Raw genomic sequence first — 72,089 nt, 5'->3', positions numbered from 1 at the left:
CGGGTGAGTCTTCTCCCGCGCCGTGGTCTCCGCCAATCGGGTTCGTTTGGTTTTGACAGCTCGGAGCTGTCATCTGTAGCGCGTGTTGAGCTGTCACTTTTGGCGCTTGCGCGGTTTCGCCCGGCAGCTTTTGACAGCTGTCAAAAGCTGCCGCGGTTTTACCTCAGTTCTGTAACTTCTGTTTAACTAATGTAAATAACAATTAGTAATACACAACATCTATATCTATATCTATATCTATATCTATATCTATATCTATATCTATATCTATATCTATATCTATATCTATATCTATATCTATATCTATATCTATATCTATATCTATATCTATATCTATATCTATATCTATATCTATATCTATACATCTATCTATCTATCTATCTATCTATCTATCTATCTATCTATCTATCTATCTATCTATCTATCTATCTATCTATCTATCTATCTATCTATCTATCTATCTATCTATTTAAAATCTACTAGAACCACTGATCTCCAGGACAGAAAAAAAACCTTTTAATAACTGAGCTTTTGTCGATCCATTGTTGACGTCATCAAAGTATGAGCTAGTAGGACAGTTAGACATAAGATGTAAGATGGATGTCTAGCCCCTATGTCTTAATTCTCCAATTTTGGAGCTCTGATAGAAGCTCAGTAGAGACAGATCAAGAGGTATGTTATGATTAGATCACTTCTATGTTATGGATCTATTCCATACCTGGTCTTTGTGATCTTTCAGGTCCAATGGTCTCCCATTCTTGGAGCTGGAATACATAGATCCTCTACTGCATCATTCACCATAGAGGGAGAAAGGCAGAAATTAAAAATTAAGAGCAACAACTGTAAAGGTATTGGTGTTTCTTATATCCTAAGCATATGAATTTGGATGTTGTCACTACAGCTAGTCAAGTTGCTCAGCAATATATACTGTATTTTCTTACAGTACTCAAATAAGCCAAGTCTTTAAAAGCAGAGACATCAAAAGCTGCAGTAGACATCACCTTCCACTGAATAGGTTTGAAGAAATGTATAAAATGGTTAGGTTTTAGTAATGGAATGTATTCCTCTGATTCCTTCCATCTTGCACCTGTCCAGAATACATTGCTAGTATGAAGATGATTTAAGCTTGCATGTCTCATATTATATTTCTCATTAAGTATCATTCACAGAGCATTAGATTATCCATACATGAAAAGCCATAGTAATTTTTTTATTTTTTCCATAACAATGAAACATTAATTAAATTATGTAAGAAAATGTAGGAAGGCCAAAGTCACATACTAATAAAGTTTTGAAGTAAACATTTATGAATTTTAATTGGGAATACCCTTAATCCAAGGTCTGAGATCAAATGTAAGTATCATTAAGCAGTTTTTGGAAAAAGGAAATGCGAGGATGGGTTTTATTTCTGCTTCCTTCTCCCACGGTTCTGTTTTGCAGAGTCACAGCTTCATTGCTGAACGACTCATGGGTAATTTAAGAGGCATATATTGTATGCAGATAAGATATAATGGTCCTGTTTCCACTGATTCAGAGTCCCATGTCTCTGGCAAATTTTGAATGATGTCAGAAATCTGGAACATCTGCTCGATTATGTTCACTCAGCCAATTAGAAGGGGAAGGAATCAGTTAATGCATTGGGGTAAGATGCTACCTTCAGAGAATGTTGAACTGGCAACTTTCAGACCACAATGAATATTTTAGTTCACTCTCAGGGAATCTCAGTTTTTCTCAGTAACAGTTTGCTGAAGTGAGCAGTGGGAATTAGCTCCTTATTCACTGCTCAAATTCAATGCAGATAATCCTGAGAATAAACATAACATGATTATTCTATTATTTTTCATTTCCCCTTATTCAATTTTCTTTTAATATATTATTTATGAATGCATTATGCTGGAAATACACACACATACACACACATATGTATATGTACAATTTATTTATTGAAATTAAAATATTTTAAAAATATATCCCTACAGCAGGGATGTTAAACTGGTGGCCTACAGGCCAGATGCATCAAATGCAATCCACACCCACCCTGGCTCCACAAAGGCAAAAAACATGCAATATGTCATGATATATCACATGACGTGATCAAGTGTGACACCCGTGCCCTATAGTCTATACAGTCACTTATAATCCAATTGTGTAATTTAAATACAGTATGATAGTTAAGCAAATCCTGGTCTGTGAGGAATACAACTTTTCAACTTTGCAATAGTAAATACCTGCAAAATTGCATTCGTATGTTTATAAAACAAATATATAAGCCTCCCAGGGGTTCTGAGTGATGTACAAGTTAAAAAATATAAATAATGTACAAGCTAAAAATATAAATAAAACCCAAAGGATAAAATAAGGAGATAATCTGAAGACTCTCAGCATGTTAACAGAATTTCCACTGAAAGCACATAATTCCCTAATCCTGGGAAACAGCTAAGACCTATTTTATGAATGACATGGTTGGGGCAACCTGAACCTCTAGAGAAATTACAGATAGCAGTTGCTATGATGGAGAAGGTGCACCATCTGAATTCCATCAGATAATCCTGCTTGATGGATGAGATCTGGACCATGCCCATCCTATCAGACTTCACTGAAGCAATAATCAGGCCTTATACATGAAGGGATTTATAACAAGCACCTTGAACTGCACATGGAGGCTTACTGATAATTGATACAGCTAATATAGCAGAGGTGTTGCATTGATGTATATATAACCATAACTCCCTACCCCATGCTATTCTGGGCAAATATAGTTTCCAAGCAGCCTTCAAGGCCAGCCCCATTTTGACTAACAGGAGTGACTGAAAATGCAGCCCAGGTCCAGAAAAGCACACAATTGGAATACAATATAAATCTGCAAAAAAGTTCCCCAGCCCCACCCTAGCTGACATCTGTTTTTGAGCTCCACCTGTGAGTCCAGAAAGGTCCCAAATTATGCACTAGTTTTTTCCAGGGGAATGTTCCTCATTCAGAATTAAAGATGGAAAATCCATGATAGTGGGGAAACCAGAAACACACAGCTAACAAGTAATTATATCAAAATAATAAGTCAAGGGAAATGGTCTCATCAAGAGTTGAATTCAAGTTTGTTCCTCCCCATCTAGAATCTATTCGCCTTTGGGTCTTGGCACAAAACTTCAGTAGCACCATTTGATTGGTCTAGGGTTGAGATATAGATGTACAGCTGATTATCATCAGCTTATTTATGATAACTGACGATCCCAGTGCCATTGTCTTTAGCACTGGTTTATTTGCTCAAATAAGCATTTATCTTATTGTTAAAATTTGTGAACAGATTATATATATGAACAACACATCACTTATTCGATACTAGATTTTTAAATATAGTATTTATAGAACTTATATGTATTTCATGTGGCATACCTTAGAGATATTTAAAGAGAATCACAAGCATCTTGAAATAAATAACTTATCTAACTGATCAAATATTTATAGTGCTGCTCTACAATTGGGATTCTAACAGTATTTTGCGACATGCTGGCAAGCACATCAGAGTGATGAATCCAGATGTGAATATGCAACATTTTAATACATTAATGTAGTCCATGGATGATTTTATAAATTAGAGATTTCATTTCCTGCCTATGTTTGACTTATGTTAGCTGAATAAAATCCATTTCCATACATAGATTTATACTGACATTTAGCAAAAGTTGCATTATAACATACTATACATTCTTGATGTATTTATCATTCACTAGTAATTATTGCATGATTGGACACACACTTTCCAGTAATACTCTCTACAGATTTGTTTTCTGGGAAATAACTAGCAGATATTTACAATATACATTCCCCCAAAGCCTTTAAATTTCAGGTTGTTTATTGCAGGCTTGTGCTAAATATTCTTATCATTAATTCTTTGGCATACTGTTCTAATTGTGTACTTTTGGGTTGGATTGAGACAATTTCCCAAAACATGATTTTGAAAAGTATTGTATGTATGCATATATGTGTAGATGTCTAAATATACTGTATGTAGCCTGTTTTTTTATTCCATTGCTGCAGTATGGAACTATTTTAGCTGTTATATTCCTTATTTGCAGCACTGCGTAATATGCAGCAAGAGCAGATATAAATTGGGCATAGAGTTTTATTGGGTCACATGATGTCATTACCTGCTTGAAGAAGAAAGAAGCAGTATGGTGCATAAAATAAGCCAATCAGGTGTGTTTAAGCTCAGCCTTGGATGAGTTCATTTTTAATGGGTATGAAATTCTGTAAAGTGACAGGTAGAATCATTTGGCTCATAGATCATTGATGGAGCTGCAGGAAGATAGATCAGATGGAAAACAGCATCTCTCTCTCTCTCTCTCTCTCTCTGTCTCTGTGTGTGTGTGTGTGTGTGTGTGTGAGAGAGAGAGAGAGAGAGAGAGAGAGAGAGAGAGAGAGAGAGAGAGAGAGAGAGAGAGAGAGAGAGAGAGAGAGAGAGAGAGAGAGAGAGAGAGAGAGAGAGAGAGAGAGAGAGAGGCTAAAAACTAAAGTAATGGAAGCTATGCCCTAGTTTTCAAATAAACATGGAAATAAAGTCATTTATATTTCTGTTGTGCATATACAAAATAATATACAAGAAGATACAGATAAAAAAGCTCTCTCATACCTTTAGATTCACAATTGAATGAAGGTTGCTGGCACCTCTTGAAACTCATGTTATACAATCTAAAAATTTGCTTTCTCATGCATTTGTGCAGATTAATGGCAAATTATATTATAGTGGTAGTTACAGGATCTGAAAATTAATCTAAAGTTCATCCAGAATGCTATCATCTTAAAACAAGTTTCATATACAGTAATTTACTTTTACTGCAAATCCATTGCATACAAACTGCTTAATATCGTGCCTGAAACTGCTGTCCAGTTTCCCAGTGAAAAAAGCCTTTTGTTTTACTGCCATATTCTCCAGTGCTTTTAATTTCTTTTGAACTTATTTGGGCAATGATTCCCTCTAATTTTATTTTAGATTGGTGAAGGGTGCCATTATCATTGTTGCTCTTCTGTTCTGCATTTCTCCACATTCTGCTACCCGTCTCACTTTACCAATCTCAGCTTGAAGAAGACCTCTTAAATAGATTTCCCAATGGACTAGAAAGAAGAGAAAGCTCAGGGGAAACATGATAAAAGTGTTCCAGTACTGGAAGGGTTGTCACAGGGAAAAGGCTGTTGATCATAGCATCATAGCACCTGAGAGCAGGAAAAGAAGCAATGGGTAGAAGCTCATCAAAGGGAGGTTCAACCTGGAAATAAGGAGGAATTTCACTACAGTGAGAATGATTAATCAATGGAACAGCTTGTCCCCCAGAATTGTGGGTGCTCCATCATTGGAGGTTTTCAACAAAAGATTGGACAATGATTTATCCTGCATGGTATAAGGACTACTGCCTTGAGCAGGGGCTGGACTAGAAGACCTCCAAGACCCATTCCAGCCTATAATTCTATGATTCTATCTTGTATATATTATCTTGTAAATAAGGTAAATGGAAAACCAAGTATACCTTGTCTGTGAAAATATTAATTGGGTATTTTTTCTCTTTTAATTGATTGATTGATTGAATGAATAAATAAATAACAAATTAATTCCCATAAACAAGACTGAAATTACTCACAAGTCTACTAATTTCAAAATATCCATAGTAGTGAGTAGGAATTCAGAAAAAAAAATCTAGGTTTCCCTCATCTGTTCCTGAATAATTTTAAATTGGATGAATTCCAATTTAATTTTCCCCCAGAAGTTTTCCTTTCCAAACTTTCCAGTGGAACGGCAGGTATTGAGGTCCCAGCCTGCAAGCATGAACAGCTTTGCACAATAAGGGAGAAATGTAAGAATCACTTTGCATTCACTATGGGAGGGTAGCATATAATTAAAGGTAAAGGTTCCCCCGCACATGCGTGCTAGTCGTTTCCGACTCTAGGGGCCGGTGCTCATCTCCATTTCAAAGCCGAAGAGCCAGAGCTTGTCCAAGGACATCTCCATGGTCATGTGGCCGGCATGACTAGACGCCAAAGGCGCACGGAACGCTGTTACCTTCCCACCATAGTGGTCCCTATTTTTCTACTTGCATTTTTACGTGCTTTCGAACTGCTAGGTTGGCAGAAGCTGGGACGAGTAACAGGCGCTCACTCTGTTACGTGGCACTCGGGATTCGACCCGCCAAACTGCTGACCTTCTGATCGACAAGCTCAGCGTCCTAACCCACTGAGCCACCACGTCCCTAGCATATAATTATATGATACCAAATTGAATCTGGTCTGACCTTGTTTTATTCACTTTTTAAAGATTCATGTTCATTAGATATCTCACAATAAATCAGCTCTTACAAGGCATCATTTTAAACAAGTCGCTGGATTCTGAAATCTATGTCAGTATAGATATCATTTGTCTAGAATTTCTACAATGAAAGCTCAGTATCAAACAGTATATGCTGAATTATAATTTTCCTACTAGTCTATTTAAATTCAATGGGAGCTTTTCATCAGTGGCTCTAGAATATTTTTGAAGACTAAGTATAGTTATTTCATAATTGATTATATTTTTTCCTCAATTATACACATGCTTAAACCTACCAATTGTATCTAAACTAATGTTCTATCTAGACTAAGGACAATGAACTGTGTAGACTTGTGCTCTCTGAGCTTGGTTGGTTGTTGCAGATGTTTCATTATCTAACCAGATAATATCATCAGTGCTACTAAGTGTGGGGTTTTCTCCCTTTCATATACTGTAACTTGCCCTGGCAAGGTTGAAAGACAGGATATTGAAGAACAAGCTACACTAACCAAATTCTCTATTATGAAAGTATCAACCCAAACTCCCACAAGAAGAGCTGCATAAGAACATTATTCAGACAAGTACAAATATTTGGTATTATTGCTATTATTAAACCAGAGTTAAAACCAGAGTAAAGAGAAGTTTAAACCAACCTACTGAAATGAAATTGAGTTTTATTATTTGACTACCTTACCAGTTATCAGATTTTTCCTGCCAGTGTCTGCATTTCAGTTAGGGTTTTTAATACTGCTTCTTTGCAGTAGGCACAGAATGACGTTAACATCATTTAAGAATGCCATTTTTCTATTTGTAAGGGCTTCCAATTATTGCAGACAACTTCTCATTGAAAATTCTATGACAACCCACAAGTGGAAAATGTGATCAAGAATCTGGTGAAATATGTCACTGACACTTTTTCAGTGGCTTGAAAAAAGAAAACAGAAGAGATACATTGCTTATTGCAATGCAAGGTGGGACGAAGAGTAAAACCAAAAGACTGGAGTTTAAAACTAATATCAGGGCAAAAGGGATATTAAAGAATGTATTTATCTTGCTAATATTCTAATTTTCTTTAAATAAATTGAAACTTTTGATGTACTTTAAGTTAATTACCCACAGGATTGCGCTTGTGACTTACATTACGCATATAGAGAATATTAAGCTGCTAAATACTAAGATGGTTTATCTCAAAAAGATAAGGAACATAAATGCATTTTCAAATGCATAAAACAAATAGTATTATAAATATTTGAAATTTTCTCATTGAAACATACCTATCAAAATATTATTGACATATTCATCCTGATTTGATTTTACTTCTGTATACTAGGTAAAGGTAAAGGTTCCCCCGCACATGCATGCTAGTCGTTTCCGACTCTAGGGGACGGTGGTCATCTCCGTTTCAAAGCCGAAGAGCCAGAGCTTGTCCAAGGATGTCTCCGTGGTCATGTGGCCGGCATGACTAGACGCCAAAGGCGCACGGAACGCTGTTACCTTCCCACCGGATTGGTCCCTATTTTTCTACTTGCATTTTTATGTGCTTTCGAACTGCTAGGTTGGCAGAAGCTGGGACGAGTAACAGGCGCTCACTCTGTTACGCGGCACTCGGGATTCGACCCACCAAACTGCCGACCTTCTGATCGACAAGCTCAGTGTCCTAACCCACTGAGCCACTGCGTCCCTTTCTGTATACTAGACCAGGGCTTTTCAACCTTTTCACCCATTGTACTACTTTTAGGATATGGCAACATCTGAGTACCACCAGTCGCCCAGCAAGGTGTCAAAAACTTGACAAAAAAAAGGAAAAAAGTGATGAAGTGCAGGTAGTCCTCGACTTACAACAGTTCACTTAGTGACTGTTCAAAGTTACAATGGCACTGAAAAAGTGCCCCCCAAGCCACAGCCGAGCAAGACAACTGCTTGTCCGTCCAGTGGCGCTCTTCTGCCTGTCCGAGGTTTTCTTTGTTGTGAGCATTTCTGTTGAGGATTGGCAGTGGGGGTGGGGTGGGGTGTGTTTGGTTTTTATTTCCCCCATCTGCTGGGTGGTTGCAGCAGGTTTTGGTCACTTCACATGATCCTGGGACACTGTGACTGTCATAAATATGAATCAGTTGCCAAGCATCAGAATGTAAATCACAAGATCCTGGAGATGCTGCAACATTCCAGCTGATTGGTGCTTCTTCTGGGCTCAGGAGAAGCGCCAGGATCAGCGCCAAGCTCCAGCTGGAGACACACTGATCCTGGCACTTCCACTGAGCCCTGACAGCCCTGCAGCTACAGCCACCTCTCGCTCAGGCTTGTGTGGTGCTGCCACCAGTTCAGCTCATTCCCCTCCCCCACTACCACTTTTCTAGGATGGTGCATACCACCTGCCAGGTGCCAATGTACCACAGGTGGTACCCATACCACTGGTTGAAAAGCCCTGTACTAGACAAGATTTTCAGAGCAGCTTTCTGTCACTTATATAGTTGAGGAAAATATGGATCTGGCTGTAGTTACTAATATAATATGAATGAATAATACTGCATATTCACATTTAGATATCGTTCACGCACTACAGTACTTCCAATAAATTGTAGATGCAATAATATATTGCTACTAGTGCCAAGCAAAAAACATTTGAAGGAGTGTTTTGCAAACATATTACCATGGGTGGAGCGCCTGTCCTTGAAGGATTAAAGCATATATATAGAGAAGACTCATCTGTTGCTTTGAAGGCTCTCCTCAACTATTTATATATCTATGAATGCACAGGTGTTTTATTAATGCTTCATGTGGAAGTGTTGTGTGTTTGTAGGCACATATAAATTACTGGAAACAGCCTTCATAGCAAACATATAAGTTTCCAAAGAATGGAGAAAGTACTTTAATATTATTATTTTACATTAAAAAAAACACTTGCAAAAGCTCCATTAGACAATTGTATCAACTGACGGCTATGTAATTATAAAATTGTGTGTTATTAAATACAGCTGCACTTAAAGGATATATCAAACTTTGGCAATAGCTTGCAAGGTATTTTGTCCATAATTCAGGCTACCACATCCTTTTATTTGAAAATTACCCTGCTGCTTTGTTCTACCAGTTTTCTGTTCCAAGAAAGCAATAGCTTTTTGTTCTCTGGCTTGGCTTACTCTATGTATGTTTGTGGATGTGTGTGTATGTGTCAAGTTTCCGACGTATGGGCTTTTCAAGTGACTCTTGAGGCATTGTTTACCTGAAAAGTCCTTTATTAGCCTAATACACCGGCAAATGCTTGCTCGAAGGAAGCTGGAATCTTGCACAATATATTAAAACACAATTCTCCACCTTTCTAACTTTGTCAATACTGTACATATACTTAATGTGTATATGGATACAGACATAAGCATATTAATGAACCTTTATTGTCAAAGTATAACCATGTATACATTGAATTGGCTGAGCCTCCCTTCGTGCCCCCACCCCAAACTCACAGTGACAACAAACCCTCCATCTTATTACACCATATATGAATATATAGAAAATTAATGAATCTTAATGCATATGTACGAAAGCATGCTCAACATTAAAATAAAGAAAAAAAATTCTTACTGCTCTGTGGTCTTTAATATGTAAAAGTTCTGTAGTCCTGTAATAACACAGATATTATAATACTACGCTATCATATAGAATTTTGCTGATTTGAAAATTCATATATTTTTTAATTACTATTTTTATTTCCTTGAGATATGTACTTTTCCTTTAAAAAAATAAGTCTGTTGGTATACCATTTAATCATTTTAATGTACTATGAAATTATGTTACTTTAAAAATAGAACAGGAAAATGTATTTGGTAATTTTTTTCACAGTGGGTTAAGGATGCTCACACAATGACTTGCCCATTCTTGCTATCCAAAAATTGTAAGGCCTATATTGGCAATGGGGCAATTTGGTAAAGCACAAGTACAAATCCAGCAAATAGAGATATTGGACTAGCATTGATTTAATAGGGATATGACTTTCTTCCTTGGTTGGCTTCTGCATTGTTATCATAGCCTGAATCTAATTATCTATGGAATCTAATTGTCAAACTGCCAGCCTGCGGTCCGGATGCATTATGTTGAAACCGTGCCCACCCTATTGCCAGCAATGACAAAAAAGTCACAATACATCACAACACATCACGTGATGTTGTGAGTTTGACACCCCTGGTCTATGGGATCTTGTAATGCAATTAATGTATTATTGACATAGGAAATAGAAAAAACTGTTCCATTTTTAAAAATAGCAACACTAGAAAAGAATAGAGTGGCATTTTCTTTTCTTGATTATTTTTGCACTGAAAATCAAACTTCATGAAATTTGGTATAGCTCTAGACTTAACTTGGACTTGAACTCTTCTAATTGGATTCAACTGACCTTTGAATAATCAAAGCATAAAGAGGTATATTTCTGAATCACTGAAATAGAGTTGATGGGGTTGCTAATTAAAAACTTGGATTAGATTGAACTGATGATCTACAACAGGAAAGGTTCTTTCCATTATGAAAACTCAGCAGCATTCCATTCGGACTGACTTACACTTTATGAGTATTTTCTCATAAAAAGATCTTTGCCAGCTAGCTGATGGTTTATATTCTCACCTTTTAATTATTTATTTTAAAGTATCTATTAAATTTGCAGCTTTAAAATCTTTCAGTATGCTTTCAATGAATCCCTGTTTGGTTATGTAGGCCAGAGATATCTTATTATGTTAATCCAAATTTATTTTCATACATTACATTATGTGCGTATTAGAATAAGCTATATATGTATTTGTTGATATACATAATATATGTATTTGTTGATATAGTTTATTACTAATTTGGTGTTGGTCACTGATCATTTTGCCATAACTGTGCAGTAATATGTGAGCTCTGCTTGTTATATGTTAAATAAATGATTGACAGCAGACCAAGTGTTAAATGGTTAAATCAAGAAAGTCAGAGAGTTGTTTAAGATCATCTACCTCTTTAATGCAGCTTTTTACCAGATTATCCTAGCAAAATATTGAAATAGAAGGAACCTGCTCTTTCATATTGAACACTCTTCAATTGCCTAATTTAATTATCCACAATTCACACTTATGGCTGTTTGCAGGGTCCGACAGTCACATGACTGATATTTATGATATTTTTTGCTGGACACCAGTATTGGGCCAGATATCAGCCCATTGCAGACTTAACAACAGGGGTGTCAAACTCAATTTCATTGAGGGCCGCAGCAGCATTGCGGTTGCCCTCAGGGGGCCGGGTGGGTGTGGCCTGGGTGGGTGTGGCCTACTGGGTGGGCGTGGCTAAAGTGCGTATGGCCTACTGGGTGGGCGTGGCTAAAGTGCGTACGGCCTACTGGGTGGGCATGGCCAGCTCTACATCGTTCGCATCAAGGGTGCCTATGGGGGCCTGAGCAGGAATGGGACAGATCTGAGGGTCTCTGGGAGAAGGAGGGTCTCTGGGCCAGGGCCAAGGCAGTGGGGGCTGTTCCCTCACTGTTTCCGGGATGGCTTCGCGGGCCGCATGAAACCACTTCACGGGCCGGATCTGGCCCCCGGGCCTTGTGTTTGACATGTCTGCTTAACAACTACGGCTGTGGCTTAATGGCCTCAGAGTTGCTTAATGACCACTGGAAAAAAAGTCATAAAATTGGGTTAGGCATATGATGACCCACTGAACAACTGCCACAACATACAGCCACAATTCCAAACTCAATCATAAGTGGAAGAATACCTCTAATTAGTGGATAGAAATGTCTATTTATTTATTAAATTTATATGTCACCCATCTCTGTCACTTAATTCTGGATGGCTTACAACATCATAAAATCAAGTACAAAATGTTAAACAATTAAACTACTAAATGTTCATCATAAATGAGGCAAGCAGACAGATTATGGGATTAAATCAGGAAGTAGAAACATTCTTTTGGGTTTTCTAAGACTTTGTTTCCATTTATCAGCACTGTATCATTTCCATTTATCAGTCAAAAGCACTGTAATTAGCCCACCTCTTTTAGTGATAGCAAAATATTTTTTTTGTGTACTAAAAGAAGAATTATAAGAAAGGAGAGAAAGGAGTAAGACATCACCTTGTATGAAGAGTTTCCAGATAACATTAGAATGTTATTAACATTGAATACAGTTAATGTGTAACCAATTTAAGCCTGTAACGAAATTATTCAATCCTACCATGTAAAGTGTGATATAAAGCCTAATTTTGGAAATCAAATTAGTTACATCAATTTGATTGATTTTATTTAATTTTCATTTGACTTGACTATCAAATTCAGCAAAGAACATTTTCACTTTGGAAATAATTAAATAAATTTAATTACTAAATAAATATGTTTTTTTTATTCATCCTGTCATTCATTTCTACTTAAGCATCTTTCAAGATAGTGGGTTACAGTATAATACAGTATATTTTATCTGGCTAAAATACATGTAATTTTAAATATTTACAACTTTAATTATATAATTATCCTTTCTTCCTTCCTTCCTTCCTTCCTTCCTTCCTTCCTTCCTTCCTTCCTTCCTTCCTTCCTCTTTCTTTCTTTCTTTCTTTCTTTCTTTCTTTCTTTCTTTCTTTCTTTCTTTCTTTCTTTCTTTCTTTCTCTCTCTCTCTCTCTCTCTCTCTCTCTCTCTCTCTCTCTCTCTCTCTCTCTTCTTTCTTTCTTTCTTTCTTTCTTTCTTTCTTTCTCTCTCTTTCTTTTTAAAAAAAATCTCTTAAAATAGTCATATGTACTTTGAAAGTGAATTCTATAGGAAGGATCCATCACAAAAAAAGTTCTGTTTTTAGTTCTAGATGAAATACAAACAAAATATAATAAACAGAAAATCATCATCATCTTGATACGATGATTATACATAATAATTATTTAAATGAAAATACAGAATAAAAATAGACTCATAAAATATTAATACAGAACTGGTTCAGTTCTGCAATACATTATTAAATCTAGCAGTGTTTTTCAACCTTGGCATCTTGAAGATATGTGGATTTCAGAATTCCCTAGCTAGAATGTTGATCAAGATCCTCTAGATTTGGTTATTTCAGAAGTGGATAATGAAGCCTTATTTTGAACCTACTCTTTAACATAAAAATATACATTTATTTCCACCTTTATAGAATAATATAGCAAATGCATACATTAATAGAACTAGAATTGTTTACAAAATATCCAAGTCCATATTTTTGGAGAGTAATTCATCTACAGAGTTTTCTACAGAGTTACGTTAACATATGCAATACCTTGAAGCCAAGAAACAGCCACGGATACATATGAGAAATAATTTGACAAATAATTTGAGTCAAACAGCTTTTAAATGTCTTGCAATCCCAAGACAAGGAACAAGATAAGTTAAATTATAAATTATAAATTAAATTATATTCTTTGATGAGACTTTGATGAGAAATGACAATAAAGGTTATCTAATAAGCATGGAACAATATTTTTGGTTGATTAATTTGATCCTAGAATCATAAGAAGTATATTCTACATTTCTTAAAATGTAGATTCAATACTTTTTCAAAACTGAATATTCCAGTGCCTCACTCCATGCATTACTTATATTACCAGTATTAATATTCATCATGTTTTTAATATATATGGTTTTATTTTCAATTCAGACTCTCTTAAAACATCCAAGTTTTTTGAGTAGCTCTGAAACTGCTAAAATATTCAGGCCATATTATTTTATTAATGCACATTTTGATGGTAAATTCTCTCAAGCAGATGATTCTGGTAAGTTATATTCAAAACACACAGCTCTCAAAATAATTAAAAAATAACCTTTATAATCAGTTGGTTGAAGATATTAATCCCTTGCTCAGCCCAGGACTTCTAATAAGGTTTCCCTCTTCTTTTCAAATTGAGGTTATTCTATAATGCCAATTTTTATGTGATTCAGGATCAAAAATTTTCTTATTAATGTCCAAATATGTCTATTGGCTTAAAAGGGTGGCAAAACAGCTCTCATTTTTTCATAAGTTTATCCTTATAGATAAGATTTACCAAGTTTCAAAGGAATCGTACATTGGTTGCATATAATATATATCCAATATATATAATATGGTATTCAAAGAAATTCTCATTCCATGGAAATTTATTTATTTATTTATTTTAATTCCATTTATATCCCGCCCTTCTCCGAAGACTCAGGGCGGCTTACAAGCTTAGCAGTAGCCTTCATTCTATGTATATACCTGCTTATTAGGGCTTTCACACACACCCAAGCGGCATTATTACAAAGTCAGCTTATTGCCCCCAACAATCTGGGTCCTCATTTTACCTACCTCGGAAGGATGGAAGGCTGAGTCAACCTTGAGCCTGGTGGGATGCGAACCTGCACTAATTGCAGGCAGCTGGTGTTACTTAAGGAGGCATTAGCCCACTGCTCCACCAAGGCATGGTCCTTAAAATAAAAGTCTAGTGACAAAACATCTGACTGATTTTATTTAAGGGGAAATATGTTAAAATCTCTGAAGATCATGTTAAATCATGGCAGTTTATACAGTCTACCCGTAACTGAGAGCATTTCATGGATGTTCTCAAAAAATGGTTTTGGGAGAAGGATTTTCTCATTCACAAAATAATTGCCACAATGTGTGTGGAAAATTACAAAATGGTTGCTTCTCAGAAGCAAGCCAGAGAAAAGTAATTTGTTTCTCTTTTAGCTAGAAGTTAAATGGATTTGAATCCAAACATAACGCCATTTTGGTGAACATCATAGTTTGTTGCTCCAGCATCTATTTCACAGAAAACTAGATATACAGATAAGTTACCAAATGAAATGCTTCTGGTTATTCAGGTATTTGCATCTGATATACATTTGCAAGCATCTTTATGGAATTTAAAATATTCACTGCCTACCTATGATTTTTTTTCAAATTCCTTTTCTTTCCAGTTCTATAGCATAACCGTTTAACATGATCAGTAGAATATTTCCTTTTTAACTTAAGGGCCTCTCATATTATTTATCTGAAGTATGGCAAGTTTGGAAAGATGGCTGCCAACACCTGCAGTATAGTTAATTAGACTCTGTTTGCTTGTTTATTTTTAGCATTTTCTATTAATTTTTTTTTAAAATCTGTGGTGGCAGATTCACACAGTTTCCATAGTATAAGATATTGCTATAATTTATTGTTTACTTGCTCAGGTCTAAAACATGAACTCCAACAAGATGAATTCATAGGTTATTGGAAGGAGATACAAGGTTTTTATCATACATAAAATCCTGGGTCCTATACATGGGAGTTTACCTGACACTTGCTTAAGTATTCTTTATTTCCATAATTAGATTCATTCTGTGCGCCTTTGGCGTCTAGTCATGCCGGCCACATGACCACGGAGACATCCTCGGACAAGCGCTGGCTCTTCGGCTTTGAAACGGAGATGAGCACAGGCCCCTAGAGTCGGAAACGACTAGCATGTATGTGCGGGGGAACCTTTACCTTTACCTTTTATACCATTATCATATACAGAAGGCAACTTCATTTTGTGACACTCCGTAAGGGTGTAGTATATAAAATATGATCTCTGTGAATTCAAGAGGTTTTTAAAGTGTTCAACACCAAAATTGCAAGACAAAAGCATTATATTAAAAATGAGTTTTTGACTGCAAAAGAGCAAGAGAAAAAGGGACAGCTTTAAAGACCTCTAAAACTTGACAGCACTGGGGTCTGAGTAAGAAAGTAAGGCATTCTAGAAAATAGATACCAAGTCAGAGAAGGTCTACCTGTATGACTATGTACAATCTATAGCATGGAAAGCAAGATATCCCCTCAAAATTGTAGGTATCAACTTGGGTTTGTTTTCCACAGAAGTCTAAGGTTCTCCAAGAATTTCACAGGTTTCCATGAGAGGCTGAAGGTGGAAAAAAATTCAAACCCAGCCAGGAGTATTTTCAATTTGCAATTTTCTTATGACACAATAGAAAAGGGGGTGGGGTCTTCCAAGAGTTATTGATGCTCCATTTACCCATCCCTTTGCTTCTTGATTACAGTGTTAGGTTTTTTTTCTAGTAGTTTTCACACCCCGAAAACATATAAAACCCTTGGTATAGGAGGCTGTTATAATTGGAAAATAAGGCAGAAATAGGATGACCACTGCAAAAGGCATATGCTCTGCATCTACAGAAATTCCTGTAGTTTTCTTGACCAGATTTTCAAAAGTAGCTTCTTCCTAGGACTGAAATAAGTTGATTCGCCCAAGGTTACCTAGCTAGCTTTAGGCCTAAGGTGGGATCAGAATTCACAGTATCCTGGTTTCTACCTTATATCAAGTAAATGAACAATATGATTCCCTATCTCTGAGAGGGAAATTAAAAGTGATTGCCCACCTGAAAATTATTTTAAAAATCTATAGATGTACATAATTGCAATTTTTCAATGACGATGAAAGCCTTTATACACTACCCTAAAAAAAGCTATATTCATGATAATAATCATAGAACGATACATAGAAAGATCCATCTTTCTAAAAGAGGATTGCAACTTGAAGAGAACTGGAAATGTTTATTAATTTTTTTAAAAAATAGGAGCATCATTTTTGAAGAAATTGATTCAGAAATAAACTTTTGTTTTGTAGCCAAATATGTGATGATATTATAATACATACAGTATTAGCAAGCTCTAAAGGACTGGGGTAGTATGAAAGCAAACAAACAATAGAAATGAACGTGATGTAGAATGAAACTGAAAAGATAGAATGGGGAAATGGTCATATATTGGCATGAGAAATGTTAATGAGAAATAAGAAAATAGAGCTAGATATTAAAATACAGCATTTGTAAAATGCAACTTGATGCCCAGAGGATACAGAAAGAGAGATCAGTACAATTCTCTGATACTTAGGTTCTAAGAGGCTAATGGATTCTGTGACCTATAAAAATGAATAATTATTTGGTGATGCTGAAAATATCTAGAGCTATAAAATGTTAGAGAGTACATATTTCCAAAGAAATTATGAGATATCAAGACTTGGCAAATTTGTAAATAGCAACTTTTTAGTAGCATTCACAAGGTTAATTTCAATTTCTGCTAGATCATTTTTAGATAATCCTTTGTTTTTATACTATTTTTGTATCATAAGTAAAATACAAACATGAAAAAAGCAAAACAAAACAAAAGCATGCATTCAACACTAACAACAACAAAAAAGAGAAAAATTACAAAAAAAGAAAAAAAGTGGTCAAATAAATTTAACATTGAACATGTAGGATATATATATATATATATATATATATATATATATATATATATATATATATATATATATATATATATATATATGTAAATGTATATATATATGTAAATGTGTATGTATGTATGTATTCTTCTTTCTTCATATATATTTAACATGTAGAATCCACCCTGGCTGGGCGCTGAAAACAAAGAAAAAGCCTCCTCATTTACATATATATATGACCACGGAGACATCCTCGGACAAGCGCTGGCTCTTTGGCTTTGTAACGGAGATGAGCACCGGCCCCTAGAGTCGGAAACGACTAGCACGCGTGTGTGGGGGATCCTTTACCTTATATATATATATATATATATATATATATATATATATATATATATATATATATATATATATATATATATATATATATATATATATATATATATATATATATATATATATATATATATATATATATATATATATATATATATATATATATCCTTTACCATATATATATATATATATATATATATATATATATATATATATATATATATATTAAAAGGTAAAGGTAAAGGTTCCCCCGCACATGCGTGCTAGTCGTTTCCGACTCTAGGGGCCGGTGCTCATCTCCGTTTCAAAGCCGAAGAGCCAGCGCTTGTCCGAGGACGTCTCCGTGGTCATGTGGCCGGCATGACTAGACGCCAAAGGCGCACGGAACGCTGTTACCTTCCCACCGTAGTGGTCCCTATTTTTCTACTTGCATTTTTACGTGCTTTCGAACTGCTAGGTGGGCAGAAGCTGGGACGAGTAACAGGCGCTCACTCTGCTACGCGGCACTCGGGATTCGACCCGCCAAACTGCCGACCTTCCGATCGACAAGCTCAGCGTCCTAACCCACTGAGCCACCGCGTCCCTATATATATATATATATATATATATATATATATATATATATATATATATATATATATATATATATATATATATATATATATATATGGTAAAGTTTCCCCCACACACGCGTGCTAGTTGTTTCCGACTCTAGGGGCCGGTGCTCATCTCCGTTACAAAGCCGAAGAGCCAGCACTTGTCCGAGGATGTCTCCGTGGTCATATATATATGTAAATGAGGAGGCTTTTTCTTTGTTTTCAGCGCCCAGCCAGGGTGGATTCTACATGTTAAATATATATGAAGAAAGAAGAAAAAACAGTCAACAGGTTAAACTAAACATTATACTAATCTTCAAATCCCTCTGTTAATCATCTGTTGTTGTATTTAATGCATAGAAAGTCCACAAACAGTTTCCAGTCTCTTATAAAGCTGTCTAGTCCATTATCTCTTTTAAAATCAAATAGTTTAATGAATGATATGATATATCCTGGGTTATTTAATTCTCAATATATATAAACAATTTTTAAAACTGTAATTTTACAAATAATTTAAAGATGGTCCAAAGATGCCATTGTATTCACTGCAATTGTCACAAACAACTCAATTAACAGGAAAATTATAGAGATACTGTATATTCTAGAAAGTTGCTAGATGTTTTAAGTAGGATCCTCAAAATATCTTATTTAAATGATAACCATTATTTTATCTAATGACAAATATTAAAGCATCATTAGCATAATAAAAGCACATGTTGTTCTACTTCAAAGTTATGTATAAGAATATTTTTTGTTTTGTTTGGAGGACAAGCATATTAAAGCTGAATGGAATATTCAATATCAGCTTATGTTCAATATTATTATAGAAAAGGAGAGAATTGATATATAGGTATTGTAAAATTGTAAAAAATACTAATACACTTTGGATTTTTATGTCCACAATTTATATATTTATCTATAGTATTTTTACTCATTTTTTCTATTTAGTCAAACAGAAGTATAACTTTTCAGCCAGGGGTTGTTTAGAGAGTTAGAGTTACCAGATACAGAACACAAATCCTGACAGCCACCAAATGGCAAATTATAACTCCTCCAGATGTAAAACCCTTACATTAATCCATATTACATTAATAAATATTGAAGGTGTACATGGTCTTGGCTTGATACATTGTGTAAAACCAGCCATTGTGGCTTAGCAGTTATCCAACTCTTTTTTATTTAATAAATCATAATTAAACAAGTATGATGTGTAAATCCTGCATGAAACATGGACACGGTAAAAGTAATTTCCAGTGTTTAATAATTTAACTGCAACAAATCTGTATATTGGTTTTTACCTGACAGGAAGTGAATTTATAGTTATCTGTGAAACTGGCAAAACTACTGTAGTAGGAAAACAAAAATTCAGAAGAGTTTAAATGACAGCTACTGAAATGTATACTAGCATGTAAAGAAAAGAAAGAGAAATCAACAAATATATTTCTTTAAGACTACACTCTGAAATATAAAAAGGGCTTGGTAGAACATAATGATCTTTTTTAGAACATATGAAAGAGAGTCAACTGTTTTTATTAATATTTTGAAAAATGATCATCTCTTTAAACACATCATGAATTCTATGAAATTTGGAGCAAATTTACTATGTGTCCTGGCTGTTAAATCATCTCTGGAAAGGGAACATAGCTCAGTGAATAAACACAGACATACAAATGATGAAGGAAGCTGTAGTTCGTGAAAGCTTGTGCCTTTTAATCAAATTTGTTAGTCTAAAAAGTTGCTACCAGACTGCATTTTCAGCTATCACATATTAACAGAGTTATCTCCTACATTTACAATGAGAAGCATCTTTTTAATCAGGGTTAAATTTGTGAAGCTAAATTTGGGCTATTAAAATCCAGATTCCTATTAATGGACATCATTGCAACCCAGTACTGGTGGCTGTAGTATGTTATAAAAACACTGAAGTAACAGAGAAAAAAAAGTGTTAGTAGTAGTCATCAAAGATTTGAGCAAATAATTTAACTGTAACAAGTTACACATGGCTGAAATCTGCAGATCAACACTAATGCTTGGTAACCTGTGAAAAGTCTGAGCAAACAGAGAAAAATAATTTAAGCAGATATAAAGATAAAGAAATATTGAGCCATCAAATACTGCTAAATACTGCTCCAGCTTTCTAGGCTTTGATGTTTTAATCCAGGGAGTCTTCAAACTTGGCCCTTTTGTACTTGTGGACTTCAACTCTCAGAATTCATCAGCCAGCACGCCTGGCTGAGCAATTCTGGGAGTTGAAGTCCACAAGTCATAAAAGGGCCAAGTTTGAAGACCCCTGTTTTAATCCATCACCTGAAATTCGTTTTTTGTAAGTCCTTGCTTCATACAGGAACCTCCAGCTGAGGACAATAAAATCCTTTCTTTTCACCTGAATCCCACTTTTTACCTCTCACTGAAGAGCTCAATGGCTGTATTTTGAGAATAATGGTTCGAAACAACTTTCAAAAGTAAGATTTCTCTTAACTTTTTCCCCTGCTACATACTGTATATGTTTAACTGCACAATATATGACAGCTGTGGTCACAACTGCCAAAATTTATTTTTTGTTTTTAACTAAATCCCATTAAATACTACTGTGGGTCTGTTATGGGCAGAACATGCTGGCCATTCCATTAATTGTGCAGGGGAAAATCAGCTTGAAAGCCAGCAAGGATATTAGAAGGTAAATAAAATACTTCTAATAAAATAGTAAAAAAACAACCATGAAATGTATCATTTTATTAAGAGGTAAAGTATATTGTCCTTGATTCTCCATCTTTCCAGTCTTCTTTGTTTTTTTAAAAATTTTGTATGCTAAAATATGTATGAACGTGCTTAATTTTGATTTCTTAAAATGCTCATAGAATTGAACATTCTGAAGATAAGTCCAACCCAACTAGTATATTAATTATGTATCTATAATCTTAATCATGCACTTCACAGGACTATGACTGCTTCCCCAATTTTGTGATTGGGAGCATAGTGAGTTTGTGCCGTAATAAAACTGTCAATCATTTTATTATTTTCATTAGTTGAAATGAGCAAGGATCATGTTGCAATTTAGAAGGAAAGAAAAAAATATGAATATCATTACTGAACTGATGATTGTCCAATTTTTATCTCTAGTCTGCAGCAGTAACTGTTTATTATTGCAGCATTATCTAAAACTAAAAACCAAATGTAAAATAAAATGGCAAAAATTCAGGAAAGCAAAATAAGCAACACTTAAATTCTGTAGTTAGAACCAGTCCTAAGATATAGTTCAATTTTATAGATGTGTTTCAGAAATGAATCACATTGAACTGAATGGGATTTATACACAGGTATGTGTGCAGTACAATATTAAAGTCAGTCGTGCCAACTACCAGATTTCAAGATGTGCTAAAAACTACAAAGACAGATAAATCATTTTCTTTCTTTCTGAAACATAAATAACAGCAGATCTGACAGTACTAAGCAATACTAAGCAGAATACATCGGTGTCATCAACAAAAATAAAGAAAATGTCATCCTTAAATTAGCAATGCATCATGTTAATTTTAGGTTGGACGTGCACACAGTCTAAATAGAACTCATACTAAGCAGTGTGGCCTTGTGATCTGAATAATAAAAATGTTTAAACCAAACCATTACATTTTATATGTTTGAGATTCATATTCAATTTATATTACCCATATAGATGGTCAGATGGATAAATGAAAGTGGCTACTTTATATACTGATGTTCCTTATATAATTCCTTCTATAAATTTTCTGCTTTGGAATACTTTTAAGAACTGTTTATCAATAATTATCGTCAGATTTCTGTGCTATTTCATGCTCTAAAAGACTCTGACAGATCTTGCAGCTGCCATAAATAACAATCAGAATACACAGCTAAATATATTCACCTTCCATTCACATGGTTTAACTAAGAGCATGCTCCTTGCATACTAATATTGAATTATTATCAGGCATTACTGAAATAATAACTTTTCCATTTGTTATTCTATTCTATTCTAAGTGAAATAAAAAAAATCTATTTTGGAATTAGCGTTCAATGTATTTTTATCATTTGATCTTATCCAAAGCTTTCTTTTAATTTGCTTAAATATATTTAGTTTAGACTGCTGATATATAAAATCTGAAATCATGTTTTGATAAGCACAATCTTTTAATTTGTATAACCTTCTTGTCTATTTTTTGTGGTATTCTGCAAAATTACTCACATGGGTCATAACAAAATTGTTTTTAGTCATGCTTATTTATTTCCTTTTTATTGAATGACTGAATATAGTTGCATATCACCTATTATTATAATTTTCAAATGATTTATAACGAATGTTTAAAATACCAAACACAAACATTTGTTTAAAGTATGTCTTATAGCACAAATGTAATTGACTCTTTAGCACCTTAGACTGACCACAGATTGGCAATGTGGAGTAGTGTCAATACAAAGTTAAATAAATCTGCTTTCTCTTAATACTTAAAAAACCCTGCCCTCACAAACTTTGCTCACATTAAATTCTTGCTTTCATGAATAGTCACATACACACAATATCTTCAAATATCCTCTTCCCTGACACAAAAAGTCTTTTTATAAGGCCTATAAAGGATTTCTATCATTTCTTTCATATCTAATTTTTATTTTATTTATTCTCAGATCAGACTAATGAAATACATCAGATAAAGGACACTATTCTAAAGAAAACCATCATAGATGTCTTGCTAAAAAGGCTTTAGAACTTGAATACACCATGTTTCCTGGTCAATAGTCTAGGATTAGAGAATAGGATTCTTTCTCAGTTTCATCAATAATTTAAATATCTGGAAAATCTGCAGGTTAATACTAATACTACTAATAATAGTAAAGTTGGAAGGACCTTGGAGGTCATCTAGTCCAAACCCCTGCTAAGGCAGGAAACCCTATACCATTTTGGACAAATGGCTGTCCAGTCTCCTCTTAAAAACTTCCAGTGTTGGAGCTTTCAGAGCTTCTGGAGGCAGGTTGTTCCACTGGTTAATTGTTCTAACTGTCAGGAAGTTTCTCCTTAGCTCTAAGTTGCTTCTCTCCTTGATTAGTTTCCATTCATTGCTTCTTGTCCTGCCTTTGGGCGCTTTGGAGAATAGCTTGAGTCCCTCCTCTTTGTGGCAGCCCCTGAGATATTGGAACACTGCTATCATGTTCCCCCTCGTCCTTCTTGAAGTAGCCGAAGGACCGCTCGGGACGACAGGCTAGTTAACAACAAGTTTATTTAGAGCAAGACAACAGAGAATAACTTGTCCGGCTTTTATAGCCGGCAGCTGGTAGCGAGGACCAATCAGATGTATTTATTTTGGCGCCGTGTCAGGCAGGGACCAATCAGCGTCGTCTTCTGTTGACAGCTCCGGCTTCCGCGTGGTGTGGTGTTTTGACAGCCGCGAGCTGTCAGTGGCTGCGCCTGCGCAGTGTGGCGGACGCTTTGACAGCTCAGTCTTCTTCACGGTCCGGAGTTTGACAGCCGCGAGCTGTCAGTGGAGGCGCCTGCGCAGTACGGGGAACTTTGACAGCTGTCAAAGTTCCCGCGTGTATTCCTGTCAGGCGGCTTCCCTTATATATGCTTTGACGATGCTTTTGTGCTGTTAACATATACACTCAAGGGAATGTTTACATCATGTTACATCATATATAATACACCCCTTACCCCTCCCCTGGTGCGTTTCTTTCCTCTTGGATGTTTGACCCTGCCCACTGATAGTCCTTTAGGTAGGTGGGTGGTCTTCGATTCCTGGATGATCGGCGAAGGGGTGGTGGATGGTCTGGTTCTGGTTCTTCGTTTTGGTGTTCAACTTCCTGGTTTGGGATAGGCAGCATTTCCGGTGGGGGTTGTAAGTCGGCGTTGGTTGGTTGCTCGGAATTGTGTGGCGGTTGTCTGGGTCTGAGCTGGTCAATATGGCGGCGTATGTTGCCCTGTGCCTGCGTAGCTATGAGGTATGAGATGGGCCCTGTTTGTTTTATTACTGTCCCTTGAACCCACTTGTTTTTATCTGTGTATGATCTTGCCCATATTAATTGACCAGGGTTGAGTGTGCGGCCGGGGTGGGGGTGCTGTTTTTGTTCTGGGTATGTGTCGGGGTGCAGTCTGTCGAGACGTGTTATTAGCCTCCTCCCCCATCTTAATTCCGCCGGTGATTTGCCCGTCGTGGAGCATGGCATTGTGTGTTGTGACAAGAGGAACTGGCTGAGTCGCCTCTGCCAGTTCCCTTTAACGAATTTTTTTAATGCTTCTTTCGTGGATCGTACCATAATTTCAGCCATTCCGTTCGACGACGGGTGGAACGGCGCCGACGTGACCAGCCTAATACAATTCTTCGTAGCGAAGATCTGAAATTCACGAGAAGTGAATTGAGGTCCATTGTCGGAAACTATGGTGTCAGGTAGGCCGTGCGTTGCGAATATTTTTCTTAAGGCTTGAATAGTGGCTGCGGACGTTGTTTTTCTAAGGGGCGTGACTTCCAGCCATTTGGAATAGCTGTCTACTGCTATTAAGAAACTTTGGCCCTGGATAGGTCCTGCAAAATCTATATGTATACGTGACCAAGGGTTCCTTGTAGTCTCCCATTTATGGATCGGTGCCTGGGGGGGTTCGCTCCTGGTCTCCTGACAGGTATAACACCCACCTACATACTTTTCAATTTGTTTATCTATGCCAGGCCACCATACATAACTTCTAGCCATTGCCTTCATTTTTACAATTCCAGGGTGCCCTTCATGTAAAATGTGTAATGTTTGGTCTATGTTTTTCTCTGGTATGATGACCCTATTTCCCCATAGCAGGCATCCTCTATGTGTTGAAATCTCGTTTTTCCTGTTATAATAAGGTTGGAATTGGGGTTGTGGGTTTTGAGCTGGCCACCCTGTTGTGGCCCATTTGAGGACTCTGGCAAGTATTTTATCTTTTGCTGAATTATTAGCTATAATGTTTGCCGTCAGGGGGCATTCTGGAAGCTGAGAGATTGCTAAAATTTGGCTGGCTGGGGCTGGATCTGAGTCCCCGGTTTGTATGGGCAGTCTGCTGAGACAGTCAGCATGTCCCAATTCCTTACCTGGTTTATGTATTAGTTGATAAGAATAGGCTGCTAAGAACGTTGACCATCTTAAGATTCTCGGAGAGAGAATTTGTGGTGTAATTTTATTCCAAGTAAATATGCCTAGCAGGGGTTTGTGATCTGTAAATATCGTAAATGGTCTTCCATACAGATAATCATGAAATTTTTTGACCCCTGCTACTATCGCTAGGGCTTCCCTGTCAATTTGTGCATAGTTTCTTTCAGCTTTGGTCAGAGTGCGAGAATAGAAGGCTATGGGTCTTTGTGTGCCGTCCTCGAATAGGTGACTTAAGACTGCCCCAATTCCGTAGGGAGAGGCATCGCAAGCGATGCATATTGGGGTGTCTTCTCTGAAAAGGGTGATGGTTGAGCTTTGACAGATGATCTTTTTTAACGATTGGAAACTATTTTCATGTTCCTTGGTCCAGGACCAAGTTGTACCCTTGTCGAGGAGCCTATGGAGAGGCTCTGCAATTGTGGCTTTGTGGGGAATGAAAGCATGGTAAAAGTTTATCAGTCCCAAAAAGGATTGAAGCTCTTGCTTATTCCTAGGGCTGGGTGCGGTTTGAATAGCCCTTAGTTTCTCAGAGGTGGGGTGGATGCCCTGGCTATCGATTTTATACCCTAGGAATTCTGTAGAAGTGACTCCAATGGAGCACTTTTCCCGCTTAAGTTTGAGACCGGCTTCTCTGAGCCGGCTCAGCACAGCTGACAGCCTGTCAGCTAAACTAGCTTCATTTTCTCCGGCGATGAGAACATCGTCGAAATAGGGGCAGACCCCGGGTATTCCTTTCAGGGTCTTTTCCATGATACCCTGGAAGATACCCGGGGCTGCAGATATGCCGAACTGAAGCCTCTTAACTTTAAAAGCACCGCGGTGGGTGACAATAGTTTGCGCTTCCGCGGTGTCGTCTGTGACAGGCAGCTGTAAATACGCCTGCGAGAGGTCAAGCTTGGCGAAAATGGTGCCAGAGCGGATGGAAGCAAATACGTCCCTTACCGCTGGCACCGGGTAAGCATGGGGGCTGAGGGCTAGGTTGACTGTCGCCTTATAGTCAGCGCATACTCTCACTTCGCCATTAGGTTTGATTGGGGTGACAATAGGGGTCTCCCAGGTTCCCCCATCTGTTGGCTCTAGCACCCCTAGACTCACGAGTCGGTCAAGCTCGTTTTCAATTTTTTCTTTGAGGGCAAAAGGTACCCTCCTAGCTCTTATTTTAATTGGTTGGATTGCTGGATTTAATTGCAGGGAAATGGGGGAACCTGTATATTTCCCTAAAGTGCCCTCGAAAACGTCGGCGTACTTTTCGCAAACGGCTTCCAGGCTGGGTGTTTGAATGGTATTAACCCCTGATAAGGCGATGCCTAGTGGAGTGAACCAGTTAAGCCCTATCAAGTTGGTACGGTTCCCTGGCGTAACTAAAACCTCCAGGGTGCCTTTGAACCCCTTATACTGTACAAGGACCTTGGCTTTCCCTTCCAACGGAATAGGGGTTTTCTGGAAGTCTGCAAGGTGAACCTGAGTTTGTTTCAGGGGAATTTGTCTTCGGCCTTTCTGACAGATCTCCTGATAAGTAGTTAGCGAAATTAAGGAGACCGCTGACCCTGAATCCACCTCCATGTGGCAAGGCACCCCCTGAATTCTGACCCAGACCTTAACCTTGGAACTTATGCAGTTTACCCTATCGATTGTCTCAACCCGGTTGCCTGGTGGGGTTTCCCTGTTGGCCTGGGCAGCTGGCCTACCTGGGGGGTTTGCCTCCACCTCATTGACGTTGTCCCGGCCCTTGCTGCGGCACACCGGCTTGATGTGGCCAGTCTTCCCGCAGTTGTGGCATTTTGCGTTCCTAAAGCGGCAGCTTCCACGGGCATGGTTGCCCCCGCAGCTGGCACAGGCGGCTCGTTGCACGTAACGCGGGGGTGGCGGTGGTGGGTCCCTGACTCCTCGGCGGTCCGACGTTTTTCCCCTCCTCGGCTGTCGGTGCTCCATCCTGCGCTGTAGGGCTTCTCCATCGGTGAAATCTACCGACTCTCCGCTGTCGCTGAAGGTTGCGCTTTCCTGGTAGACGGTCGCCGGGGTCTCTGGGGTCGTGTTCGTCGGCTTCTTTTTGTGGCTGTGTTCATATGCCATGATCTCCCTGGTCAGCTCAGCCAGATTCATGTCAGGTTTGGACGTCAGTTTTTTTTGTAGCTTCTCGTCCCTCAGACCGATCACCACCTGGTCCCTGATGCGGTCTTCCAGGTCGGGGAAGCAGCAGTTCCGCGCGGCGTGTCTGACCCCGGCGATGAACTCGTTGGCGGGCTCGTCCTGCCGTTGTTTCTTTTGTGCGAATTGCACCCGCCAGTACAGTTCCGAGCGAGCCGGCATGTAGTACTTGTTCAGCTGGTCCACCAGGTCCGCGTAGGAGACGTCCGTGATGGGCACTGGGCTGAACAGCCCGACGGCTGCGTCGTACACCGGGGGCCCGCTGATGTACAGCAGGGCGGCGGCCTTTGCTCGGTCGTCAGTAATTTTGCTGACGAGGAGAAATCCTTCAACTTGGCCGAGGTGTGATTGCCATCTCTCGGGATGGCGGGTATCAAACTCCCTCACACGGCCGAAGTTTGCCATGTCGTCCGGTCCTGGGTTGCTCCGATGGAAGTTAAAACTTCCGTGTCAGCTCTTGCCGGGAACTCTCTTCCTCGGCCGTGACTTCAGCTCCGGAGCGATCCCACCTTCGTCGCCAGTGAAGTAGCCGAAGGACCGCTCGGGACGACAGGCTAGTTAACAACAAGTTTATTTAGAGCAAGACAACAGAGAATAACTTGTCCGGCTTTTATAGCCGGCAGCTGGTAGCGAGGACCAATCAGATGTATTTATTTTGGCGCCGTGTCAGGCAGGGACCAATCAGCGTCGTCTTCTGTTGACAGCTCCGGCTTCCGCGTGGTGTGGTGTTTTGACAGCCGCGAGCTGTCAGTGGCTGCGCCTGCGCAGTGTGGCGGACGCTTTGACAGCTCAGTCTTCTTCACGGTCCGGAGTTTGACAGCCGCGAGCTGTCAGTGGAGGCGCCTGCGCAGTACGGGGAACTTTGACAGCTGTCAAAGTTCCCGCGTGTATTCCTGTCAGGCGGCTTCCCTTATATATGCTTTGACGATGCTTTTGTGCTGTTAACATATACACTCAAGGGAATGTTTACATCATGTTACATCATATATAATACACTTCTCTTCATTAAACTAGAGATACCCAATTCCAGCAGCCATTCCTTATATGTTTTAGTCTCCAGTCCCCTAATCATCTTTATTGCTCTTCTCTGTATTCTTTCTAGAGTCTCAACATCTTTTTTACATCATGGTGACCAAAACTGGATGCAGTATTCCAAGTGTGGCCTTACCAAGGCATTGTAAAGTGGTATTAATACTTCACGTGATCTTGATTCTATTCCTTTGTTAATGCAGCCTAGCACTCCTGTTGGCTTTTTTGGCAGCTGCAGCACACTGCTGGCTCATAAAGTGATTGTCCACTAGGACTCCGAGATCCCTCTCACAGTTACTACTATTGAGCAAGGTACCCCCTATACTATACCTGTACATTTGGTTTTTCTTGCCTAAATGTAGAACCTTACTTTTTTCACCATTGAATTTCATTTTGTTAGATAGCGCCCAGTGTTCAAGTCTGTCCAGATCCTTCTGTATGTTAAGCCTGTCTTCTGGAGTGTTGGCTATTCCTGCCAGCTTGGTGTCGTCTGCAAATTTGATGAGTTCCCCATTTATCCCTTCGTCCAAATTGTTGATGAAGATGTTGAAGAGCACTGGGCACAGAACAGAGCCCTGGGGCACCCCACTACATATTTCCCTCCATGTAGATGCGGTTCCATTGAGGACCACACACTGAGTACGGCCAGTCAGCCAGCTACAAATCCATCTGGTGGTCATGCTATCTAACCCGCATTTTTCTATCTTATCAAGTAGAAGGTTGTGATCTACTTTATCAAATGCCTTACTGAAGTCCAAGTAAATTATATCCACAGCATTCCTCAGATCCACTAATTTTGTCATTTGGTCAAAGAATGCAATAAGATTTGTCTGGCATGATCTGTTTTTTGACAAACCCATGTTGGCTTTTAGTAATGACCTTGCTTGCCTCTAGGTGCTCACTGATGTGTTGTTTAATTATCTTTTCCAGAATCTTCCCAGGTATTGAGGTCAGGCTGATAGGTCTGTAATTTCCTGCATCTATTTTTTTCCTTTTTTGAAGTTGGGAACTACATCAGCTCTTTTCCAATCCTCTGGTAGTTCCCCAGTGCTCCAGGATCTTTGAAAAATATAGTTCAGTGGTTCTGAAATCACATCTGCCAGTTCCTTGAGAACCTTGGGGTGTAATCCATCTGGTCCTGATGATTTGAACTCATCTAGACTGGACAGGTGCTCACTTACCATTTTCTTGCCTATCTTAACTTGTGTTTCTATTCTGTTTTTTATGGCACTATTTTTGATAGGTTGGTCTTTTTTTCCCTTTGTGTAAAGAGAGATGCAAAAAACGAGTTAAATAGTTCTGCTTTCTCCCTGTTGCTTGTCACCTCCTTGCCACTTTCACCCACTAATGGACCAATCATTTCCTTCACTTTTTTCTTGTTTTTTACATGTTGAAAGAAGCTTTTTTTGTTATTGTTGACTTTGGTCGCAAGCCTTAGTTCATTTTGAGCCTTAGCTTTCCTCACTTCATCTTTGTAGGCTCGGGCTATTTGCTTATATTCTGACTTAGTTATGTGCCTCTCTTTCCACTTTCTATACTTGTCCTTTTTATCTTTCAATTTGTCAGAGAGTTCTTTATGCAGCCATGCTGGTTTCTTTTGAGAACTGTTATTTTTCCTCTTTGTTGGTATTGTGCTAGACTGGGCTTTTATAATCTCACTTTTCAAAATTTCCCAAGCTTCTTGAGTTGTTTTCCCCTTTAGGATTCTCATCCATGGAATTCTTCCCAAGGTCTCTCTAAGTTTATTGAAATTAGCTCTCTTAAAGTCCAAGACTCTAGTTTGACTGTGTTCTATTGCTTGTGCTTCCATAATGTTGAATTCCAATATTGCATGATCATTTCCTCCCCAGGTTCCTGTGGCTTCAACACCTTCTATCATTTCATCTCTGTTAGTGAGAATTAGATCCAAAATGGCTAATCCCCTAGTTCTTTTCTCTACTTTTTGGGTGACAAAGTTGTCTGCTAGGTTTGTCAGGAATCTGTTTGATCTTCCACTTGGTGCAGAGTTTGTCTCCCAGTTGATGTCAGGGTAGTTAAACTCTCCCATTATTATTGTGATGTGCTTCCTACATATCTTAGTTAGCTGAGTTAGCTTAGTTAAGTGTTAGAGAATAATCAGGAATTTAGATAAATTATAGAATAGCAGAATAGCAGAAGGGACCTTGGAATTCTTCTAGTGCACGGGTGACAAACTCAATCATGTTACATTATGTATCATGACATATTGTGACTTTTTTGCCTTTGTGGAGCCGGGGTGGGTGTGGCCTGTGTGTAATGCATCCAGCCCGTGGTCTGCCAGTTTTAAACCCCTGTTATAGTCCAACCCCCTGCTTGAGCAGAAAAACCAATACCTGTCCAGTCTCCTTTTAAAAGTCACCAGTGATGGAGCACACACCACTTCTGAAGGCAAGCCATTCCATTGGTTTATTGTGTTCACTGTCAGGAAATTTCTCCTTAGCTGCTTCTCCCCTTGATTAGTTTACCACCCATTGCTTCTTGTCTTGCCTTCCAGTGCTTTGGAAAATAGGTTTACCCCCTCCTCTTTGATTTAGTCTCTCAAATAGTGGAACATTTCTATCATATCGACCCTAGTCCTTCTTTTCATAAACTAAACATACACAATTCCTGCAACTGTTCATACCTGTTTAGTTCCAATATACATTTTCTCCTTCGCTGGGATTTAGACAGCCTATATCAACAGGCAACTTGTGTGCATTATAACTAAGAATGACACTGAGCTACAAACAGCAAAGTTAACATGTGAATGAAGGAATTAATAGAAACTTTCAGAAATAGTTAACGGGAAGATGAGAACACTTTCTCAAAAACTGTTATGAGATACTGGTGCCAACCAGAACAATAATGAATGTCTTTTGAGGACGTGATCTTTTAGTCAGAGGATAACTTGTATCCCAAGCCATCTTCTCTATCCTGCCTCAACTTTACTTTTGGTAGTTTTGTGATGACACAAGTATAATTGATGACCTGACTGAATACCTTTTCATACAAAACTTTACTCGTGGTCCATATTTTGTACTGTTTGAATCATGCTACATAGAGAAAGAAAACATAAGAATAAAATAAACTGGGGTTTGATTTGTGAAATAATATCACTTAATAAAGTTGTGCACTTCTATGCAGATTGCTCTTACTGCCATGGAAAAAGTTTCTGTGGTCTTTTCAAGATAAAGCAAAACCTTTTTATATATCTAATTTCAGATCTGCAATTTTGCATGCTATATGGGCAACACAACCACAAATATAAAAGAACATAAAATACAATTATTTCAACTTCTAGTTATGAATTAATTATCACAAAAATAAACATCCTAATATAAATGCTGAAGTCATGTAATTGACTGCTGAAACATCCTGTTTCTTTTTTATTAGTTCCTACTATGGGAAATAGCACCTTAATTGTGTATTCTTGCTTATATTCCCCTCAGGGATGTTTTTTTATTGCAATCTTTGTAACAAAGGCTTTGCAGACAGAAAGCTTCATTAAATGTTTCTATACAGAATAGGAAAATTGTTTTTTCACATCTTGAAAAATAGAAACAAACTATTAAAATATCATTTTTCTCACTGCCTTCAATGAGTAGCTTCAGTTTGCTTTCTGATAAGTAAATTATTATTGACCTTTCTGGGGAAATTGTCTAAAAAATGTCAGATTTTTTTTAACATTTGTACTAATTCCAAAATGAATTTTTGATCCATGTGTAACAGAACTTCAAATGTTGTACTCAATACTGTAAAGTTTTTAGCATTCAATTTATAATCATGCATACAGTACATATAGATGGCACTGCCAGCTTTCACCACTTTCAAATCTGAAAGTGATTCAAAACCAAGAATCAGTTAGGAGGACAGTTGAGAAAAATTAAGTTCAGGTGCCCCTCCTACAAACAAGTGAACTGCAATTATAGATCTGTGAAATCTTATATATGATTCTTCAGGAGAAAGTCTTATGAGTTCTAAGAAACATCTTGCCTGGTATGTAATAAGAGACAGCAGTCTATTGTTGAGCTGTAACACTCTGGCACTTTTCACCATTGCCTATAGCTGTATTTTATTTATTAATATGAAACACTAAAAAGATCCCACAAATACCGTCTAATCTAAATTTAGTGCTACATTTCTTTTTCCTTATGAAATGACTCTAGATCATGACATACTGTCCTTCATATTAGTGTTTACTTGCTTTATGTTTGTCACCTTCCTCTTGAGAAATCTGGCAAATTTAGTGCAAAGTAATGTGTCCTGATAATCACAATGAGGTGGTCACTGACCTCGAGCCAGACATCCTAGAATGTGAAGTGAAGTGGGCCTTAGAAAAGTTGAGCAACAACAAAGCTAGTGGAGGTGACAGTATTCCAGCTGAGCTATTCAAAATCTTAAAAGACGATGCAGTAAAAGTGCTACACTCAATTTGCCAGCAAATTTGGAAAAATCAACAGTGGCCACAGGATTGGAAAAGATCAGTTTACATTCCAATTCCAAAGAAAGGCAGTGCCAAAGAATGTTCAAACTATCGCACCATTGCACTCATTTCACATGCTAGTAAAGTTATGCTTAAAATCCTACAAGCTAGACTCCAGCAGTATGTGGATCGAGAACTACCAGAAGTACAGGCAGGATTTCGAAGAGGCAGAGGAACTAGAGATCAAATTGCTAACATACGCTGGATCATGGGGAAAGCTAGAGAGTTCCAGAAAAACATCTACGTCTGCTTCATTGACTATGCTAAAGCCTTTGATTGTGTGGATCATAACAAACTGTGGCAAGTCCTTAAAGAGATGGGCGTACCAGACCATCTTATTTGTCTCTTGAGAAACCTATATGCGGGCCAAGAAGCAACAGTGAGAACTGGACATGGAACCACTGATTGGTTCAAAATTGGGAAAGGAGTCCAGCAAGCCTGTATACTGTCGCCTTGCCTATTTAACTTATATGCAGAGCACATCATGAGAAAGGCAGGGCTAGATGAATCAAAAGTTGGAATTAAGATTGCTGGAAGAAACATCAACAACCTAAGATATGCAGATGATACCACTCTAATGGCAGAAAGTGAAGAGGAACTAAAGAGCCTCTTGTTGTGAGTGAAGAAGGAGAGTGCAAAACCTGGGTTGAAACTAAACATTAAGAAAACCAAGATCATGGCATCTGGCCCTCTCAATTCCTGGCAAATAGATGGGGAAGAAATGGAGGTAGTGACAGATTTTATTTTCCTGGGTTCCAAGATCAATGCAGATGGGGACTGTAGCCAAGAAATTAAAAGACGCTTGCTCCTTGGGAGGAAAGCCATGGCAAATCTAGACAGCACACTAAAAAGCAGAGACATCACCCTGTCAACAAAAGTGCATATAGTCAAGGCTATGGTCTTCCCAGTTGCAATGTATGGCAGTGAAAGTTGGACCATAAGAACGGCTGAGCGCCAAAGAATTGAAGCCTTTGAACTATGGTGCTGGAGAAGACTCCTGGGAGTCCCTTGGACTGCAAGGCGATCAAACTGGTCAGTCCTAGAGGAGATCAACCCTGACTGCTCTTTAGAAGGCCAGATCCTGAAGCTAAAACTCAAATACTTTGGCCACATAATGAGAAGGAAGGACTCACTGGAGAAGAGCCTAATGCTGGGAAAGATTGAGGGCACTAGAAGAAAGGGATGACAGAGAATGAGGTGGCTGGATGGAGTCACTGAAGCAGTAGGCGTGAGCTTAAATGGACTCCAGAAGATGGTAGAGGACAGGAAGGCCTGGAGGAACGTTGTCCATAGGGTCGCAATGGGTCGGACACGACTTTGCAACTAACAACAACAACAACAACAATGTGTCCTGCCATATGAGAGGCCACATTCTATCCTATTTATTTTATGTAGATAACGCACAAGGCTTACGTTTACTGCTATGAAATCATCACAATTCTAGGTGGTTTCATGTTTCCTTCATCTGGGGAAATACATATTGAGTTGAGCAGATGGCAAGATGTTATACATTGTGAAGTATAAATGCAGGGAATCCATTCACTCCATTTTTGTAAACACAGACGTCATGGATACAAAAACTCCAGAATGTCAAATGATTAATAGGATACAATTAAGGAATACAGTGGCATATAAAGGTAGTTGGTCCATCTGGCAAAGTACTGTTGAGTGTAGGAGAAATTTGATGATTATCTATGAATTAATATTTTAAGGGCGAGGCTACCTACATAGGGAAGTTTATCCTTTTAGTTTAAGTCCTCAGTTAACATTACTAAGAAAAAGAAGCATTATAACTGCATGCAAGTGGGTTAAGAAATATCAAGACCAATGCCATCTTTGGGCAATAGGTTGGTATAATAGGGAACTGTTATAAACAGTTGACAGTAAGTCAGTAACCTGAAATTGATACAGAATATGTGTCCCATCTACTTCAAATCCAGAAGGCTGTTTTCTTTATATTTCTTCTTTATAACAAAGTTCTAACTTTTCGTTCTTATGCTTAATCATTGGCGACCATTGCATATAGTCTGAACGTTCCCACTCTGAAAATATTTTGTCACAAACTAAAGCCATGCTGTTGCATGTCCCAACAGGTTTGTAATGTATTCAACAAACAAAAATAATCCTGACCTTCAAAGCTCTCTCTTAACATAAAAATATGTCCAACTTGGCTGGTGCTCTACTAATTCCATAGTTTTCATTTGGTATACAGTGCAAACTAGCTAATAATATTTGAAATCACTACAAAATTAAAGTAATTAATTAAATGAATTGTGCCATAAGAGGAATTTTGTTTGCAGAATTTCATAACATTATTCAGAGACAAAATACAACACAACTTCCAGCTTTTCAGATAAAAAATTAGAATCTAAAACTTTATACCATACATTGCAAAAATAAGCTTAATTTCCCATTATGAATATTAATTTGTAGTACTGTGGTAATTCTGTACTGTCAAAACCACAAGAATTTGCAAATGTAAATGTTAATTAAATTGGAGCCTCCAAAAAGACACTGCACCAGTGGAAAGAAAAATAAGATACTATGCTATTGTTCCAAAGCAACATTTTGTCTTGTCAAAATTACTGTGACTTTCACTATGATTATAATAATAATAATAATAATAATAATAATAATAATAATAATAATAATAATAATAATAATAATAATAATAATAATAATAATAATAATAATAATAATAATAATAATTTGATTTCTATACCGCCCTTCTCCCGAAGGACTCAGGGCGGTGAACAGGGCAATACACAATAAAAATCAGATACAAAAATTAAAAAACCATTAAAAACCAATTAAACATCATGCCCATAAAATCAATACATATTAAGTTAAAAACTATTATGACAATTTTAACAAACATCACTTGTATAAAATAGAAGGAAAATCAGAGTATGTAAGTAATTATTCAAATACTGTACTAAATGATCAACAATACATCAATATACCTTCAATTACTGTTGTTTGACCCAGTGAATTTATAATTGTTTTACAAGCTTTTACAAGCCTGATCAATGAGATCGACAAGGCAACATACATTTTTTTTGAAAAAAAATAAAAATTTAAAAATACAAACCAGAATATAAAAGAGGATAAAGAAATGGCATTTATCTGAAAAAGAACATTGTAAAATTTCAGTGCAAACTTACTATCCCCACCTTTTCTGTATTTGTGTTTTTTTATCATTCTGAAAAAAGGGTGGAATTCAGCAGACACCACTGCTTTAATAACCGAAATGGTTATTAAATCCTTGGATTTTTGGGATAAAGCAGAACATTAATAAAGCATGCTACATTGATACAGTAAGAAAGAGTAAATGTTGTAATAATGAAACAATAGAGAAAAACCGCAATCAAGCAAGTAAACCAGCCCCTCTGTACAAAATGACAAAGTGGCATTCATTTTGAGCCCAATATTTTATTCCTAGAACAGACCCACTTAAAGGTGAAAATACAGGGGAAAATAGTATATGCCTAGGCTATCTATTAAAATTGTTTCTTGTTATCTTGCTGGAAATTGTTGTTAAGTGGTCTAAGTACAGCATGACACATGATTAGCAGAGATGATGGCTTAAACCACAGTACTGCAAAATGTCAAAACAGACACACAGCAGGTAAGCAACAAAATCATGGCTTTCAGTTTAACAGTTCTTCATTTTTAAGATTTCAAGGTTCTCCTAAAGGACAACAGTTTAAACACAGAATCTCTCGACCAGAGGAAACACTTGAATGCAACAAGAAAATAAGAAATCTTTAAACTGTGGATTTAAAACAAACTCATACAACCTCCTTCCACTTTCACTCCTAACTTTGGGAAGAAAAAAATATTTTATGGAAGGTTAAATCATATATTTATTGCTTGCTGCAAATCTGAAGCTAGAATCCCTTGCTGATGCAACTTTAAGAATTTTAACATGATGAGCTTTTCTAAGGACCACATGAGTAATTTGGGAGTGTTGAAGTCTGAAAGTTCATCGTCTCTCCCCCCCCCGTCTCCTTTACAGCTTGAGAAATTAGGAAGGGTCTGTTCTTGCTCTACCCACTGTCCAATTGTGGGCTATGCTGTCACTGTTCCTTTAGCAGTATTTCTTTGTCCAGCCTCCAAAGTTCTTTCCTACATACCATTACAGTAGCTCAACAGGATTTCCGGCCTGGAAACAAAATTTGTATTCCACCATGGAGCTATGACCCTTTTTGTAACTTATAAACCATTATTAGCCATCCTGATACAGAACACAGATCTTCAGCCCTCACCCATCCACCCCACCCCCATGGTGAGAAGTGCAAAACTGAAGAGGAAGAAATAATCTGGAGATACTGAAATAACTAAGTAGGTCCTTTGGAGAAAACAATAATGATAACTCTGCTTGTGATAAAAAGAAGGAACTTATCTTGATGTAAAAAAAAAGGAAGAAATTGCCGTGTTTCAGCTACAAGAATTCAGGACCAGAACAAGTTATAACATTACCATGAATAACAAAAAAACTAAGATTGGTATAAGGTATATTTCAAATGATTATACAGTGGGCAGGATTTTTATCTGAAGTGGTATTAGATTCCAAGATTGGATATGGGTAAAAAAGGGTTGACATTTTGATTGAATCAATATTTGTTGACAATACTGTACTCTGTTTATGGCATGAAGTTCATCATTGTAAAAATGGAGTAAGCAGTGGACAATTTTTGAAGTGCTGGTGCCACACCTTATTTTCCTGACCTTCTGGAAGACTTGAGGAGATTATCCAATGAACCTCTGATGACATGGGAAGTTCCAAGGATGATTTTTTTCAGTTCAAATTTTTTTTTACCATTTGTTAAAAATAGCAAGAGCATTCTGTGAAGCAAACTTCTTCCTTCTCCATCATTCTGGGAAATCTCAACATATACCAAACTTACACATGCAAAATCCGGTCATTTTAGCAATGCAAACTGGGAGTTGGGAGGAATGATTGCTTATGTGCCAGGAGTTGCTTGATATATTGTTTTGAAATCCTGGAAGTCTGCAAGTCTTGACTGATCTATAAGGCAGTTCTCAAATTCTCAGCATTCATTGTTCTTAAATACTAAACTTTTCATATATTGAACTATTGATACACAACACAGTTTTGCTTGACACTTCTGACCATCAGAACTAAAGCAACCAATAAACCTGTTCCTGATTTCTTCAAAATGATGTAGAAACTAAGATTTCTATGTTGCCAAACAACATCACTATACACTATATACACACTATATACACACACTAAATATACACTATATTCAACACATCACTTGTTGTTGTTGTTAGTTGCGAAGTCGTGTCCGACCCATCGCGACCCTATGGACAATGTTCCTCCAGGCCTTCCTGTCCTCTACCATCTTCTGGAGTCCATCTAGGCTCACACATACTGCTTCAGTGACTCCATCCAGCCACCTCATTCTCTGTCGTCCCCTTCTTCTATTGCCCTCAATCTTTCCCAGCATTAGGCTCTTCTCCAGTGAGTCCTTCCTTCTCATTAAGTGGCCAAAGTATTTGAGTTTTAGCTTCAGGATCTGGCCTTCTAAAGAGCAGTCAGGGTTGATCTCCTCTAGGACTGACCGGTTTGATCGCCTTGCAGTCCAAGGGACTCGCAGGAGTCTTCTCCAGCACCAGAGTTCAAAGGCCTCAATTCTTTGGCGCTCAGCCTTTCTGATGGTCCAACTTTCACTGCCATACAATGCAACACTATATCCAATTGATAAAAAGCATTCACAAAAGAGACCTAAAATGAGATGGATCGACAATAACAGCAAGTATTGCAGGCCCAAACTGCAAAAGATATCACTATATATCACTATATATCTCTATCTCTCTATCTGTCTCTGTCTGTCTGTCTGTCTGTCTGTCTGTCTGTCTCTCTCTTATCTATCTATCATCTATCTATCTATCTATCTATCTATCTATCTATCTATCTATCTATCTATCTATCTATCTATCTATCATCTATCTATCTGTCATCTCAATAGTTTCAATAAAAGATAATCATATTTAATTGTAATATTCCATGCTTAATCTATAACTATTTTTTTAATAAGGTTCAGGTAAGATCAGGTAGTAATTGGGAGAATAAATGTATCTTTACAAAGAACTAATAGTTTTGTAGTAATAAAGGCAGAAGAGACTTTTCTATTTCCTACCTCTCGATTTCTAAGGATTGAAAAACCCATAGAAATCTATGAATCAGTGTACTGAGTTGTTGAAAACATTTTCCAGATACTGTATGTTTAAAGGAATTCAATGAAAAATATCAACGTGACCTTTGAAGTAGGGCAATCAGAACTAGACAATAAAAAAAATGCAAAGAGATAAAGAAAAGTCAACTGGATTTTGTAACCTAAAATGTGGCAGCCCTATTAAAACAAAATGCTTTACATTTCAAAAGTTCCATACTCTGAATACTTAAGAGCTTTTTTTTTGCTCTCCTGTAAGTAAATTTATTGTATGGGTTACTTTCTTTGCTTGAACTTCAAATGTATTGTGGACAATTTTCTTGAACTCTTTTTTATTCATCCATATTACTTAGCCTGGTAATATAGACAGTACCTAATATTTGACAACTGTGCAGGTTTCTAACAGCAGCCTGACTGCAACTTTATCTCTCTTCTGTTAAGTATCTTGTTGCTTTTAACCTTAAACGTACTCACAGTTCTATCATCTCAGGTTCTCTGAGCCCAGCGTCTTAGCCTATTGAACCCTGAAGACTTGAATGATAGGACCTGCTGCCCAGAGGAAAATAATTATAGGGCCCTTCATTTCCTTGATGCTGCTGGATTTACTATTAAATTGCCTATGGAGGAAAATGTAGGACTTATCTCTTAAAGGAAAAAATAGAATTGCCAAAACTAAATTTAAACCCTGCTGATAGAGTGTTTATTAGGAAAAGAACTGTATAAGCAGGAGATTGAGCAAGAGTTCTACTGATAAAGGATTTTAGTGGAACTTTCAGAGGCATCTGTTATATATATATTTTCTCCTAGCAATGGTCTTCCCATTCATGTTTTGTTTTTCTTAAGAGCTGGGGAAAGCAGGAATTATAATTCTTAAGGCATAAAAATAGGAGCATGGTAGGAAATGATATTTGATATCACTTTTAATTGGTTGGGTTGATGGCATATTAAAATCAATCTCCTCTGTTGCATTCCTTCATCTCTTATATAATTTATACTAAACAAATCTACTGCCAAGTGTCCAATAAGTATGTGGAGGAGATGCTGTAAGTCACTATTTTTCCCCCTTTCTTATGAGATATCCCATAAGTAAAATGTTTTGCAGGTAAGCTTCAACTTGCAACCACAACTGAGCCCCAACTTTCTGTTGCTAAGTGAAATAGTTGTTAAGTGAGTCTGGCTTCTCCATTGACTTTGCTTGTCAAAAGGTCGGGAAAGGTGATAACATGATTTCAGAACACTGCAGCTATCATAACCATGAATCAGTTGCCAAGTGTCTGAATTTGGATCACGTTACCATGGGGATGCTGCAATGGTCATAAGGATGAGAGACAGTCATAAATCACTTCCTTCAGTGCTGTTGTAACTTCAAAAGGTCACTAAATGAACTGTTGTAACTATTTAATTCTTTGCATTAGCAAAATAAGAACTGTGCACATTTATAGATAGTATTACACAGTTATTTTGAACAAAAGTAAGCTACTGAATTTAATGAGAGGATTCTACCAGTATCCTGCCAAAAGACCTGATTAGATCTAGAAGTTTCTATCAGGCAGTTTCTTTAAAGGTGCAGTACATTTCAAAACCACAACACAGGTTAAAGCAAATGAAGGCTTCACAATTTCCCTTCTTGGAGAAAGATACAGCTGCAGATTCTTTTGCAAAAGTCTCATGGATCAGTTTGTTTCACTTTACTCTTGGCTGCCCAATCTATCTTAGGATGCCTTCATCTTGGTCAGTCTAAATCCACCATTCTTCTTTCAGCTCTGTAAACCACAATTCCCCTAGCAGAATTCTATGCGTGATTCTCTTATTAGTGAAACTTACCAGCTTCCCTATTCATGTTGACTGAGCTGCCAAGCTCTCTAAATCCTTTGCAGTCTCCTAAAGGCTCACTCCACCAGGCTCAAGGTTGACTCAGCCTTCCATCCTTCTGAGGTAGGTAAAATGTGGACCCAGATTGTTGGGGGCAATAAGCTGACTTTGTAATAATGCCGCTTGGGGGCCCCTGAAAGCCCTAATAAGCAGGCATATACATAGAATGAAGGCTATTGCTAAGCACATTGGTTTGTGCTTAAATTGTAAGCCGCCCTGAGTCTTCGGAGAAGGGCAGGATATAAATGGGATTAAAATAAAATAAAATAAAAATAGGGATTGTTGTCTTAGCACAATGCAAAGGATGAAAGACAAGTTCTTTTCCTCTTCACTCCACAAGTGTGAAAACAGGTTGTCTTAATGTCAGTGGAAGTTGTTTAACATGTGGAGAGTTTTTTGTAGAGAGGAATTGTTTTAGCCAAGAAAAAAAAGTTAACATTATTTATCCTGTGAAAAATGTCTACCAATCTTCAGTCAAGGTTTCAATTATCCTTTGTTGACATTGATGAATATGGTTTTAGAGCCTAATTGTAATACAGAGAGCCATCTCTTCTCTAATACTGCATATCCCTCTTCCAGACTGCAATTCAGCTTTAAAAAGCCTTTATTGATATCAGTCATATATCTCTGATTGCTGTGGGAAGGAACAATTCAACATTTTAAAAATCAAGATGCTATCTTGTAATCACAATAGCTGGATGAAAATAGAACCAGAGAAGAATGAAAACATTTCTATGAGCCACAGGATGAATTTGCTGGGCATCTATATTTTGGACTGTCAGACTTTCTGTATAGAAAAAAAATTAAGGCAGCCAGTTTAAAAATTCTTCTTTTCAATTAGTCTTTTTTATATCTAAATTAATCCTGTACTTGGTCAAGTTTACTTTGGTTGTGGAACAGGAAAGAAACTCTAAAGAAAGACAGGAAAAAGACAGGGGAGAACTCAACCATCCTAGAGTCTCCATTTCACTCTCTTCTCCCATTAGAAGCAAACTCCATTTGTCTTCTTACAGAACATGTTATATTTTATATATTATGTTATCTTATTTTTATATATTATTATCATCTTACTGCTTAGGAAACAAAAATAATTCACTGAATTATTACAGTTATTAATGGCTATTCTGTTAGACCTAATGTCTTCTAGTATCCACCAAGTGATTCAGAAAGTTATTATTATAAATACAAAAACATGAAATCACAGCTGCCACTTTTTTTGCTGATATTGCCCTTTATACCTACTAAGTTCTTCCCAAGAACCTAGGATGTAATAATGTGTAGCATGCAATACTGTATGTGTGGATACAAGCAATGTGGTCTTTTTTAATTGACAGATGATTTTGTCAATACACAGATTTTCTAAGTGCCATGTTTTAGTATGGCTCCCAGTGTTCCGACAAATACTGGGACCGCTATGGCTGGTTTATGACATAATCGTTCTACTTCGATCTTCAGATATTAATCTTTTCCAATTCTTTGTCTACTGTTTCCTGGTATTTCTGCATCAATTAGCCGCAATTTCTTATTTCCAACCATAGTTAAATTTGGTCCAGATACTTGTAGTCTTCATGGAGATAGCTCCTAATGGTTTCACCATTTGGCATTTTAATTCCATTATTATTTGTGATTTTATTCTGTTTATTCCTACTATAGCCTGTTTCTCTGTGCCAAATTCCATTGCTGTTTCTGCATTAAAAATTCTTACTGTGTTTTTTCAATGGCTGACTTTGATTTCTGATTTTCCATAAATCTTCAGATCATCCATATCAAACAAATCTGAGATTCTGTTGGTATTTTTTGCTGTTTTGTAATCACTAAAAGTGGGATCATAGAAATGATAAATAATTATAATAAGGGTGATAATAAGGATCACTATGGAAGATTCCTCTCCTTATGTTGACAAGAACATATTTTTCATTTCCAACCACCAATTCTGTTTCACTGTTTTATTTTTATGTTGTTGTTGTTGTTGTTAGTTGCGAAGTCGTGTCCGACCCATCGCGACCCTATGGACAATGTTCCTCCAGGCCTTCCTGTCCTCTACTATCTTCTGGAGTCCATTTAAGCTCACGCCTACTGCTTCAGTGACTCCATCCAGCCACCTCATTCTCTGTCGTCCCCTTCTTCTAGTGCCCTCAATCTTTCCCAGCATTAGGCTCTTCTCCAGTGAGTCCTTCCTTCTCATTAGGTGGCCAAAGTATTTGAGTTTTAGCTTCAGGATCTGGCCTTCTAAAGAGCAGTCAGGGTTGATCTCCTCTAGGACTGACCGGTTTGATCGCCTTGCAGTCCAAGGAACTCGCAGGAGTCTTCTCCAGCACCATAGTTCAAAGGCCTCAATTTTTTTGCGCTCAGCCTTTCTTATGGTCCAGCTTTCACTGCCATACATTGCAACTGGGAAGACCATAGCCTTGACTATACGCACTTTTGTTGACAGGGTGATGTCTCTGCTTTTTAGTGTGCTGTCTAGATTTGCCATGGCTTTCCTCCCGAGGAGCAAGCGTCTTTTAATTTCTTGGCTACAGTCCCCATCTGCAGTGATCTTGGAGCCCAGGAAAATAAAATCTGTCACTACCTCCATTTCTTCCCCATCTATTTGCCAGGAATTGAGAGGGCCAGATGCCATGATCTTGGTTTTCTTAATGTTTAGTTTCAACCCAAGTTTTGCACTCTCCTTCTTCACCCGCAACAAGAGGCTCTTTAGTTCTTCTTCACTTTCTGCCATTTATTTTTATACACATGTTTTATTGACACCAGTGGTTTCCAATCATTTGATGATCCAACTATGTGGTACTGAATCAAATATTTTTATAATTAATAGATAATTTATAATTAATCCAGACCATATGAAAATTGGGGATTTTTTGTTTTGTTTTTGAATTCCCTAGAACCATTTTATCAATCAGAAATTGATCTTTTGTACATCTGCTTTCCTTTTTATTTATTTCTATTCTACTAGAAAGATGTTATTTTGTTCTAAATGATCTTGGAAATTGTCCTCTATTATGCCCATGACTAATTTAATTTATGGTAAATTTTTAAAAATGTAATGTCACTTTCACGTGCTATGTATGTAATGTGTTTTTAAAATACAATGATCAATTTTTCTGTCATGTTTCATTTAAAATTTGGCACTTATTTTAAATGCTTTTTTTTAAAAAAAAAACAACCCTTATGTGGATTTCATGTGGATTCATGTGGGTTTCATTTCTTTGTTGATGGCTGTACACAAAATAAAATCTCTATTTAAAAAAGCTGTGTAGGATGATGTTCATTCAGAGCAAGAAAATGGTACCATATGGTGATTTCTCCCTTACACTTCAATTCTTAGGTCTCAGCCCTGAGAGGGAGGTTTTGAAATAAAGTAAAAGAATTCAGAGAAACAATTTACAGCTCAACTTATAGTCCTAAAATTATGCTGAAATTCATCTTCAACTTTTCTGAAAGTTATCACTCCCTTTGTAGGACCCTTTTGTTTTTCTACTTTGATTTTCTGGATGCTTTAGAATTCCTTAGATGGCATTTGAATTTGCCTAATAAGAGAGCTAAGATTAAAGTTTTTCCTAGTCTTTCTGTTATGTTTTTTTTTCTTTTTGCTGATCTGAAAAAGGCCAGTGGGATGTAGTGCTACATGGTATACTCTCTTGGGTTTAAACTTCACATTAGAAAACTGAGAAAGCTTCATTAAAAGGCCTTATAAGGTAAATGCAAAAAACACTCCACTTTATTTGTAAGAATGATAATATTTTTTATTTTGCTTTGCAAAAAGGATGTTTTTTCCCCTCCAAACTAAAAAAAATGCTAAGGAAAAACAAGTAAGGGGTAATTGGCATAGAGTTAACTCTTCAACTATGTATAATGTTGAAGCATAAAGCATAAAGACATGACTTTCATATTGCATAAGATAAACTCATGGCGATAGACTTGTGGACATGCCATGGCCAAGTTATTGGCCAAGCCATGACAGGAGAATGCTTTGAGATCTCAGCCACCAAATCTCTGCTGACTATGGACAGTGGCTTGCATCATTATCTCTTGCCTGGATCATGGTATTGGTCCTTTAATTAATAGAAAGAAAGGCTACTTTAAAAGGTTATTTGGATTGCTCCAGCAAGGAAGTTCCTAGATTCAGAAATGCATTCATCACTACTAGATAAGTAGTAAGATTGGAAGAGAAACCTTGCATAGGCCACAATTTGACTAGGACAATATATTTCTGTTGCAATAAGGGTAGGCCACCATGCAAAGTCTGTTTCCAGTTCTGCTGACTTTAAGCAGCTTGTTGCTAAATGATAAGCCTGATTTTGCACATTAGAAACTATTGTGATCACTGTAATGACAGAGTGAACACATTTCTGAAGGCAACCATTGGCGGCCAGTTTAAAAAATTCAGGACTTTCAGACAGATGGACATTTTAGTTCAGTCTCTAAAGGCTTATCTTATCTTCTTACATGAGGATTCTTTTTTTAAAATTTCTTTTCTTCTCTTTAAAATATTACTGAATACATTCAAGAAAAGAACCAGAAGATAAAAATGTCTCTAGCTACTCACTTCAGCTTATGAAAGACATTCGGTAAAAAGGGTGCATTTGGTTGACATTGAGTTTAGGAAATTTTAATCTAGAAGTAATATTCATAATTGAAACAAGCAGAGCTATAGAGACAGGTTTAACACATGCACAGATTTCAGTATCAATAATGCTGAAAAGTTTCTTGCTCTCCTTTCAGTTAACAAGAGATTAAGAAAAACTTCATTAAGCGCCAGATTTCAATTCCTTAAGATAGATAAGTTACCATCAGTTCAGTATCAGTTGTGCTGAGTCCTCAAAAAGAAGAGAATCCAGAACTAAAAGCATTAATTTTCTTTAAAGATGTCTTTGAAAGCAATGCTTTAAGCAGGAATGCCAACTCAGCTGAAAAACTGCAGCTAGACTCAATTTTAAAGGAAAATAAGAAATCAATTTCTTGTAAATTGTTGTTATTTATAGTCATTCAAAGGCTTATGCCTCAGTCACCCTGCCGTTTTATTTTAGATCTAATGGTCCAACTCAGTTAGATTACAGTGATAGCTGTTAACTAACCTAGTTAGAATGCAGGATTAAGATTTAGATACCCAGTGGTAAGGGCATTAGAATCAATGGACTGAATTAGTTGAAAATCAAGTACTTACTAAACTGGCTATGGAACTGGTTTTTATTTTTTTAAACTGGTTTTTACCTATTTTAACATTCAATGGCAACAAATATTATATAGAAGAATTGTAAAAGTGACTCTGCTTATTCAATCAAATGCTTATCTCTGTAATTGGCTGATGCACTGTGAATTTCCACCAGATGCTGGGTTGCAACATTTAAGGAAAGTGAGCAGTCATTACAAATATTTAGCAGCTTCTCTTTTCCTGAAATTTCTGTGAGTTGTCCTCCTCAATTTTATAACATAAATTGAGTTTTATGGGAACCCTGAAGACATCTTATCTAAAAGTCACTTTCTGGAGATCCTTATAGAATAGGAGTTTGAGGGAAATTGTGTATGGACTCCTTTATGTAATTCTTTACAATAAAAAATAGTGAATTTTAGTCACTGTCCGAATTTTGTGGCCAAATGAGGCAGGGATTATAGGATATTCTACCAAATCTTGTTTTTCTTCCAATCAAGAATAATTTCTCCCATAGCAAAACCTTTGCCCAACCAAAGGAGGTAGAGATATTAATTTCAAAGAAAATATTTTGATCATAATGCCATTTGATCAATTTTACTTTTAAATTTTACTTCTTTGTATTTTTTGAAAAACTAAAGAAATTTATAAAAGTTATAAAACTCAAATATTTTTGTTTTAATATTTCTTTTTGATTGCTATATATGTAAAATCTAATTTGCCTATTTTTATTCAAGGTTAGATGAATAAACTCTGCATGCATAGAACAGCAATTTCATCCAAGGGATGCTATAATTAACATATTTGCTTTAATTGCTCCATTTCCCAAAAACTGATAGGAATGTAAATTAAAATCAATTTATGAATAATCATTTTTATGGCATTTTAAGAAAAAAGTATTCATAGAATTAGGAAAGGATTCTAGATTAAAGTAAAAGGTATAAAGAAAGAAAAAAAATAAAGTTTAAAAAAATAAAAGAATGAAATAAATATATAAAGAAATAATTTTTAGTCTTTATCATAGCAAGTATGAACAGATTTAGTAACCTTTTACCCACACTATAAGGACACAAAAAGATATCTCTTTTCCCCATAACCCATCCCTTATCTATACACAAATTTGTAAGACTTCAATGTTTTAATCCTGGTGTCAGCAAGAAGTCCATAAAGGGTTGTAAAAATGTTCATAAGGACATGTCTTATTTTAATCCTGCTCAACTAAAGCAACATTATATTCCTTTTTTACTGCTGAAATCTTTAATTTTGAAAATCTCTTTTTCATTTTGCTTTTCTGTCAATCAGATCTTGTATAACAATGGCTCCCAACCTTTTCTATACCCCACACCCCTAGAATGTTTCTGATATATTCTTGCATCCTTTACAAAACTTCAAAATAATGGCAATGAATTATGCATATACACTATAATTTTGAAAACTCAAATTTTTGCACCCCCTGGAATATTGTCTTGCATCCCCAGGGGTTACAAGCACCCCAGTTTGGGAATCCCTGATTTATAATATTATTTTAAGTTTGTTTCAAATCTATTCCACAGTTTACATCATTATTCAATCTAAAAAAATACTAGTTTATGATCATATTTATATAAGATAGTGGCATGGAAAAACAATATACAGATGGCTTCAAAAAATGGCAATGTAAGTAATATCAAGGAGTAGAGTTGATCATTTTTCTAAGGAGATTTTAAGAAATCTGCGTTCATAAATCTTTATCTATAAGTCTCAGACTAATGTATGGATCAGGACTGCATAAAATAGAAAACTAGAATATATGCATGTATGTTTGAGTACTTTCCAATTGAACTTGCTTTGCACCTCCTGTCCAGAATGTAACAGGCTTAAAAAGCTTAGTGACAAAACCTGGTATATTGTCTTTTCTCTAAGCCAAGGTTCATGGTTGGCTTCCATATATCAGCTTTTTAGAACAGAGGTCCCCAACCTTTTGGGTACCAGGGAATGGTTCCATGGAGAGAGGTTTTTCCACAGACCGGAGGAGTATAGGTTTGCATGCTGCTTACATCCCATAGATGGGGTTTCACTTGTTTGTGCAGACCACTTTCTGGCTTGCCACGGACGGGGACCAGTCCACAGAATGGGGGTTGGGGACCACTGTTTTAGAGGACAAAGATATGCTCTCTTATTACTGGTAAATTAGAATTATCTACAATTCCAGCTTTCTGAGTGGCTATATTCATATAATATGGGAAGGTGAAACTAGTTGAAGTTTTTATTTGTAATATAAAAAAAAATGGAAGAAGACATACTTTAAATAGGTATTGGGGTGGTTTCTGTCTTAATAGTAGTCAGTAGAATGTTTATCAAAACAATGGAGCATTTATCATTCATTAAATTTTCATTAATTCATTAAATATTGTTTCAATAAACTCTTTTGCTAATTAATATGTCAACTATTTTAGCAATGATAGACAAAGGATTAAAAAATATTGAACCGCTTGAAGTTTTCCAGGCATTATATTTAATATGAGACAAAATGCAATAGTTGCATGTATAATTAAAATATTTTGACAGTTATCTTAAAGAAAAGATAACTTGACTACCATGAAGTTTTACTTTTGGTGTAATTATTTTCATTTTTAAAATTTAATGACACCCCTCCACCCGCAAATGTTTGAATACTTATGGTTATAAATACTGACACTCTGTATAAATCTTTGTGCAAAGAAGTACCCTTTTAATGAATAAAGATAAAGGAGAACACCAAGAATAATGTTTAACCCATTTTATCCTCTGCTATTAATCATTGTAAAGAATAGACAGTGCACTTTAAATGGGCCATATATAAAGAATAAAATGTTTGAAGGTATTGAATTAATCTATTAGATTCCCAAAATTGATATGAAACTGAAACAATGTTTCATACCTATAAATTTTCACACCTATAAATCTAATATATTGTTTCCATATCTTGATGTGCCAATGTTAATATTTCCAAACATCATGCAGAGTCATCATGTTTATTTGAAGTAGATTAAAATTGTTGCTGCTTTAATGTTTTGAAAAGTGGTCTTTTGCTCATGTCAACATACTTTATGAAGTGCCTTTTAAAAATGGTCCTCACGATTTTACAGGCATGCATAAATTCAGGTTATATGTACAGTATGTTACCTACCACACTATAGCACTAAGCTATTGGCAGCTAATTTATGTACAGATAAGACATAAGTCAAAATTTTAAGATGACCAAAGTAAAATTGAGAAATTGTAAAAATGCTGGAAACCTAGAAAATAATACTTGCAAATAATAACAGGAAGGACCAGAATGGTAGGCATAAGCTAAGAAAAGCCAATCATTGTAAAATGAGAAGCCATTTGAAATGTGAACTATTGTGGAAAGGTGCTTAAATGAACACTATTTAAAAATATGCCAACCAATAAAAGGCAAGTAAAAGAAATATATCAGAATAAGAAAATCTTAATAGATGTACCATGAATGAACTTTTGAATAAGATGTCATGCTAAAAAGTCAACAAAGAGCCTTGGTGGAGCAGTGGGCTAATGCCTCCTTAAGTAACACCAGCTGCCTGCAATTAGTGCAGGTTCGCATCCCACCAGGCTCAAGGTTGACTCAGCCTTCCATCCTTCCGAGGTAGGTAAAATGAGGACCCAGATTGTTGGGGGCACTTAAGCTGACTTTGTAATAATGCCGCTTGGGGTGTGTGTGAAAGCCCTAACAAGCAGGCATATACATAGAATGAAGGCTACTGCTAAGCTTGTAAGCCGCCCTGAGTCTTCGGAGAAGGGCGGGATATAAATGGAATTTAAATAAATAAATAAATAAATAAATAAATAAATAAATAAATAAATAAATAAAGTATCACAATGGAATGAAAACTAGGAATATTGGATTGTTTTATAATGTGGGAGAAGGAAACAGCAACAGTCAAGTTGGAAGAGTTCTAAAAGTAACAATTTTTTATAAGTTGGACAAGTACAGACATAACAGCATCTTCCTACCTATAAACGTGTAGGGCAGGTGCCTCCAAACTTGGCAACTTTAAGACTTGTGGCTGGCTGGTTGGCTGAGGAATTCTGGGAATCAAAGTTCACAAACCTTGAAATTAGCAGTTTGGAAAACCCTGGGGTAGAGGAAAAAAAGATAGGTAAACAACAGCTTTAAGATCTGACCAACATAAGGGAATATGCATTATCAAATCTAAACTGCCCCAAATTGCATTGCACTATTTGACCCTGAAATTTTGAGGGTCAGCTCAACCCAGTATTAATTTTGTCATTCTGTGAAATTGTCACATTACCAGATAGCCATCTTTAGCCCTTTGAAGGTACCCAACCCTTCAAACATTGTCTATTTCTGCCAGAAAAGTTAAAAAAAATGTAATCTTTTTTTCCTTTGCTTTATTCTGAACAGCTTCCTCAGCTTCTATCTGTATTTCATGGTTAGCTATTGTTAGTCCCAGTGGAAACATTCCCAACAATTGAAACATTGAGGATTAGAGGTGGGTATTTGTTGAGGCAAGAAAAAGAAGTACTTTCATTCTTTTTTTGCTACATCTCACTTGCTATAAACCAGCTTTTGAAGGAATCAAGTTTTTTTATCTGAAATATAGCATCTTTAACTAATCCCAATGTTACTAGCAGCATCAGTTTTCTCAGCCTCAAATATTTCACTACCAGGAAATTAAAGGCTTTTACACAAGTTGACCCTTTTATAAACTTAGAGGTTATTTTAACGATCCAGTTTTATCTAACTGTACATCATGGTCCAGAAAATCTCCCTTTCAGATCCTGATTAATGCAGACTTTCTTTGTTTCTTGTAACTAACAACAGACTAAATGTATTTGTATATTAATAAGGGCATTATGAAATAAGAACGCCTACATATTTACCCTTTTGCTGTCAGGCCCAAGTTCAGATGGGACACTGTGAAGTCAAGTTGAAGTCAGTCCTTTAGTTGCTTACACCTATTGGACAGAATCTTGCCAAACTAAAGCTAGAACCTCCTAACTTTCTAGATATATCCTGATAGATTCTCAGATGTGCCTGCTCTGAATCTGTTCTCCCTATATCCCCATTCATTTTGGGATTATCCAGTCTTTCAATCTTGGGCTCTTTCTGGGAAAAGTCTGTCTCTTCCCCAGTGTTCCTGCAGGTGCACATTCCATCACATTTACTTTCCAGCTATATTTTTTGCAGCAATAATAGCAAAATAGCAATACGTATATTCACCACTCCTTCCTGAATTACATGTTTCTTATCATTCCATTTAGGAAGAGGATATTACTGTAACAACAGATAAGAGCTGTTTAATTTAAAGATGTCATGCTAACTAATTTAATTGTGGACCGATTAGAAAGGGAAAAAAATCAAAGGGTCATATTTATGATTAGTAAATCTCATCTAATTATACCCTGACAGAATATGAATTATATTTTTGCAAAGCTGCAGGAATAGCCAAACTGACAGCACTAAATGGATTTCATGATAAAGATTTGTAACCATTAGGTCAAATCTAACTTATTAGTGTAATGATTTTCCATTTTTTTCAGAGGTTTTCAAATTGTTCCAGTAATACATTCTTGAGTCATTTGTATATTTTAGCAAATATGATTCATGGAACAAAATTACTCTACACACTATAAAAATAATAAATAAAGAAAGACATCACTTTCCATGTTATTTTATTTTAAAAAAGAAAGTAAAATTTCAGGGGGAAGACTATTGTATACCTAGCTCAAGAATAGTCCTTGTGATTAGTAAAAATACATACGAAGGCCATTGTAACAAACTGAAAGCCAGTTTATTAATGTTTTGACTCCAGAATATCAAATGCCACTACTTTGAAATAAAATTACAACTTGGCCAACTTTCTGAAAGCAAAGTATTTTGGCAGATAAAATGGACTTTCCAAGGTTCAAGGTACTCTATGATACTCCTTTTTAGTGCCATATGTGTCTGGTCAGGATCAATAACAGCATTTGGCTGCAATAAAAGGAAAGAATTAATGTTTTGCTAATCTCAGGGATAGTTTCTTAACTATGTAGAATTGTAGCAAACTATTCTTCAATCTGAGTAACTAAGAAATGCACTTTCCCAGCAGTTTTATCCTACCATAAACATGAACCTTTGTTCATCCAATAGAGTTGTTCATAGTGACTATAACATAAGAACAAACTGAACATTTTTTTCTAAGATATGGAGGAATTATTTTAGCAATCATTAAAAGCTTTATTGGTAATGCACCATTCCATATCCTAGAAATAGTCTTGCATATTGTTTATTGGTAAAAGAGTTCCTACATGGGAGAGCAGTATTATGTTGTTGTTGTTGCTGTTGTTATGATTATTGCTGTCTACAGCTTTGGAATGACTTCTCTGGCCTTCAATGGTTCTTCCCTGGCCGATACATTCTCAAAAATGTCACAGAAAAACAGACAAATATTTTAAATTTTAAAATATAATGAAATTGATTTTTTCAGTCAGTTTAAAACAACTCAGCCATAACAACTGTTGATTAGAAAGACAAAAAAGTATGGATAGTGGACATGACAGTACCTGGAGACAGCAGAATAGAAGAGAAAGAGCTGGGGAAAATAACTGAAAATAGAACTAGAATTACAAAAGAAAGCAATTACACAACTAATAGCGATAGGCATCTTGTGTGTAATCCCAAAACAACTGGAGCACCACATGAATACTACTGGCATTGACAAAATCACCATCAGTCAATTGTGAAAGGCAACTTTATTTGGAACAGCTTAAATCCTGTGACGATATCATCAACACCATCAAACAATAACATCTGCTTATCGGAAGGGATAGGTGGATAAAAATGCCAAATTCAGTTTAAAAATCTGGCAGACTGTGCAACCAACCCTAATAATAATAGGTGAATAAAAATGCCAAATCTGGTCTAAATCTTTGGCTGACTGGACCAACCTTAATAAATAATACAAGGAGAATTCTCTCAGAAGAGGGTTCATTTCTCAAATTATGTTACAGAACCAGAAATACAGGCTGTTCGTACATTTCCCTCAGTCAGAACCAGTGGTGGGATTCAGCCAGTTTGCACCAGTTCGGCAGAACCGGTAGCTAATTTTTTTTGTTGCCCAGGCCCAGAATGGACTTCCGGAAGCGGCATCCACACAGAGAACCAGTTGTTCACATATTTGAATCCCACCACTGGTTATAACTAAAAAACATTTTGTACATGAAATTTCATGTGTATTCCTCAACTGCTTCAGAAAAAAACCTTATGTTAAAAATAAAATAAAAATAGTTAAACTAGTGGCCTATTAGAATTCAAGGAACTGAAGTTAATCTTAATAATGGACCATATACCCTGGAACACCTTGCTTGTCTGTCACCTTCCTTACTAATGTCTGTCACTTTCCTTATTAATTTCTGTAGGAGCTGTAAATATTATTTTATTTAAACAGATGTCTGGAATTTGATTTTTGTGTATCCTTTAATTTCTGCACTATGTATATCGGATTTTACGGTGACTGGGACTAGCATCTTTATTGGAATTGATTTATGTTTTTGGATTGCTTGGTTTATTATATTTTTAAATCATTTTACTGCAAACCACTCAAAGTCTTAAGAGGTAAGTTATATATAAATTTGTGAGTGTCTACATATTGTCTGAAATCCCTGAACACTGCTTACCACAAGCCACAAATCTGCATGGGGATTCAGAATCAGGGAAGCATAATTTCAAATAGATTAGATACCACCAAACAAATCTATAGTCTAAGGAAAAAACCTTTTCCTTGCTAAACTATTATATTTGCTCTTCTCAATTTAAGAACTGCCTTTATAGTCTTCCATATCTGAACCTCTGTATAAATATATTTCAGCTATGAACTTTAAATGTCAGTCTAATCTGTTCATCTTTTTTCATGTCTTTCAGAGAACTCTAATTAGATTGTAGAGAGCTATATCAGTTGTTCCTTTTCCAAGTGTTGGGAGTACCTCAAAGCCAGACAACTCTTAATTATGTCTATAAATTAAACTTCATGTTCTATTTGCTTTTTCAATCAACTGCCAATTGGCAATCTTGGAAAAAAGCAAACCTCTAGCATAGAACGGATCAAACAAGCATATTTTTACAATAAATTATATTCACATATACTGAACTATTCTATTGCCATTTTAAACCCCAGTTGTCAAGACAATGTTTCATATTTATAGAATTAATCAACATAAACTTTATAAAGCTAGATAAATCCAATATAGTAGTATAAGCCTAAATAAATTAATTTTATAAATTAGTTTCCCCAAATCTGGTTTAGCCCCTAAGATACATTAAACTGAAGAAATTCTTGGCATGACGTTTTTCTGTTTTTTTTCAGCCATTCTACAAACAATTTAGAGCCCTTTAAAGTGTCACCTAGCTAGTTAAGGACACAGCTATTTGAACAGAATGAAAAAAACCCACATCATTGGGGTTTTATTCTACTGTAAGCTATTTTAGTTAATTTATGTTTGCTCTTGTCACGTGCCCAAACTCTGTGCTCAGGAAGAAGCCACTGATGCTTCAGAAAGGATTTCTAGATGGAGACATCAGAGATGACAGATATGGGAAGAAAAGAATGAAAATCTTTCTTTCACCGAATTTCCTTAGATTAAGTTATCCAGATTGTTATGGAGAGCTATTTATAAAAATCTCAGTTGTTTAATTGTAAAATTTCTATAGTGGCAGTTAACAGTACCTAGCTAACCTAAGTTAGCTAACTAAGGCTGTTCAAATCATATTACTGTCATGGTTCCAACTGACGAACCCAACAAAGTAAGCACAGCTGAGATGATCCAATCTCTAATGCAATGCTTTATAGAGTACATCACTTCAGCACAGATGAAAGAAAAGCTAGCTCTGACTAACTGGTGCCAAAATCAGAATATTAAAAGTATAGAAACTCCCCTCCCCTAATAGTGCAGGTCACATTATCCAATTAAGCTCCAGACAGTTGTTATGAGAGAAAGTCTTCAGTTCTTGTAAACAATATTTGAGTAACCTTTGTTCTCACAGCTTGGCCTTTTGGCACCTGCAGCCCACATTTCACTCCTTCCCCTTTCTTCCCTGAATCTGTAGGCAAGCTAAGAAGCAATAATGGCTGAAATACCATAAGCATTCTTCGCAGCTTGACAATTACATTCCTGTTAGTGAGGAAAGTGGTAGGTGTTCAAGGAATTGTGGCTGTGTTCAAGGAATTTCTACATATATAGCAGTTGGTTATCTTTAAATTGGATACCTGCTTACACTGTTTACATCTGTGTTTATGTTTTGTAGATGGAAATATTTAAAATGAATAAAATACTATTTAATAATTTCTCCTTTGAGAGAGCTCCCCAAAGTGATGAATGTATACAATGAAAGCTCAATAAGCTTGACTAGCTTGGCTGAAGAAGACTAAATGAAATTTGACAAATTAATATAGAAAAATGTTTATTCCAGTTCATTATGTCAGAATATTTACTGAAGCCCAACATGTTTTGGAATTCGAAATCTCTCTTGATGATCATGGATAAGTGGTAAGAAGAAACTTTCTCTTGTAATGAGTGAACCACGAAGTTTAATTTTACATATTCTGATGACCTTGGTGGGTTTTGATTTAAAAAATACATTGAGGTTAACTGGTTCCCTTCTGCTCACTTATTGTGTTTATAGTTTCTCTTTTGTTTGCATTGTTTTAATTTGGTCCAAATAAACAAGAAGAATTTTTGGATTAATAATTTTCTTTGAACATTTCATCTCAGCTGTTCATAATGCTGAAGAGTTCACTATGCAGCTTGTCTCACTAACTGGAAAAGTAGCTATAATAGTAATTTTAATAAAAACTAATTCCCCTTGTCTACAGCTCCTGTTCCTCCTTTTCCATGTCTTTTGGGAGTGCATTGACTAGGTTTTCTTTAATGTAGAGTTCATACACATTATTCAGTTGCCCTGTAGCCAGAACACGTAGGCAACCATTTCTGAAGAGCTGCAATGGACAGCATCACTTTTTACTTATCTCATTGCAAATATGAATTACAAGAGCCATGATGGCGCAGTGGTTAAGTTAAAATGCAGTGTTTCAAGCTAACTCTCTTACATTGATGATGATAACTTTATTGTCACTTTGAATGTACACCAATTGGCATACATCAAAATGAAATTTCATTGCATACAGCTCTCAAAGGGTCACCACCTCCGATATATACTCCTTGTTCGGGACCCGCTCAAATTTCACATTGTCCATTTTAGTCTCTAGGGAGTGAATGATGGCAAACAGGACAGATGGAAATGGGGCTCCATGTGGATTAGCCCTCAAATTCGCTTGTATTCTGACAACCTCGCCTTCTTTCCTTTTTCTGATCCTGACTCTTCCACCCTTTCCTTAAAGAGGCCTTGCTTCTTTTCGCCCCTGGAGCACGCTGCTGCCGCTGCCACCAACTCCTCCAAAAGCCTCTCTCTCTTCCTCTGGGCCTGCTGACAGCCTCATCCAGTTCCTTCACTCCATTGCCAGGAGTCCAGAGTACCTCAATCCTGACCAGCTCAAGGTTGACTCAGGTTTCCATCCTTCCAAGGTTGGTAAATGAGGACCCAGATTGTTGGGGGCAATATGTTGTAAACCACTTAGAGACAGCTGTAAAGCACTGTGAAGCGGTATATAAGTGCTATTGCTAGGAATTCCAGGCATGATTTTCTGCTGGGGTTTTTATGTACTTTCCCCCTTTCCCTGTCAATTTTGTTTGCTGTGTCTTATTTCATAACTAACTTCCTGTTGCTATACTTGGCTCTTTGTAGAGGTAGAAATATCCTCTGATTACCATGTTTTTTACTCTGTACTTTTACTAGAAATATTATAAAACAATGATTATTTGTAACACTCATTTGTAACTAGAAGGCTGCTGATTAGAAAAGTGGTGGGAACATATTTTTTTTAAACACAAAAACTTTTTTCCCCTGAAACTACTTACTTTTCTTTGGTTTGTTCAAATGTTTACTTTAATAAGTTCAGAGTGCCTTTTTCATTATTTTTCCAGCCACATAAAGTAGAAGAAAGGGTCAGGAAAAGAAGACATTTTTTATTTAATTAATATGTCATTATATTAGTCAGAATAGCTAGCAGTCAAAAATTTAATTATTTTTTCCTTCTGTCACATCAAACCTTTCCTGAGTAAGATCACACTCAAGGCTTGTGGTTCTGGGATTTGGCTACTTTTTAAGAATGCTTATAAAATGACTATTGATGCCAAATTACCTTATATTTTGTGTAGGCTTTGAGCACATAGTTATGTACTTGAGAATTAGTGCTGCTATATGCCTCTTTACTTGATGAAGATTTGTTATCATCCTTGCTATCAATCTTTTCTGATATATTGGAGAATTGAGATCATTTTCAGACTACTGAAATTAATTTAGAATAGGAAATAGGTTCATTCCTTTTATCACATAAGTGGATGTTCTGGTATGTTACAGATACTGCAAATACCTTTAGTAGATCTTTGGTTAGAGAAAGATACATTAGCAGTTTTACCTACTTTAGCATTGTAAATCCAGTACTTTTTAAAAGAAATAAATCTTCCTTTTTTAATCAGTCGTCAGGGAATTTTGCTGTCATCAGCCATGAGCAAAGTATTTGTGTGCTACAGAGCTGCCTTTTCACTTTGTAACTGAAAATAATGGAATACTATAACTTCCTTGAAGAATTATGTGTAAGAGCTTATTATTGCAATTAAAAAATTCTGCCAAAATATCTGAACAAACATAATATAAAGGTAAAGGTAAAGGTTCCCCCGCACATGCGTGCTAGTCGTTTCTGACTCTAGGGGCCGGTGCTCATCTCCGTTTCAAAGCCGAAGAGCTAGCGTTTGTCCGAGGACATCTCCGTGGTCATGTGGCCAGCATGACTAGACGCCAAAGGTGCACAGAACACTGTTACCTTCCTACCGGAGTGGTCCCTATTTTTCTACTTGCATTTTTAATGTGCTTTCGAACTGCTAGGTTGGCCGAAGCTGGGACGAGTAACAGGCGCTCACTCTGCTACGTGGCACTCGGGATTTGACCTGCCAAACTGCTGACCTTCTGATTGACAAGCTCAGCGTCCTAACCCACTGAGCCACCACGTCCCTTCTTTACTGCATACTGTAAACAAGATTATTGGAACCAATTTGGCTTGTTTTTGTATTGTCCATTCTTATGGACATGGGTGATGCAATGGTCCTAATCTGCATCCCTAACTTTATCTCTACCTATCATTCAAAAAGAAAACAAGTATACAAGAGAGGCAATCACACGTTGAGTATTACTTCAGCCCAGAACCAGCTCTCAAAATTGCCTTTGATAAGTTCTAACTCAACAGCTGTGCTAAGAGCCTGAAAATCAGATCTAACTCTTGACTATCTATGTCCAAAGCACTCACCTACATTTTTACTGGAGAAAGAAGAGACAACATGTGAAATAGCTAAATGACAGGAATGGCAATGTCCTTGTCTTTCCTAAGGGAGCTGAGGGTTTATTTAATGCTATGTTACAATGTTCAAGGCAAACATCAGCCTTTGAAAGTTATTGCTGTGGCAAGGTGAGAGCTGAAGTGCATGGGAAAATGAGTGATGGAAGTGAAGGACTGTTTCTTCCTCTCTCTGTTCTGTTCTCTTCTTGCCTTGAGATTGCATGACACCCTGATATTATTCATCAGCTTCTGATTTTGCTTTCTGACAGAGATGTGCACCTGTCCTGCATCCTGTTCTTTCTAATAACTAGACGATCAGAGGATGCAAAGGTCAATGGCATTAGTCTGATGATGTTATTCAATTATATAATTCCTAATTCTTCAGTCTCAGAAAGTCAGTAGAATCCTCCTGCCAGAGAGGATGGTACTGAACTGTAATTCAACAACATAAAGGTACAGTATTTGGTGGTTATGTATTTTTTTTTAAAAGGATGATATATTTCTGAAAAAGTATATCTGGAACTTGATGTACTTCTTGGTTTATTAGAACTTTACAAGAGGTTGCTCTGGCCAGCAATTCCTGTTTTCATTTTCACTTGTCTGTACCTACTGTAATTTATGTGTGCAATTCACATAAAAAAATAATGCTGTAACATGCCACGTTCAGAGCTTGAAGTTGGTCTTCTTGGAGCCAAATTGCTTTTACATTTACATTTTTTCATTTCACAGAGGCTGCAGTTTTCTATTTAGAAGACTCAATTAGCTGCTGATAACCTCGTGAAATTCCTATTAAGTTATCTTGTCATCAGAATGTTCTTGTCCATTTGCATTTGGTACACAGGGGAAAAAAAATCCTGTTATTTCTTCTTTAGTCAAAGACAGATGGTTGTGTGCCAGATTCTAGATAATTAAAATAAAGTCTATTTTGTAACACAGCTGAACTCTTAGTTTCTGAGCCATATTATACAGCACACAACCTGCCATTTCTCTTCTTAGTATAAAAATTAGTTAGCTATGTTTTGGAAAAAAGGTCCAATGCACTCTCTATTGATCCTTCCATATGCTTAGGAAGAATGATAAATGAATGCATATATAAGCATTTGGTATCTAGAATTTCTTTATGACATGGTTATTAATTCAACTTTACCCAGTGATCCTATAATGTATAGGTTTTCTTAAATGGAATGTGATGCACCAATATTTGAAGTCAATGACAGGCTTCTTATTCATTAATATCATGATAGTAATCTGGAATGCTAAATCAGCAATTGAAGTACTGGCAGAATTCTTGAGGAATTGCCTAGTGTTATTTGAATAGAGGGAAAACAATCAACATAAAAAACTAACAAGAAATCAAATAAAAAGATAAGTGTCACCATATGCAAAGGCACATTTTAGGTAGCCCTAATGGTCTATGTCCCGTGGCAATGTCTAAAATTGATACTGAAATGTAAGAAAAATGAATGAATTTGTTTCATTTGTAATTTAAAAATAAATATCTTCATTATTCAAAAGCATAATGTAATACCCAGATAATCAATGTGAATCTTGATGTTATTTTTCATCTAATTAATTTGTGTTTATTACAATATTCATAAAACATAGCTAAAATAAGATAACCTTTATTGTCATTTTTACCATATACAACGACACACATCAAAAATGAAATTTAGTTGCCCGCTCTCAAAGTGAACACATATATGACACACACCTAAACATACTATATACAACATATACCTACTATATACAACATGTATAGACCTACACCCCTACATATACATAACATATGAATATTAAACACTGTCCATCTTGAATATATAATGGAAGGAGGAAGCTTGAGAGTTCACAAGGTTTATACTGTATGGAACGAAACTGTGGCTGAATCTGGATGTTCTGCTTCAGATACCACAGAGCCTCCTCCCAGAAGGTAACAAAGAAAACAGGTTGTGAAGAGGATATGTAGTGTCCCAGATAATTTTATGGATCCTGCTCAAGCAACGCTTCTGTGCTATGTTCTGGATGCGAGGGAGGAAACTGCGAATGACCTTTTCAGCCATCCTCACTACTATCTGCACTGCCTTCCTGTCTGAAGCAGTGATGCTTCCAAACCAGACTGTGATGCTGTATTACAGGATGCTCTCAATCATCCCCCTGTAGAAAGTGGTAAGGATAAAGGAAGATGTGCTTTCCTCATGCGACGGAGAAAATGCAGGCACTGCTGTGCCCGCTTCACCAGTGTTTCACTGTTGAGCTACCAAGCCAGCCTACTTGTTAACTGCACACCCAGGAATTTGATGCTGGTAACCATTTCCACAGGTGAATCATTAATGCACAGAGAAGTGTGGCTGTGCCTGCCTTTTCTGAAATCGACAACGATCTCTTTGGTTTTTCTGGTATTTAAAACTAGGCTGTTCTCCTTATACCAATTCACTAATCCCTCAACCTCCTTGCAGTAAGCACCCTCATTGTCATCATGAATAAGGCCCACTACTGTTGTATCATCTACAAACTTAACAATATGGTTGGTGGCAAACCTAGCACAACAGTCATGGGTCAACAGGGTGAACAGCAGCGGACTTAGGACACAGCCCTGAGGAGAACCTGTGCTCAAGAAAATGATGTTAGAAGTATTGGTTCCAACTCGCACACATTGGGACCTGTTGGTAAGAAAATCAAGAATCCAGTTGCACAATGGATTGTTTAAGTTTGTCCAGTTTGTCTACTAGATGCTGGGGAATGGTTGTGTTAAATGCCGAACTGAAGTCGACAGACAACAAACGCACATGAGTATTTCTTTCCTCTAAGACTAGTTCTTCAAGCTCAGATGGAGAATGGAATAAATAGCATCCTCCATAAATCGATTTGGATAGTAAGTAAACTAAAAACAGGTCAAATGCTGGCGGGAAGCTAGATACAATAACGTCCTTTATCAGCTTCTCAAAGCAGATCATTATGGTATTGCTTCTCTTGCATTGCTTCACTTCTAGGATATATCTATGGAGAAGAAAACTGACCTTGGCCGCCAAACATAAGGAAGCATAAGGCAAGGGAACCTGATTTTTGGAGATATTTTTGCACTGTTCCATACCCTTAAGCTTCTTGAAGTTGAGCATCAACTTTGACAGAGCTATATTCTGCACAAAACTATCTAACTATCTGTGCAATGGTATTGAAACAGCAACCTTCCTTATAACTTTTTTGTTGCTATCTCCATTTGAGATACATTTAAGGAAATATTGATCAAGTATTTATCCACTGAAACAATGTTGCTATCAATTAACACTGAAAAGGAAATTAAATCAGACAAAATGTGATAGCTTTGTGCTATTTTAACAAATCTGAGACTATTACACTAAAATTTAGATGGTAGATTTGTTACAATATTATTGGTGAACCATCTTAAACATTGATTCAAATCCCAGGTTCATCCCAGGTTCATCCATCTTCCTACTGTAGAGGAAACAGAAAGCATTGTTAGTTGATTCTTGGAAATTCTGGAGTAAATTACTGACGGTGGATTTTGAAATAAAAATAGTAAGCACTGATTGATTGACATGCTCTTTGCTCAATTATTGGCTGGCTTGGATCAAGCAATAATTAGCTGAAAGTGCTATTTGCAAGCTCTAGACTTTCAAGTATATAGACAAAATTGTTCTAAAAGCACCTGAAATTTGCAGCTAGGGAAGACAATGTGAAAAAATGGCCCACTTGTTTAATGTCATTATATTATCCCTTCTAATGTCTCTGTAATATTAAATATTAGCAAGAATTTGTTTCTAAGCAAGGCTATATGAATGTCAGCAATCTATTTAAATTTTGCATTTTTGTAGTAGAAAGTCTATATTATAAACATGGGTATCTTAATTTTCAAAATGAAATTTATCATGTAAAATGGAAACACAGGGCAAATTGCGAAGGTCGTTGAGAGCGTGGTGGCACGACAGCTCCCTTTGAACCTGGAGGAAGCTGAATATCTAGATCCGTACCAATCGGGTTTCAGACCGGGGCACAGCACGGAGACGGCATTGGTCGCGCTGGTGAATGATCTCTGGCGGGCCCGAGATAGAGGTTATTCTTCTGTCCTGGTCCTATTAGATCTATCAGCGGCTTTTGATACCATCGACCATGGTATCTTACTGCGTCGTCTTGAGGGGCTGGGAGTGGGAGGCACCGTTCTGCGTTGGTTCTCCTCCTACCTCTCGGACCGTTCGCAGACGGTGTTGGCAGGAGGGCAGAGGTCAAGCCCTAGGCCTCTTAATTGTGGAGTGCCTCAGGGTTCGGTGCTCTCGCCCCTCCTGTTCAACATCTATATGAAGCCGCTGGGAGAGATCATCCGTAGCTTCGGGGTGAAATATCATCAATATGCTGATGATACCCAGCTATTCATCTCCACCCCGAACCAACCCAGTGATGCCCTCGATGTGATGTCCCGTTGTCTGGAAGCGGTACAGATTTGGATGGGAGAAAACAGGCTTCGACTCAACCCGGCCAAGACTGAGTGGCTGTACATACCGTCATCTCGTTTAGTCCAAGAGGTTCCATCTCTGACTATAGGAGGAGAGATGTTACCTCCCATTGATAAAGCACGCAATCTGGGCGTCCTCCTAGATTCACGACTCAGTTTTGAAGATCACATTGGAACCGTGGCTAGGGGGGCATTTGCCCAGATTCGTCTTATATACCAATTACGCCCCTTTTTGGACCGAGATGCCCTACGTACAGTCACCCACGCACTCGTTACCTCCCGTATTGATTACTGTAATGCTCTCTACATGGGGCTGCCCTTAAAGACCACCCGGAGGCTTCAGCTGGTGCAGAATGCAGCTGCGCGGGTTGTGATGGGAGCTTCCCGATACTCCCATATTACACCCCTCCTGCGGGAGCTGCATTGGCTACCAGTTGCCCTCCGGGTGAGATTTAAGGTGCTGGTACTTACCTTTAAAGCCCTACATGGCTTAGGTCCGGGATACTTGCAGGACCATCTGCTGCCGGGAACAAATTCCCATCGTCCAGTACGCTCACACAGAGAAGGCCTCCTCAGGGTACCGTCAGCTAGGCAATGTCGGCTGGCGACCCCCAGGGGGAGGGCCTTCTCTGTGGGAGCACCAACCCTATGGAATCAGCTCCCCCCTGAGCTTCGGATAGCCCAAAACCTCCAATCCTTTCGCCGCGGCCTCAAAACACACCTGTTCCACCAAGCTGACCTAGACTGACAGGCATCTTAATTAATTTATATTTAGTATTTTTAATTCATTTTTAAATTCTCTAATTTTTTATTGCACTGATGTTCTCAATTTCATTTATCTTGATTTATGCACTTATTATATGTTTTATTGTGAGCCGCCCTGAGTCCTTCAGGAGATAGGGCGGGATATAAATCCCATCAATAAATAAATAATAAATAAATTTCACTGTGCCTTGCTATCCTTACAGTAATGAAATTTCTCTTATTTGTTGACATCACCCCAAAAAACTTTATACAGGGAAAAAAACTGTTCCTAAAATTTCAGTGAATCTAAGCCAAGTCTCTGACAAATGACATGAAAAAAAGCTACTTTCCTTTAGTGTAGTAGCATGAATCTTTGGATCCTGTTGCATTTCAGTCAATAACTGAATATGAATTTAGCACAAAACAATTCATTGCACAGATTTCCTTTACTGAAGAAATAATATAACATTAATTATTTTATTTAAATAATATTAATTCAGGAAACACAAATTGTTCTTCTTGGCCCAAAATAGTTAAACTTTATTCTTATTAGCATCTGAATTTATTTATCTAAATGAAGTAGAGCAGAGGGAAGTTTCCATGGTAACTAAAGAAGTTGGGGATAATTTTATTTCTTCTTAATTGCTGTATATTTGTATACAAACAATGTAACCATATCTTTTCATTTCAGTCAAAGACTTTGAAGTTGCAAGAATAAACTTGACTTTGAATCTTTTATTAAAAAAGAATTTAACCATAAGAGAAGAATATCAGAGAAAAAAGAGATCACTCTAAAACTTCACAAAAGAAAGCATCTTTTAAGACATAAAAACATTTTCTAATTGAAAATGCTGTGCTAGTATATCACATGTTAATGATTCTATCAATTGTATCCCAGAAATGCAATCCTGGAATTTTCATTGTTGAAAAATAATACCAAACTCAGAAACCACTTTCTGCAGTATGGGATGGTTTGTTTCTGGTCTTCTGGTCAACATGTATGTATGTATGTATACATATACGTGTGTGTGTGTGTGTGTGTGTGTGTGTGTGTGTAGGATGACAAAGGCATTAAAATTATTCTCATTGCTTCAAAGTAGAGAAAGATAAAAATTCAGAAAAACTGAGGTTACATAAGGTTGTTTTTTTAATATTTGAGTGAAAAATATGATTTGCTGAAGCTTACATAAGGTTCTTATTACACTTGTTACTTTGACCATTGTTTCAGATTGGTATGGACAGTTATAGCTCAGAATCAGTCACCCTGTCACACAAAAAAGAAAACCCTACCAGTATGGGGTATCCTTAAAACAAAGATGTGAAAACCATAGAAATTCTCATGAAATGGTACTCCAACACCAAAGCCTCAAGCCCACATGTTTTTCTTTGTTTAGCCCTGCCCAGATTACATGTGTGCTTGCTTGATAAATTGAGGGATGAACTAGAAAACCTTGTAGCAATCTGGTTGATGACACTAGTATCAAGGAAGTAAGATTCTCTAGGTTCGAAGAGAAACCAAGAAGTGGAGAAGTTGCCAGCTCACTTGAGTCAGAATCAGCTAAGACCATGAGAACAGTGACTGTTGATGGGAAATCTCCTGCAACATATGAACAAAAAAGTGAGGTACTAGGGAAAGTGTGATGAGGATCCACAATTGCTTTTCTGTAAAATTGGTTCTTGGTCTCTTTTTTTTTGATGGTAGACACTTTTGACATAAGATCCTTGTGTATATGTGTGTGCTAGTCGTTTCTGACTCTAGGGGCTGGTGCTCATCTCCGTTTCAAAGCCGAAGAGCCAGCATTTGTCCGAGGACGACTCCGTGGTCATGTGGCCAGCATGACTAGACGCCAAAGGTGCACGGAACGCTGTTACCTTCCCACCGTAGTGGTCCCTATTTTTCTACTTGCATTTTTACGTGCTTTCGAACTGCTAGATTGGCAGAAGCTGGGACGAGTAACAGGCGCTCACTCTGTTACGCAGCACTCGGGATTCGACCCGCCAAACTGCCGACCTTCTGATCGACAAGCTCAGCGTCCTAACCCACTGAGCCACCGTGTCCCTTATATTTTATATACACACACCCATATTTACATATCCCTTGAATCTAGTGAATGCAAAGTAAGATGGATTTGTTGATTTTTAAAGTATTGCTTAAAATGTTAGGCAAAACAAGTCATTTTTTTCTTTCAAAAAAGATTTTTTAAAAAAGAATTTGAACAGGTTGATCAATAGTAAGCTATATTTCAGCCCCAGCCAGGTTTTGTTCATGATGCTACACCCACCCTTTGGATTAAGCCCTAAGCATAGTTTCAGTTCCAGTTCCTAATATTTAATTTAGAACTATCCCTTTAGGATTGAGAGACAGATGGGATGCATACGGTTGTGAGAGAAAATAAAATAAAATAAATAGAAATAAAACGAACAAAACATGTCCCTGTTTCTGATTATTATACATGTGGGCTGATGTGTGGTTAGGTTCAGCAGTCACAAAACTTGTACTATATATAATGATGTGGCTCTTAATAGTTCTTCTTACAGGAATGTTTTATTATGTAATGTTCACTTATCTGATTATTTCCTCATTGTTTTAATCCTGTTTATGCATATTTGGATCAAAAGTCATTCAATATCAATTAATGATTGGAACAGTATATAGAGCTGTAAAATCTTTCCTTTCTTCCTTCTTTTTCCTCCTCTTCTTCCTCTTTCCCCTGGCATCATCAGCTTTTGCCCTAAATGTTTACCTAACAGATGTCCCGTTGCCTGGAGGCGGTTCGGGTTTGGATGGGGAGAAACAGGCTCTGACTCAATCCTGCCAAGACTGAGTGGCTGTGCATACAGGCATCTCAAGTGAACCATTCTATTCCATCTTTAATGATGGGGGGGTGAGGTGTTACCCCCCGTCGATAGGGCTTGCAACTTGGGTGTCCTCCTGGACTTGCGGCTCAGTCTTGAAGATCATATAGGAGCCGTGACCAGGGGGGCTTTTGCCCAGGTCCACCTGGTGCGCCAGTTGAGGCCCTATCTGGACCAAGATGCCTTACGCACAGTCACTCATGCGCTCATGACCTCCCGGTTAGACTACTGTAACGCTCTCTACATGGGGCTGCCCTTGGGGACCACTCGGAGGCTTCAACTGGTGCAGAATGCAGCCGCACGAGTTGTGATGGGGGTTTCCCGATACTGCCACGTAACACCTCTGCTCCGCGAGCTGCATTGGCTTCCGGTTGCCCTCCGGGTGAGATTCAAGGTGCTGGTGATGACCTATAAAGCCCTAAATGGCTTGGGTCCGGGATATCTGAGGGAACACCTGCTGCTGGCATCAAGTTCCCTTCGTCCTGTGCGCTCCCACAGGGAGGGCCTTCTCAGGGTGCTGCTGGCAAAGGATTGTCGGCAGGCAACACCCAGGGGGAGGGTCTTCTCTGTGGGCGCACCTGTCCTTTGGAACCAGTTACCCGTAGAGCTCAGGACTGCCCCTGATTTTCGTTCATTCCGCCGGGACCTAAAGACCTGGCTCTTTGAGCTTTCCGGCCAGGACTGAGAATTTTTAATTTTTAACTTATTGTAATTGGGTTTTTTAATCAGAGTTATAGGGGTTTTAGATTTTTAATCAAGGATAATTTAATCTATTTTAATTGTTATTAACTTTTTGTATTGTAATGTTGTTTTAATTGCCTTGTGAACCGCCCTGGGTCCTACGGGAGAAGGGCGGTATATAAGTTCAATAAATAATAATAATAAATAATAATAATAATAATAATATTTAGCACAGATATAGTACTGTAACACAAAAATAATGATAATTTTGGAATCCAAGTAAAATAATAAAAGACATATTAAGGCACCAAAAGCCTATTTTTTAAAATGTTACTTGTGATACATTTGTAACAAAAATAACACATTATATTTATAAATAAACCTACTGGTTTTAATTAAATGATCAAATACTTTTAAAATGTGATGAAAATGTTCCAAAACACTTATAACAGTTTTGTGACGTCTCCAGAAAACTGCAGATTTGCTAAAAGCTTTAGATTTCTTTTACTTTATATCTTTCTACAAGGGTGAGGGGCGGAATCTCAAGGCTTAGTCCATGTCACCATGCTAATTTATGCAAATAAAAAACTACTGGTGGTGTTAGACAAGCAGCATCAAATATTGGCATTTTATTTTTTTAAAACCCTCCAGGCACAGATTTAAAAAAAAATGGCTTCTACTTTTAAACTGTCACACAAACAAAAACCCAAGCGAGACCTCATTTCCTGATGTTTGAAATAGCCAATTATAGCAATTATAATCAATTCAAGATTGGCAGGCTTCCAAGAAGTTTCTGTCATATCAAATAGAACTAAATTTTTGAAAACTTAGAAAAAATGTCACAGAAAATATTGAGCCAAATAATTAACTTATTCTTTTTTTTGTCAACTTTCAGAAAGACTTCAGTATATACAGTAGATACCATAACTTTGAGGTATAAGTTATTTTGTGCAGATGATCTATATTGATGACAATATGCTGTATATGCATTTTCTGTAATGCTGAAATTTTGTGTCTATGTAGCACCAGGTTTCAATAGTTCTCTTGCAGGAAAATAATATTCTTTTTATGTTTCTTGAATTTCATCTTATTTGGACAGAATTTCTTATTATTTTATTTGCTCTTGAATTTAACCATTGATTAACTGGCACTAGAGTTTAATAAGTTGAAATGAGATACGTAAACACATCTGACTCTGAGGATAATCTGTATTTCAGAATCTGGATAATTTGTGGTTTAATAGTTCTGTTCCACTTATATGCTTCAAAAATCCTAGATTAAACAAGAGTTCATGGTCCCAAAGAAGGGACAAAGTTAATAAGTAGTAATTGTCTAACAGAATATGACCTCATTTTCGCCTTCAGTATGTAATTTTAGTTCACGTAATACATTTTCTTGTAAACCTGAGAACAAATATCTAAGTGCAATATCTTCAGTGAGAATTATTTCATTTCAAACGGATAGGCCTGAAGCTAGTCTTGAAACAAGTACTCCAAACTAGATTGTTTACTAACGAAATTTTTTTAGTTTTGAGACTTGATCTAGTAAATAAGAAAGCAGTCTGATTTGACTGAGATCATTTTCAAGGGGACCCATATTGATTCAAGATTAAGTCAAAATAAGGTTCAGAGGTCCTTAGCTTTGTTAAGGCTACACTTTCTTTATAGAGCTAAAGGACCCGATATGTTTGATATTGGCATGAAAATAAACCAATCAAATAGTCAGATTCTATATACATAATATCATCCAGTTAATAACAGGTAAAAAGACAGTGATAATTGAAAGTCTGATGCCAGTGTAATGGGGTTTTCATTGGTTTCAAAGAAATCCATAGAGAGATCATCATTCTTTTTTTTTAATATATCGTATGATGACATCATATCACATGATGAAATCAATGAATTTTCCTTTCCTGCTTTGCCATTACTGTTCTGGAGTGTGTGAAAAGACATGTTTTAACCACTCCACAACTAATAAGAAGTCTGCACATTTGCATTGCTAGTGAAAGGAAAATGACGTTGCTTGCACTCTATATTCCCATCCAGAATACTTGATGAGGTTGGGGTTTTTTTACATTTGACACAGTTTCACTTCCAGTCCCAGCCACTACCAATTGCTTTCATTATTTTAACTGAGATAAAGGAGATTGATGCCTGAAGACGTATAAATAATTTAAAGATGTAGAATAATGTTATGTTCATACTGAATTCTTTTATAGTTCTTTATAGAGTTTAAGGTTCCATCCATTGATTATGAACAAGGGTCAAAGCTTTTTAAAAAAAAATGTTTTAAAAATTGGAAGTTCTATTCCTAGGTGATGGCTTATACCACAGAAGACAGTGATCAAGTGTCTTACCAGAGCCAGATGTGATCTGAAGCAGGGAGGTCCTTGGTGCTCTCTGAGCTTCATGGTTTTCTTGCAGATGTTTCATTACCAAACTCAGTAAATCATTAGTATTTCCTTTAAAACTCATGCAAAGTTTATTAAAGTTATTTGGATTAGTTCCATGTTTTAATAAGTTGATGGGTTTTTGCTTGTTTAATAAAATGCAAGCTTAACTTTGCCATGAATAAGAGAATGATTGAATGTTTGTGTGTGTGTGTGTGACTGAATGCAGCAATTTGGTACCATTTCTCATCCCTATTAGATACTTTAGTGAATGTCAGGAACTAATTGGCTTTTCTCTCTGTAGCATTTAAGATAACATTGCAAGAATTATAGAATTATGTATCTTAAGTAATTACTTCAATAATACCCTTTACATTTTCATGCAGATTTACTAGAAGATTCAATATGAAGCAGTTACAATCAACAAGACTACATAATACATATGAACATAGTTTACTAAGTAAAGGAATGCTGACTTCAGAATCACATCTTTTCACTTTTAATGCACTGCTATTCAGAGTGTATAAACATGCACTTAATTTTTGCTCTGTATTTTATGCAGAATATATGTTTACTAAGAAGAAAAAATGTTTTTAAAAATGTAATTATCTTAGGATTCTTCAGTATAATGCCTACTTAAAATTTTAAAGTTCTGCACAATGGCACACTTGAATTACGAATCTCATTTTTATACAGGGTTGTTAAATTCTTCCTGAGAGATGTCAATATCCTTGTTTCAGGTTAATTACTTCGAAAACAAAGGAAGCAATGCTTATACAATACAAAAGTCATTCTTTGCTTTCCAGAGATGATGATGGATGGATGGATGGATGGAAGAAAGGGGTGGAGAAAACAGAGGTTATTTTAAAAATGAGAAAATCCAAGACAAGTAGCCGTATTGCAAGATAAAAATAAAGAAAATAAAAACTGAAAGATTTAGAGTTGTAATATGAAAGAACATCATGTATTGTGTAATAATTTGCCTAAGAAAAGCTAATTGATTTCATCTTTATAAAAAAAATAATCCATACAATATATAATGAAAGTTATTGGGTACCTGCTCAGTTTTAGCTATGAAGCAATGCATTGCAAATCCATTTACTTTTCAATCTTAACTATAGAAGATTGATCAGTAGTCATTTTATTAGAACTATAAAGCATATGATAAAAATATATTACTTTTAAGCCATGAATATTTCTTCCCATACTTTGTATTTCTTCTAGAAGAAAGACACACTGATTGAAGACTGATCTTTTATTAGACTTAATGGAAATGGATAGGGAACTATTGCATTGTTCAATAATTTTCCCCCATTAAACTTACTTCCTATCAAGCAACAGTAAAAGAGATATTGATGGACTTGACCAGGGAGAAAGCCATTGCTGTTTTACTGTATCTGTATCATCAAGATAATATTTTTTCATGCTTTTCTTGCCTGAAGCACATAACTTTCCCTCTGCTTATTTAGGCTGACAGATTAGTTTCTTTTCCTTGAACAGAGATTTTTTTTTGCCTTCCACACTGTATTGTCTTACCCATTCCAAATATGCCACTGTATAGCATTAAATATGCAACTACTTGCAAAATTATGGCAGACTTGGCAATCTCTTAAGAAATGTTGATGCAGGAATGGGAAACTTTTTCCAAAATTATTAAGCTCAAAAGTGTGGATTGGGATGAAGATAGAAATATATGGACCAGAGTTATAAGGGAATGAGATCTTTTCATTTTGTCACTCATTTCACTTATTTTAATAGGATTAAGTTATATTAAGATAGCTGGTTTGGTATAGTGATTAAGGCACCAGGCTAGAAAACAGGAAGTCAGAAGTTCTAGTCCCACCTTAGGCAAAAAGCCAGCTGGAAGAAAAATATAAGGAAAAACCACTTTCAAAAATCTTGCCAAGAATAAAATAACATATAAATATTAATCGCTGTCCATCATAATTTTTTTATTTCTAGCATTTATAACATGCTGGCTCAGGAATTCTGAGAGTTGAAGTCCACAAGTCATAAAACAGCCAAGGTTGCCTACCCCTGGGCTAGGACATGGATCACAGATACTGATTTAGGTCAAAGATGGTTTGACCACAAATACATTAGCAATTGTTA

Source organism: Vipera berus (assembly GCF_964194415.1).
Source record: "Vipera berus genome assembly, chromosome: 3".
NCBI classification, from domain to species: domain Eukaryota; kingdom Metazoa; phylum Chordata; class Lepidosauria; order Squamata; family Viperidae; genus Vipera; species Vipera berus.
The sequence above is the reverse complement of the archived record's forward strand: the minus strand, read 5'-3'. Positions refer to the sequence as shown.